General features: G+C 47.5%; 1 protein-coding gene across 2 annotated transcripts; it reads right to left on the reverse strand.

Annotated features, from left to right (window-relative positions):
• Positions 1-12,363: 12,363 nt before the first annotated feature.
• On the reverse strand, positions 12,364-48,951 carry TNK1 (tyrosine kinase non receptor 1). 2 transcript variants are annotated; one of them, XM_069644747.1, is made up of 14 exons: positions 48,712-48,951; positions 26,313-26,483; positions 25,327-25,397; positions 24,759-24,965; positions 23,447-23,599; positions 22,856-23,133; positions 22,021-22,147; positions 21,394-21,540; positions 21,026-21,120; positions 20,403-20,597; positions 19,778-19,845; positions 18,907-19,430; positions 18,185-18,280; positions 12,364-13,900 (listed from the first exon to the last, which is right to left on the reverse strand). In XM_069644747.1, the coding sequence occupies exons 2-14, from the start codon at positions 26,473-26,475 to the stop codon at positions 13,778-13,780; spliced, it is 2,247 nt and encodes a 748-aa protein (XP_069500848.1). In that variant the 5' UTR covers positions 26,476-26,483; positions 48,712-48,951; the 3' UTR covers positions 12,364-13,777. The 2 variants fall into 2 exon arrangements, with proteins under 2 accessions (XP_069500848.1, XP_069500857.1); XM_069644756.1 differs by lacking the exon at positions 48,712-48,951 and adding an exon at positions 27,644-27,722.
• Between the last annotated feature and the right edge of the window lie 23,138 nt (positions 48,952-72,089).

Genomic DNA, 72,089 nt, shown 5'->3' on the forward strand with positions numbered 1-72,089 from the left:
TTCCTATGGGAACCCAACTCGCCTATACTGTAGGCCAGCTATTGCACCCTATAATAATGATATGACGCATTTCTCACCAAAATCGTATTTCTGATGCTTGCATCTGCTTATATTCACATGCTATGCATAGGCTAACATCTAGTGGTAGCCACAGAGTATTAGATTTTTTGTTTTCAAAACTCGAAAAGGGACGTTGACAGAGTGTACCAGTAATACTATCCCTACTGTGATGTCTCCTGTACCCATGGTCCTTCATGCGTCGAGGTCCCTCAATTTTTTGTTTCTGACATGAGGTAGCATGAATTGTAGCGCGAGTAGAGATGTAATAAAGCAGTTAAGAGTAGATAAAGCCAGGAAACATCTATGCACCTTCTACTCCACAGGGGAGAAAGGGTGGGTGCATGTGAATCTAAGCAGATACAAGAATCAGAAATACTATTACAGTGAGTAATGTATCCCTACTGTGGCTTGTGGTGCTGCATAGATTACAAGTCATGCATAAACTAGTGAGCAGTGTCTGAAGAAGGTGGTTGGTTGTGAGAAGGTAGAGCAGCAAATAGATGTTTTAGCACTGCTTGTCCCACCTGTGAATCTGCTTTAGAATGTGTGTCAATGCAGTAATGCTGAGTAAACTAATAGAGGCCAATGTAAGTCCCCTACCCCTGATAAAGTGAGCTCTAGGCGCGAAAGGCAGAGTTTTGTTTGATAGGGAGTAGCAGAGCTCTGCATTTCACTATCGATCTGGCAATGGCGTTTTTTGAAACGTGATCACCTTCCCTGCCAGGTGCTATGGAGACAAACAGTTGGTCTGCTTTTCTTAGAAGTTTTGTCTTGTTTATATAGTAAAGAACCACCCTCCTTACATCTAGTGTGTGGAGGTCCTTCTCATCAGAGTTTGAAGGATTTTGAAAGAAAGCGGGTAGTTCATTGGATTGGTTAACATTGAACTTGGATATGAACTTAAGTGTGGTTCATAGGGTGTGTGCTTAGTGCCAACTTGTCTGTGTGGATAACAAAGAAAGGGTCTTGCACTGACAAGGTTTGTAGCTCAATGACTCTTCTTATGGAGGTGATGACCACCAGAAAAGCAGTTTTGTATGTTAGGTGTTTAAGGGAAATTGGGGGGGGGGATAAAGTCGCTTTACTCCCTCCATGAAAGCCTTATCAGGGAATTTCCACCAGGACACCTTGTCTTGCAAAGTGTTGTACGCTGATAGAGTCGCAAGGTGAACTTTGATGGAGTTGTATACTAGGCCAGAGTCTATTAAGTAGAGCATGTAGTGAAAAATGTGTGATGGAGTACATACAATAAGGTTTACATTTTTTGACTGGCGCCATACTACAAATACTTTTCCATTTGTTAAAGTAACAGTGTCTGGTGTTTGGTTTATGTGCCTCCTTGAGGATCTCCATACACCTTTGAGGTAGTTTTAAATGAACAAACTCTAGGACTTCAGGAGCCAAGCTGCCAAGTTCTTAGATTGAGGATGTGGGTGCTACATTCTTCCCCCGTGTTGGGCGAGCATGTTGAAGGGGCACGGGAGCTTCATTGGGTTTCACATCGCCAGTGCAGATGCAGAAACCAAGGTTGTCTCACCCACATTGGAGCAACCAGGAACAGAGTTGCTTGTTTCTGGTGCATTTTGTGCACTATTCTGCTGAGGAGGGGTGTCGGTGGAACAGCGTAAGCAAATTTCCCTGACCAGCTCATCCATAGGGCGTTCCCCTTGGATCTGGGTTGGGGAAACCTGGATGGGAAGTCTGGGCATTGTGCATTTTGGCTTGTGGCAAGAAAGTATAAAGAAGGGTAACCCCATAGGGAAAAGATATAGTCTAAACTTCCCCCGTTGAGATGCCACTCGTGTTCTTCGGGTAGGGGATATCTGCTTAGAGAGTCTGCTAGAGAATTGAGCTCTCCTTGAACGTGTTCAGATACTAGGTACATGGTCCGCTTGAGTGCCCATTTCCAAATGTTTTGGGCTAGCCCTGACAGACTTGGAGAATGCGTGCCTCCCTGCTCGTTTATGTAAAACATAGCAGTGGTGCGGTCTATGAGAACTTGCACTGTTTGACCGGTTCTATGCCCTGAAAGGCTTGTCGGGCCTTGAGGGTTGCTAGTTGCTCCAAAAGGTGGATGCAATTTTGAGCTGTTATCTGTGTACACGGGCCAATCGCTGTGTGGTGAAGGTAATTGGCTCCCCATCCGGTGAGGCGTCTGTTGTAACTATTGCTTGCACTGGAGGGTTGTGAAAGGGTTTTCTCTTTAACAGATTTTCCTTTGTCCACCAGCGTAGCGCTGGATCTAAGGTTAGTAAACTAGATCATCCTACTGACCGCTTGCCGAGACCACCATTTCACTAACCATTCTTGCATTGGGTGCATGTGCAACCTTGCGTGCGGAACCAGGTAAATGCATGAAGCCATCATCCCGAGCAAGCGCATTGCTTTGCATATGATTATTTGGCGACCGGCCAGATACGGAGGTATTTGCAGCAGTATCTTTTGAACTCTTTCCTTGGAGGGGAAGACTAGACCCTCTTCTGTTTTTATGATAGCTCCTAGGAACTACGATTTTTCCTCATTGATTGAAAATACAAATTGGAACAGAAGATTGATTGTCCTTTCGGAATTTTGCTTGCAGCTTTGAGGGGATTCCCGTGAGCCAGTCCTCCAGATAACGGTACACTGGAATTGATTCTCTGCATAAGTGTGCCACCACAACCGCTAATACCCTGGTGAATACCATTGGAGCAAAGGCTATGCCAAAGGGCAGCACCTTGAATTGATTCGCTACTTTGAAGCGCAAGAATTTTCTGCACGACAGGAACATTGAAATAAGAAAGTATGCTTCTTTCATGTACAAAGTTGCCATGCTGTCCCACTGTTTTAGCAGTGGGATTACTTCCTGTAGCGTAGTCATACAAAATTTCTGAGGCTTGACATAAGTGTTCGCTGGGCGCAGGTCTAGGACAGGGCGCATTATAAGGGCTTTCTTTGGCACAAGGATGTACATTGAATAGATAACCTTGTTTACCGGGTTTGCCGAGATGATTTCCATGGCGTCCTTTAGTAACAGTGCTTTGACCTCTTCCAGCAGAATGCGCTAGTCCTCCTGCGTCGTTTGTCTTTGCGGGTGGTTGGGTGGTGTTTCCATGAGTTCTATAGCTTCCTGCCACACTGGAAAGTACCCACTTGTCTGACGTGATGCATGGGTAAAATGTGATCTCCTACTTGGAGAGGCATGGGGGGGGACAGAGCGGGTGGTCATTGCTTTGGTGGGGTGGAGCCTCTGGACAAGGAGGATCTGCTTCTACTTCTTAACCTTCTGTGGCCCATTTGAAGGGGGTCATTTGATTGGGGTTCCCTGCGAGGAACCCCAATATGAAGTTTGCCCGCCCTGGCTGTAGTTGAGGACTGCTGAGAATTTGGTCCTCAAATGGCACCTCTCTGTACAAAGGCTTTGTTTGTGAGCTGTCCCAGGCATTTGAGGGTGTCATACTCCTCCTTAGCACTTTTCAGAACATCCTCGACCGCTTTTCAAACACGACATTAGGCTCAATTGGTATATTTAAAAGGGTGTGTTGGGTTCCCAGCATGAAACCCGATTGATGTAGCCATGCATGGCGTTTGATAAGGGGACCCTCAGCTACTATCCTGCCTACATTAGCTGCTGCGTCCAGATTATTTTTCAGGGTGAAGCTTGCCACAAGTTTACTTTCAGCTACTGTTTTTAAAGCTGTGTTTTCAGGGGCTATGGGGCAGAGTCTACTTGTTGTGAAACTCATCCTACTTGTGGCAATACTAACTCACCAGCAGCGTAGTGTTGTTGGCTATCCTCAAGTACAAAAGTAATGTTCCCATCAGGAATTGTTCAAACATTTATTTGCATTTTATGATGTTGCATCATTGTGATTAATTTCCACAAATTAATTTATGATTTAGTCATTTGAGCAATGCCTGATGGGAACATTCCTTTTGTACTCGCTTTGCTTCTCCAGTTCCCATTAGTGTTGGAGTTTTCCCTTACGTTAGACATATCCTCACTTGGTAAGCAGCCGAGGAAGGTACTTTCCTGCCCAGTGTGTACATTATTTTGCTCTCCTTGTCAGGATGGGCTTGGGCAGAGACTAAAGGTGCACCCGCTCTCTTTCTAGTGGTAGTCACAATGAGAGAGTCAGGCTCTAGTTTCCCCCTGATGTACAATGGGACTGACGGGGCTGATCTAAACATCTTCCAATGTGAGGGTTGACTGCCCTCGTCAGGTTGGGGGCAAGAAAAGAAGGCTGAATGCGCCTTTGGATATATTGGAGCAGTGGAATGAATTGTGCTGCAGATCTCTTTCCCAGAAGATGCCTGTCGACTTGAGCCTCCTGGGTATCGACCGTAAAATGTTCTACAGCTTTTAAAAGAAGGTCATTATGCTGCCGCTGGTTATCCACAGAGGAACCATGTTGGTCAATATGGTCTGGAGATTGATTGATGTATACATCATAATAATATTGGTCTGTATCCTCCATGTCCCCTGGTCAATTATTTATTTATTTTTTATTTACTTTTTACATTTATAAAGCGCACAAGCAGCCCTCGGGCATTGTGGCGCTGTTACAAGAATGATTGCTTCGTTACATATGTATGTTTGGCATTTAGATAGCGCATTGAATCCTCGGTATCTGGGTGCTTAAACTAAGTAGCTGGATACGCTAAGTTGCTCAATACATATAACGGTAAAGCATGCCATCATGATGCAAAAGCAGCTACATCAGCACATGTGGTTACAATTTGAAAGTCCAAGTACATGTAAAGGGAAAGCCTGTCCTCATGTTGCAAAGGCGGCTACATCATACATCTATTGAGCCAGGGTCGTGCGAACCATGAAGTGTCAAAATAGTGTAGGTCGTCGAATATATTTTGATAGGTAGAGGTACTAGGCTGTGTCACGTCTAGGTGGGGTCTTTTAGTGTCAGGTGCTTAATAGCTGCTTCGCCTTGAGGGGGCCCCTAGAGGTTGGTAAGTTGATCAGGTTTCTCCTCATTACTCTATCAAATTGTTTCGGGATCCATCGAGTGGAGCTTGGTAAAACCGTAGGAAGGGGGGTTGGGACAGGCTCTGGTGTAGAGGGCTGTTTGTGATACATTGCCCCAGATAGGGTGTCACTGGGGGCAGAGTGTTCTTTATCCTTTGTAACCGGTGTTTTAGAGGATAGGGTCGTCAATGATTTGGAGTTTGATGTGTTGGATTTGAGGAGTGTGTCTGGGACATGTTTAAGGAGTTCTCATTTTTTAATCTTTAGCAAGGGCCGTCAACATGTCTTTTGACGCACGGTCGCCGATACCCTAAGGACTGGTCAGATTTGCTTGCGGTGTTGTAAATAGACTTCGGTGTCTGTTTTGGCAGCCTGTCATGTGGTGAACGCAATGGTCCAGAGGACAAGGACTTTTTTTGGAGATTCCCTTCGATACCACGTGTGGCTTAAAGGACGATGGCGCGGTTGACTGTCGTCCATGGGGGAAGGGGGCGTTTAGTGTGGCGTGCAGTGTGGGTGCTTGAGCCGCCAGGTGTCATCTACGTAGCAGAACCGCCGGCCTGCCTGTTGGGAGTCGGGGGCTCACGCGCAGGAAACCGTTGGGCCCTGATCGCCTTGGCATCACTTAGAACGCTGATGCGGTCATCGCTGGAGTCTCCCTCAAAGTCCATGGTGGCCTCAGCCTGCATGGCGTGGTGGGCCCAGCATTTAGTCTTCTGGTTCTTTAGTGTCTTGGGCCGAAACAGTTTGCAGGACTTGCACGGTTTTTCGGAATGGTCTCTAGGAAGGCAGAGATTACACTCCCTGTGCGAGTCTTTCGAGAGAAACTTCCTGTTACAAGAAGGACAACATTTAAATGGTGCGTTTTCCAGAGTATGGAAAGATGTCAGCTCAGCAGCGTTGTATAAGGAAAAATAGGGAAATAGGCATTCTGTAAATGAGATGAATTATGACCGCCCTCCAATCTCCCTACTTTTATTTTGCAGGGCCGAGGACCGTGAAGCTCAGGTAGGCCGCAGACAAAGTTCGTCGAGACAGGTGAGTGGTTGTCGTTGACGAATGGTCTTGTCCTTGAAAGCCGTCACCCGAGATCTTGCGGGTGAACAGCCATCGAAGGATAGAAAATCTACATTTAAACTTTGTATAAGTAAAGGCGTTGGCCAGAAGAAGGAACTCTGCAACTTGCGCCCGACTATGATGGTGGAAAAAAAACTATCTGAGGTACCTTGACGTGTGACAGACCATGGGTACAAGAGACGTCACACTAGGGATAGTATTAGTGGAACCCCCTGTCGACGTCCCGCTGCAGCTACCAATAGATGGAGGCCTATGCATAGCATGTGATCGAAGCAGATCCACAAGCCTGGTGGCTTTAAAAAGGTTTGAAGAGTAGGACAGTTAATTTGAGCCATGTCACACATTCCACAACGCCATCCAGTAGCCATCACTGGAAGTTCACCTCCATTTCTGAGCCACAACAGCAAGGCATAGAGGGTTTGCAAATTGACTCAAATGCAAACCTTTTTCTCCTGGAAATAGTATTTGTCTATGAGGCAGTGATATTTTATACATAGTTTAATCATCCTAAAACAGACATTTGCAAGACTGCCAGAACTACATACCTGATTTTACCCTTCACAGACGACAATTTCCTGGAGAAAAAGGATTGCATTTGAGTCAATTTGCATACCAACAATGCCTTGCTGTAGTGGCTCAAAACTGGAGGTGAACTTCCAGCGATGGCTACTAGGTGTTGAGACTAGGCTCAAATGAACTTTCCTAATATATATCATTTCAGTTCGGTGTTGCATGGTTTCAAAAGGTCTCTTGGAGGTTTAGCTTGGTACAAAACATGGTCAAGACACTCACTACTGTGGGAACATTTAGTGGTGTGGTCAATTAACGCTATTCTGAGCAGAGAATAGGTTACATGGTGTTATCACCACTAGTTACAGCACAAACTGAAAGCTGGAGGAAGCAGCATAGGCATCAACAGACATCTCTTGTACAATGTGTGGCCTATGTAATGTTGGGAGACAAAGTTGTACACTGGGTAAAAAAACAAAAATTCCATGGACAGAGAGAAGTAATATGCTGCCAAACTGTAAATTGCAATCAGGAAATCTGGACTCAAATCCTGCCTTCCCCTGTTGCAATTTGTTTTCCCCCCTTCTGGTCATATCACTTTACCTCACTCTAATTGTGCCAACCTGAAGTAGAGGCAGAATTTTAAAATACCCCCCTGACATTTCCACATGAAATGGATCTCGTGTTTACCCAGATGGAGGGAGACGTCCCCACGTTTGTTTATCGATTCTAATAATTTGTCCGTAAAGTAGTTACACAAAAGACAGTAAACAAAGCCATTTGGGGAGATGTACAGACTCAATTTTGTGCTACCCTAAAACGCCATATTTCTCTAGGCCGTGTAAGGATTTCACAAAAGCTATCTCTCCCTCTGCCCAACGCCGCGCACATTGAGCTCAGCAAAACCCCTCTTCCTCCTTATCCTGGCAGGTCTGCTCAGACCCATTCTCGCCGAAGCGCTTTGCCATGTATTGTTGCAAATACTCAGTATCCTTCTCTCTTCCTCCGAGATCATTGCTCTGTGTGTGACCGGAGCAAGGTCTGGCCTGCACATCCATCCGCCTCCACAAACCGGCCTGTGCCACCTCGACCACCACCTTTAGGAATTACATTTTACAGACCCTTTGCCCGCATACCTCACTCTCCCGCTTTGAAGTAACTGGACAACCTTTGCCCTCTGGACCTCCCTCGATTGCCCACTATATACCTAATCCAGTGTAACCATATATCCTTCTGTAAAACCAACACCCATCCATTCACTCGTTTGAATCGTGTGGCACCAGGGGGAACAAATCACAAATAAAGGTCTTGAAGACAAGACATCTGAGACGAGGGCCAGAGCTACCTATGTCCCCATAAAAGCATGGGTTAGAATGTACATAGATCGGTCCACATTTTATAGCCTCCTCCATTTAAATAATGGCCTTATGTCTAACATTATTCTTTGCATGTCAATGGTTATTGTGTAGTTTAGAAGTATAACATCTTGTGAACAAAGTTTGACCTTCACCCTGCGAAGATGAGTCCAGCTGACCCATGTGCTGCAAGAGTGACCCCCCCCCCCCCCAAGCATCAGCCAATCCTAGGCAGTCAGCTCCTACATTTCTATATAATATTGATGACTCAACCCAATTGTTTCTCTCAAATGTGCATTATGACGTCACCTGTGACAATTTTTCCCTTTATAATGTGCTGCTCATGTAATGTTTGGCAGAGCGCTCCAAGGGCAGCAGAGTTCTTTGCATGCACAACTTTATATAAACTTTGTTCAACTTGCAATCCATCTCCTGGTCTCATTCCCTACTGGGGTGCGTCCTTATTTGGTTTTATTTTGTGTCATGGTGGGACCAGGCGCCTTCAATAGCAAACCTTGTGTGATCCTGGGCAAAGGATCCTGGGTGAGCCCTTGGTGCCTCAACATCCTCATCAGGAAATATTGCGATTGCAGAAAACAGGAACTACTAAGAACCAAATTCAAACCAAAAAAGCAGAGCCTTTCTGTTTACCTGGTTTAGCATGGAGTGCTATAGTCTACAGGTATTGTTCCTGTGGGTCTTACTAATCTAGCTGGCAACTTCAAAAGTTACTAAAAACCGCGGGATGGGGGGGGGTGAAGCACCTGAGACTAGTTACTTCCCCTGGAATCCTTTTCTCAGCGTACAGGCCTGCAGGCCAATATAATTATGTACGCTATGGCCCACAGACCTGCAAGGACGTTGTTAGCAACTGTGCTGCATTCGTATATAGACATTGTCAGGGCTGGAGTAGGGGGCTGGATGCATGGCAAAACTTGGCCACCAGAATTCATGGTGTAGTAGTTCGTCTCGTATGCGTCACGTGATGCTGGTCAGGGGAAAGTCAATAGATTCCGCTGCACGTCCATTGAAGATGGTAAACTGTTTCTTCTGCTCTCGGCCCATGGCGTTTCCATTTTCCAAGTAATATACAATGTTAAAAAGAACTGAATTGTTGTTTTCTAATGTGTTTTTCCTAAGTAGCTTTAAATATATACCAAACATTTCAACCTCATTTGGGGTCATCGCGCCATGGACAACTATGATGAACTTTCCAGTGCCACTGTCTCGGGAGGATAGCTCAGGGGAAACGTGCTCGCCTTGGACGCAAGATGACCTAGAGCAACACAGGTTCGGTCCCCGGGTCCGCGCTTAGAAACCTCTGGGTATTAAGCGCGTTATAAATATATCACCCAGGATAAAAGTTGCCAGTCTTCCCCTGGCAGTGACTGCCCAATATCAGTAACTCTGGATCAGTGTGGCATGCAGTGCCAAAAGAAAAGTGGGACATCACCACACTCCCTCATGGTCCCATTAGCTCAGGCTTCCCCTACCCCAAAGCGGGTGGGGTCGGGGCGCGCTTTGCTCCAGGTCTACGCTCAGGGGTATGGCTTGGTCTGGAAAAGATCAGGGGCTGTGCTAACATCAGGACTGTCAGGGCTAGCTATATCCTTTTGGTTGTAGCCCTTGAGCTTCTCGGGCAACAACCAAAAGACTCGGGGCTATAACCCCCCTCAGCCACGCCCTAGCAACGCCTCTTACTACGCTTATTTTAGATGGACCGAAGCTTCAGGATTGCGTCAGGAAATGACCGCAATTGCAGATCAATGACGGAACTGCTGAGATGCAGGCACTCGGTTGGCTCCCACCCACTCTGCAAATCCCGGAGAGCCCCAGATTCAAGATTGGGACTGGCGGGCTCTTTCTGCCCATGGCACAGGGGAACAGTTTGGAACCCGTAGCTATTCTGCTCCACCCATAGGACACAATAGACTGCATCATGCACTTGTGTCTTGGGGCCCCATCGCGTGTCTTTTAGGGTGTTCATACCATTTGCTTTAGCATAACTAAAGAGCGCTTCAGCGAGATTTGCAGAAAGTATTCCAGTCAATTCAACCAGTGAATTTGTTTCGACAATCGGATCGGGCTCAAAGCAGCAGGTTTCAGGAAATCTGTTTCAGCCTGAAGACAGAACCTATCGCGGTCAGAAAGTCGGTGCTTGGTTCTACATCGGAGACATTGGTTGCTCCATGGGATTATAGGGAGAGCCTTTCCGCGCTCAATCCTAGTTTTAACGATCAATTGATCCAGACATACAGGAGTGAGACTGTGCTAAGATGTATGTGTTTCAATCCCAACGAGCGAGACTTGCAAGGCAGGCAAGTCTCGATGAGCGCCCTGGAGAGGGGATGAAGCTCCAATGGTTGCCAAGGAGGTCATGCTGGGATAGGTCTGCTAAGAAAGGAAGAGATCCAATTGGTGCCTCTTACGGCAAGAAAGGCAGTGCATTTCTCACCCAGGATTCCACGGCCCATCACATTGAATGCCTTAAATAGGTGAAGGAGGCACATCGTAGTGTGGCGGCCAACACCAGTGATGCTCTAGGCGTGGCAAACACGGAGCAAGGCTGACTCAGTGCTTCCATCTGGCAGAAATTTGGCAAAGGCGTCCAATACCTTCTCAGATAAAGTCTTGCATCTGGGTAGTGGCATCCAAGAGTTTACCAATGAGAAGAAGTCCAGCAATAGTTGGCAGCGCATGCTGGGTGGAATGACGGGTTGATTATTGGACAGTTTGGAGCCTACTTACATAGTGATGGGAAGAGGGAACACCGAACAAAAAGGGAGTGCCTAATCAAAGCTATGGAAGAGAACAGCTCAAGGGAAACTTCTTCGGTGCCAAATTAAAGGTCTCTTGCCCAACTGCAGGATAACAAGATTATCGAACTGGTAAAGGTGAAAGTCTGCTCCTGTACCACACACCTCATGTAACAGGCGATCAACCTACTAGCCCATCTAGCAATCGATAAGCCACAGTAAATGCCACTGGTCCAAGCTTCCCAGAGCATGCCCAATGCTGGAGAAGCCATCAATGGTCATCCTTACTAAGCCGAAAGGTACATTACACTAGAACATGGAATGTTGGGTTGGAAAAGAAGGTGGGTGTTGGTCGAGTTAAGAGCCAGAAAAAGGCAGCCATGTTGCCCGGGCTCGAGCTCACAATACTGGGAGGGAGAACTGCACGTTTCGTAGGCTTCGTATGATGGGATGTCAAATCTCGGGGGGACTAATACTTCTAATTATATGTTCTGACCAGCAATAATTACAGCTTTGATTGCCCCATCCAGTTAGTGCTCCGTTATTACAAGAATCGGTGCTACTTTTCATTTGAGAAAAACATGGCGTAGCAAAATGTCGCCACTGAAGAGTTGCGACGTGTTTCTACTCGTGTGAGATCCAACAGAACTCTAGGGGGGGATCAAAACAGGATCGGATCAAAAGTTGGCCCAGTTGGATGAACATGCCTGTAGCTACAGGGAAGAGGGGACGATTGGGGGCAATTTGAACTTCCATACCGTAACCACAAGCGCTTCTTGCGGTTGTAATACACATACGTTTGGCTCTGATAGATGCAGGATGCTAGAGTATAATTGGTTTATGTGAGGTATGATGGTACTCTAGCATCCTGAATCTAGCAGAGCCATACTGTTTATGTAAGGTATGATTGGCTCTGCTAGATGCAGGATGCCAGGGGTACAAGCAGTTTATGTAAGGTACGATTGCTCTGCTAAATGCAGGATGCCAGGGGTACAAGCAGTTTATGTAAGATACGATTGGCTCTGCTAGATGCAGGATGCCAGGGGTACAAGCAGTTTATGTAAGGTACGATTGCTCTGCTAAATGCAGGATGCCAGGGGTACAAGCAGTTTATGTAAGATACGATTGGCTCCGCTAGATGCAGGATGCCAGGGCACGAGCATTATATGTACTGTATGATTGGGTCTGCTAGATGCAGGATGCCAGGGGTACAAGCAGTTTATGTAAGATACGATTGGCTCCGCTAGATGCAGGATGCCAGGGCACGAGCATTATATGTACTGTATGATTGGGTCTGCTAGATGCAGGATGCCAGGGGTACCAGGGGTACAAGCAGTTTATGTAAGATACGATTGGCTCCGCTAGATGCAGGATGCCAGGGCACGAGCATTATATGTACTGTATGATTGGGTCTGCTAGATGCAGGATGCCAGGCGTACAAGCAGTTTATGTGAGGTACGATTGCTCTGCTAGATGCAGGATCCAGGCGTACAAGCAGTTTATGTAAGGTACGATTGGCTCTGCTAGATGCAGGATGCCAGGCGTACAAGCAGTTTATGTAAGGTACGATTGGCTCTGCTAGATGCAGGATGCCAGGGTGCAAGCAGTCGATGTAAAAGTAAAAACACCCATAGACAAGTGGTTTTTCATTTTTTTTTTTTTTTTATAAAACATGTCGAATCCAGGATGATCTGGTCACATTCACAGAATAACCAAAGACAAAACAGAATTCCATTCCCAGCACCATTCACTCGTATAAAAATATACTTCACATCTGTACACAATTAAAAATGTAATCCAACCAGAGAAAGTTGACAAACCCAGTCCCTGTTCAGAACACAGGTGGGATTGGTTTGTTTAACACATCTTTGATTCTATAATCCCTGAGATACACACAAGCAGTGACAAGTCTAGCCTTTGCTTCCGACCGCAATGTCTTTGCAGATACGGTCTATCTCGTCTGCCGGGAACTGTACCACGAGTTCAGAAATTGTTCCCAAGGCTGCTCCAGGGCACTGCCAGCAAGGGGGAATTGAGCCCAGGGCCCTCATTTATTGCCTGGTCTAAAAGCCGGTAACCGTTCATAGAGTCTCCACTAGACAGATTTACCATTTGATGACCAACACCCACAACATTGATTGGGCTTCGGCAGGTTGAACCAGCTGAGGATTGACGCAATAAAACATGTCAATGTTCCTACTGTACCATGTGACCATCCCTTCCTTTCCTCTCCCGGCGACAGTCTGCTGGGGTCCACTAGATGGGTTTTAGTCCTCTGCCTTCTAGTTACGGACTTTAAGCCACCTTCAACTGGGGATAGATTTCAAGACCAGGGATATCGTATTGGGCCTAATCCTTCTCTGCATTTCCCCCCCCTCGATCCATCATATGGATTTAGACGCAGTGGTTGGAACATCTCACATAAGCGCAGGTTCCAATCTGCAGAATATCGTCAAGTGTCTCCAAGCTCTACACTTGAGATATTAAACATACCAATGTTCTCTCGATAAGAGTGTGCATGTTCACCCTACGCCCACCAACCTCCCCAGAGAGTACTGAACTGACCGGTCCGGCTACTCTGATGCAGAGCTCCGATCGAACATTTAATGTCAAAGCACTCTTGGAATTTGCTCATCATGGTTGTTGCGCAGCAACATAGGAGGATAGCACTGGAATCAACACGCACCCGTATGGCGGAGTCTGAGCCATGTTCACTTCCATGGCTGGTTGCACAACACCAGACGCAGATTAATGCATGCACCACATACATGTGGCCTAGTCCATATTTGCATGCCACCATGTAAACCCATGACCATTACAAAGTCAATTTCTGCGACTCAATGGCTGGGCCAGCTGACAGGCACCGCTTCTCCCTGTTGCCGCTTCCAAACCGCTTTCCTCCCTTTTTAACACATGTGCCGGTTGGTGTGTCCTCCAGGGGAAGAATCCCTACCGATTGTCCGACGAAGTCAGTCTTCAAATCGAAATGTGCTTACGGAAACCATATCTTCCCACCATAATCAATTGTGGCCATTGGCGGCCGAACACACTGAGATTTATAGTGCAACCTGCCGCTGGAGAACATAGCGGCATGCAATATCCAGTTTCCACTGACACTTCTCCAGAATACGGCGGCACTCCTCCCGCGAGTGACGGCTCAGGTTGTAGAGTTGCTCCACCTGCCAGGGAGAAAAACATGGATTTAGAGACACGGATAAAAGACAGCCACAGTCGATCTATACACACTGCTCATCTTTCGATGCATGGTTTAATAGAAAGTATTAGCCCGTCTGTAAACCCTCCCCACTGTTGGCAGATGGACAACAGACAACACAGAAGAAACAGCAATTCACCACTACCTGCCCATAACTGCATCTGAATGTGTGGACAACAACCTCCCCGTGACTACATCTGAATGTGTGGATAACCACCTCCCCATGACTGCACCTGAATGTGTGGATAACCACCTCCCCATGACTGCACCTGAATGTGTGGATATCCACCTACCCATGACTACATCTGAATGTGTGGATAACCACCTACCCGTGACTGCATCTGAATGTGTGGATAACCACCTCCCCGTGACTGCATCTGAATGTGTGGATAACCACCTCCCCGTGACTACATCTGAATGTGTGGATAACCACCTCCCCGTGACTACATCTGAATGTGTGGATAACCACCTCCCCGTGACTACATCTGAATGTGTGGATAACCACCTCCCTGTGACTGCATCTGAATTGTAATGTCCACACTGAACATCGCCTTTCCTTAAATGTTGCGTGGCATGCATAAAGAAGGAGCCCCGCCCCCCAAAGAAATAATATATATATTTTTAAATAAACACCTCCAAAAAACGAACACATCAGACCAAAAATAATAAATCTAAGTGTTGTAGATTTGCGATTAGATCATGGCTATTGCGAACGGGAGCTCCCATTACAGGGTACAGCGAAATTGAAGGCTTGGACACAGAGTGGCAACAGCCCTAAAATATTCTTGATGGAACTCCTTACACCGACTGCGGTCTAAAAGGGAGGTGTGCAAATCTCATTCTGAAATGTAAAGGTTCTAAATTGAAATCGTTGCATCGAAGAAAAACTTAAGAGATAGAAAAAAAAAAAAAACACCCACTGGGTATTTTTGTAAACAAGCATGCAGCCTTATAAGTACTTGGTTGTCATATTATTTGGCTTAGCCTTTGCCAACTACATTCTGCCCCGATAACCCCTCATGCAACATCCTACACACACACACACACACACACACATCACAAAAGGAGACTATGGTGTGTACTTTGGGTTGACCGCTCAAAATGTCAGAGCTTAAGAAAAGGCTCATTCATTTGTTACCAAGGTTCAGCAGTCTGTTAGACCTTTGCAATGTCAGACAGCCATTAGAAAGCTTTTTTCACAAGCATGGGGGGCCATGCTATTAGTTTCCAGCCGATTGGTTGGGAAGGCTTTACTGCTGCCACAAACGTCTACTGATGCCAGCCACAGGCACTGTTGTAGCGTGGAACGGGACAGTCCTCCTTAAAGCCAGGGGCTTCCTTAAAGGAGGAGAGGAAGAACATGGGGTGAGGGAAGACAAGTGCCCGCGGCATAAGCTTGAGAGGGAGAATAAAGAAGGTTCACGGTTCAACAGGCTCTGTTGATACGCAATATCAACCGTGATATCACGTTTTGGTATCCCAAAAATCAAACTGAACTTGATCACGTACATTTCTTAAACTGGAGTGTTTTATCAAATAGATTTTTAAAAAAACAGATGCAGAGGATACTCAAAAAGCTAACAAAATATAGTAAGAAATCAAGGCATTTGGAAGAAAGACAATTAGTCAATGTAGGAGATCAAGAAAACACAAAACCTGCACTTTCAGAACATAAAAAACTATTTGAAAAGTGTAATCGGTGAAAAAGAGGAAGGGAAACAAAAAACTGATCCAGATTTCCAAAGAGAGAGAAAACGAATCTTAATTTCAAAAAGAACACAAACCTAAATGTCAATGAAAAGAGTAAAAATCTTAATTTCAGTTATCAATTCTCTGATTGGTAGAGGTGCGACTGGAAAACATCCAAAATTCTTTATAGTCCCTCTATCCGACATGGCATGTAGATAACCATGTAGGGATCTGTCTATGTGTATGTAAACATCCTGGCTTCAATAAGGCAAATTTACATGTTTCGGTGTAGTGCCAACTGCTTGGCAAATAGTATAGCCTTCCTCAGGGCAGTATGGACGAGACCCCTCGAATTCTGAAGGGAGGTGTGTGGGGAGTTCCGATGGTAGAGTCTTCAGACCAGTGGGTGCAACATACTGAGGGTAATTGACCAATTGTCTTACTTCCATATGCCTTGATGTATTACTATATATTTGAGTATTCTAACCATCTGTTTATTTAATCTGTTTGAAAAATGTACATGATTGTTTTCAGTTGGATACCAAAACGTGACATCACGGTTGATACACTGATCTAATAAAATGACTATAAACTGAATGAGGAATTACTTTTTAATAACAAACATCACTTCTGCCGTTCAACACCAATATCTCCGTGAGCGGAGAGGCTGCCACCATGAGCTAAACGGACTGTAGCACAGTAGCACAGCAATGACATGCGGACAAATCCTTCCACCCCCGGACCCAACCCGGACTAGAAGATTGTGCTTCTGAAATGCTGTTAAGAATGCAGATATATCAGCTTCTAGAAACTATTGCCTTTTTCCAGTCAGATTTTATTCATAGTTTACACACACGTAAAAAATGTTGGTCGAATATTACACTGTGAAAAAGAACCATAACATTATCGGCGGCATTTGACGTAGCGCTGAACAAACTCCCAAGAGCACAGTGCGTTACGGGGGATATTACCATTGCAGAAGGACCCTGAACATGGGGTGCCGTACACAGAACAGAGTAGTGCATGGGGTCCAAACGTGAACCCGAGTCTCCAGGATCCAAGACTTGCAACATCGCCACATGCGCTCCCAACACATCACGCGGGAAGGTAGAGGGACTACCAAGTTCAACATGAACACACTGCGAGCCGACAGATCATTTTACGTTCATGCAGGAAATCAGTACGTTACTCCTGATCGATGACCCAGATCGTCCCTTCAGTCCGCAGTCCTGCTGTCGTCAATGAATTCCTTGCAACTATGCCAGCTACTGGAAGAACGTATTGGGACGGAGGTAAGAGCCATGCCAAAGCGGTCGCTCTACTGGCTGCCAATTCATAACCCGAAACTGGAAGCATGGGATTTTGTTACACAATTAAATGTTCCAACACTATACTAGACCAATTTACATTCTCTTTATAGAATAAATAATTATATAAATACATAGTAGATAAATATAATGTACACGAACAGGCGATGCCCGAGAGCTCCAGAGTACAGTGAAAGTTCCTGTGGACAAAGTTCCAAAGTAAATGAAAGATGTTTTAGGCGGCGGAATGCGCTCCTTCCTTCAGAAATGTTCTAGCCACTCCCCCCCCCCCCCCCCCCCCTCCCCCCCCCCCCGACTCCAGTCCTCCTAGGGGTTTGCTCATACAGAAAATACACTTTCCTTGGTTCAGAGTTCCTGGGTTTGCGTTAAGCCTGATTGTGGCTGAGTGGGATCAAGGTACAACGACTGGGTCAGGTGTTTCAGCAGAACGGTCTTGTGTGGTCTCCACGTATCCTTGCCTTTAATGTTCCCAGAATGAGCAGGTCTCCACAAAGTCTGGAGTGGTTGCTGCAGACAATCTTGCCCAGTCTTCTTGAATGGTTACTTGGCATCTTTATAAAGTACATATAGTAGTTTGCAGGGAGTGGTCTGTGAAATCCTCTTGCCTCCACAATGTCCAACACGGGTCTCCGTTTCTTTCTGCCGAGCGTTGCTTGGTGGAATTGCCGCTGGTTGCAAATATGCACAAGAGGTCGCCTCCAGAGCTGGCCCATTCCAAACACTCTGGAAAGCCAAGACTCTGCGACGGTCACAACATGAGTGCCAACATGCCACTCCACTTTGAACAACCTTTTCCAATGTAAAATTCAAGGTGTACTCTATGCCCTTTAGACGGATTCCCTCATCTTGAAATCCATACACTAACTGTAGATCATCATCATCCACACTGCGCGGTGGCTTTGATCCGTCGCACTGCACTGTGGCATTGCTTGAGGTGTAAAGAGATTCAGCCAAACTTCCCTGTATGAGAAGTTGTAACTTTCCCTGGAATGGTTGACAAAATGCATTTAATGTCAGGTCTACATCCATGGCCAACACCAGGATGCTCACCCCCCAAGTTCTCCTTCTGATTAGCTGGGAGGACGTTTTATAAGTGGTCTTCACCCTGTATTAGTCCAGTAGGTTGGCATTCAGTCTCTGCTGCGTGACGTCTGCCCTCGGACATTGGTAACATACAGGTTTCGGAGCTTGTGCGTCCAATTAGCGCTCGGCCGGGATGACCGGGGCCTTACCTTGAGGTAGTGGATGGCCTTCATGAGGTCCCAGCCATGCATGCGAAGGGCATCCCGGCACTCATCGGTGGTGACACCGTGGACACGGTCTTCAACCTAAACTCAGAAAACAAGATATAGTGTTGGTGCAATTGGTTACAAAAGCAAAGAAGAATAAAGTTAATGCTTTGCCTGTGGCATCAAGCAACTCCTCACACCACCACACACACACACACATTCTGAGCATGACAATGCCTTTTAGGCCACAGATTACAAAGTATTCTGGGAGAGTGCTCTTCAAAGGAAGGCCATCGCATGACCTTGAAATGGAAGGTTTTAAAACTAACTAGATATTGGTCCACCATGTAAAGAGCTTCGGCTGAAGGCAAGCTAAGCACTGCACACAAGCACAGAGGTGAAATGGACTATACGGATCGATGGAAAGGTCATCAAAAGCAGCCGGCTCTGCCCAAAGGCCAGTAGCCTTAAAAAGCAACAGCCTGTTGTGAAAGACCCAGAATTCCTATAGGTTGTGCTACATGCGCTTGTAAAGCAAAGTTTAGACCTCCTTCAAGTGTTTACTTTTAAATCACAGAAAGCACAGAATCTTGACTGTCCTCCATGCACAAGCGGGTTCATGAGCCTCCAAGGAAGAGGCTCCTAAATAGCCAGACTAATTCAACTTTAAACTCAGCAGAGAGCAAGATATCAAGTTAAATAGAGAAATAAAATGGCCACTCTACCTCCTTGACCTTTCGCTGCATCATCACTGCGTCGATCTTCTGCGGTGAACCAGAGATTAGCTTCATTCCATCCACAATTGCTGAAAGAGGCCTGGATGGGCCAGATTCCTTCCTGCCATCGGTGGGTCCCAACTGAGGATTGGACGCAGATATCCACTTGACCCTTCCTGCATCTGCACCCTGTCCACGCTCCTCAAGGTTCAGACGCTGAAGCTGCGGGTAGTCCACCTTGGGAAAAGACTGCGGCACAAGCCATGGTCCGGGTGCTGTGCTGGGAACCGAGTGGCGCTCCCGCGTACCAGGATTCGGCTTGGGCTTGACGGATGGTGGTGCATCAAAGGGGTTTGGTACATTCAGCTTTGTCCGTTCTCGCAAGTTATCAAGTATGTTCTTGGAGGGGAGCTCGCTCATGCGCCGCTGGGAAGCACTGGGAATGCTCTCAAGGTCCTGGACACGCATCTGCGGGTGGCGAGGTGATTCCAACACGCTCAACTCGCTGATAGACTCCAGACTCTTTGAAAGTCCTAAAGAGGCAACACTGAAGGGTCAGAACACAGACTCTACACACAATAACACTTCTTTCAATAATGCACACCAAGTAAAGGGTATTGCCACGCACATCAGGGTGTCATTGTTACAGGGTGCACAACAGAATCATTAAAGGAACCGACTGAAGATCCCTCCAAAGGCTATAGAGGAAGACTACTTCCACCCAAACAGATCATTCACCTTCTAATCACACAGGCCACTCGTTAAAACGGTTTCAAAAGTTACTTACAAGGAAATGATTCAAAACTATTCCAGAGAACATACTGAGACATTCTACAAAAGATAGAATTCTATAGAAATTGAGTAAGGATCGAATACTCACTCTGCATGCGCAGCAGCTGGTTTCCAGCAGCTCTATTACGTTGCGCTTCGCGAGCGCGCGCTTTCCTGCTGCGGGAGAGAACAGGGGGGGTAAAAGACAAAGAAAGAGGGAAGGAGGAGGAGGGGTGGACAAAAAGAGAAAGAATTTAACAGTTTGTAAAGAGAACGAAGAGTTACCAGCATCCAATCATGGGCAACAGTCTGTCACAACTTGCTCTGCCAACTCCAATTTATACATCGTTCCTTTCCCTAAAATCCCTGCATCTGGACCAACCTCCAAATACCTTTCCTTCCTCATAGTACTACTTTTAGGCCCAACCCCATCCATCTGCTATGGCACCAAGAGACCCCCGCCAACCTGTCTCCATCCCTTAAAATCTCCCTTTTTCCTGGGCTTTTCCAAAACTCCATGTCAACTGTCCTGGCATTTCAGAAGCCTCTTCTACCCGCCTGTTGGAGCCCTTTTTATCAACTTAGGGGACATAGCAGAGAATATCAGAGGGCTACACCACAGGAAACAAACAAGACCTCCAATTTCCTTAAGGTGGTCTGTGTGCTTTAGGATGCCCAAGTCCCTATTATTCCCTAGTAGTCACAGAGAGAGGACTGCTACAGGTGGAACTTACTCCTTCAGTGCATCAGGCATCCCCCAGCTGTGTTCAGGATCCGCATCCCAATGGCTCACGTGCATCAGGGAGCTACGGACGGGCGGGCTGATCTTGGCACCCGGTGGAAGGTCATCCAAGCAGACCGCAGACACTGGAAAAAGGCCCACCTTCAGCGTCTTCTTGTTCTGGCCTCGCCAGGTGTGGGACTCCAGGCTAAGCACCCCAAAAGAAAGTAGCAGGAAGGTCAATACGACAGTCTGGAGTATTAAACGGAGAAACCAAAAAGTGGACATGGAAGAGAAGGGGCTTTGAAGCAAGAAATTAATCATCTAACACAAGATCAGCATCAGTGCATTGGTAGGAGATTGTGAAAAAACTGAATAGCCTCTTTAGTGCAGGCCCACAGCTACAAGTGAAAGATTAGAGTGGCTACTCAGATGTTCTGTAGGACCTGTGCGGGGCCCAAGAACCTCTCACCTGGTGTCAAGCGACAAGCTTTGTTCCACTGCACAGAAGAGCCTAAATGCATAAGGGGGGGTAGGAGGGTGCGTCAATAGTCATGCACTTGGAACCACCTAGGTCTGCCTCTCTGCATTTGCGGCGGTAGCTAGGATCTCGAGTTGCTCTAATCACTGACCTACCTGCTGTCGATGACCGTGATAGGATCGCCGGCGTCCAACCGCAGCCACCTCAGCTCGTTCAGCTCCTGAGCAGCTCTCACCTCCTGGGGCCGGGCCTGCAAAAACATAATCACTTATGAAAGAGGTTCACAACATTTTATTGAATCTGAATTGTAGCGTGGGGCTTCACCAATGGGTGTATAGGGGGTGCGAGGGGTCCTGGGAGCGGGCAGACAGGTTGATGCTGCCATCAGATGCCTTCAGGGCAAGGTGCGCACACCTATAGAACTCCTCCCGCCACCCTCACTTTGAAGACCACTGGTGAGTAAAGGATGGTATCAGGAACCTGAAAGCATGCAGGAGCAGAGATAATAAGGGAATGAACTTACCTCCGACAGGAGCGAAATGAGGGCCCCGAAGGTCGGCCGGTTCTCAGGACGGTGGGCCCAGCACTTGAGCATAATGTTGTACATGGCTCGTGGACAGTCCTCGGTGCGCTCCAGCCGCTCACCATCCCGGTCGGTCTTCATCAAGATCTGAAGAAAGAAACAGCGACCGCGTCAAATATTGTACATACTGGATTGAGCGCCAGCCCTTCAACATGACCTGAAAATATATTGACTACCCCACAGCCAATTACCACAGTGGCAGGACACCCCATAAACCTCACTGAAATCTTGTGCAGGGATAGACTAGACCCCCAACCCAGATGCCATACCCGGGATAGCCAATAGGTGTTTGTTGTCACCAGTGTCTGCTCCTCCCACCAGTCGTCACACAATGCTATGCAGACACTCGCTGATAGATGGCACTGCTGCACAAGTGTTAATCAACCAGGGCCATACTGCTACTCACCACTAGGAGTCTCTCCGATCCCGTGTCAAGACCCTCATCACGTCAGACTGTCTATACACTAGTTGATGCCATTTCCCCAACGATCTGTGTCCATAGCCTTTGATTTGTGCCGTGTCCCACAACCCCAAATGTGTGTACTGGCCCTCCCATAGAGCTCCTACCTGTCTGCCGCTCAGGCCCAGCCACGGCTCCTGGCCGTAGGAGAACATCTCCCAAATGGTGACGCCGAACATCCAGACGTCCGAGGGATGCGAGAAGGTTCCGATTTTCAAACTCTCCGGAGCGCACCTGAGAAGGTTAAGTGTACATACATGAGTAACGCAGCCACTCCCGAACATCGGTCCAGTATCAAGTTATCCCATCACAGGAGCAGCACTCTGCCCTTATCACCATATATCAAGAGCACACTTTCTGGTCCCCCAAGCCACCCAGCAGGGACTGCTTGCAACCCCAATTTCTGGAATGGCTCCCAGCCTTGGAATGAGCGCAGCCCTCTTAAGCTCAATATTGACCATATGTTGTGTTCACTTCCAACATGCAGCCACCCTTCAAACCAACTGTGCCATTCACAAATCCCGAACGGATCCCTGCAATCCCCTTTGCGCCTTTGCACTCCCTGCGCATATATTCCCTGACCCATCAGGATGTTCTCACCATCGCCAGTCCACTCTTGCACGTTTCCAGAAAATGAAATCAGTCTACCTCTGCGACCTTCTAACATGTGCATACTAACGGGAATAACCATTGCTGGGTTTTTCTCTGCAGCAATTCCATCGAAAAAACTAATAGTCCCCCCCAAAGCCCCCATCCCCTTTAATGTTTTGATATACCTGAATACCCACACCCCATATATATTTATTTGTAGCCCCCCAAAAAAACTCAGTTTTTATTTTTTTCGATAGAATTTTCGCAGAGAAAAGCCCAGGGAGGGTTAATCCTGCGATGAAAGGACGTTGTACCACTAACACACCCTCCCAAGGTACCTAGCTTGCTCACCAAGCATAGGGCATCTTGCGATGGGCCGACATGACATAGTGGTCGGTGTTGCTGGAGAGCGCCCGCATGAGGCCGAAGTCACCGATCTTCACATGGTCCTCGGAGGACAGCAGGATGTTGCGTGTGGCCAGGTCCCTGTGAATGAAGTTCTTGGACTCCAGGTACGCCATCCCTGCTGCCACCTGCGTAGAATAGTGCCAGAGGAGGTCCAGTTGGAAAATGCCATAGCGGGCACGCAGGCAGTCGTGGAGGGCACCCATAGGGGCCAGCTCAGTCACCTGTAAACCACAACAAAAAAAAATGGGAGAGATTCAGATTAACAGGCCAAAGAGCTATGAAGTGGCCTACGCAAGCCCAGGAGGGACCTCCAGAGCTTCAAGGTTTGATCTAGAGAGGGGCTGGCCTACAAGAAACGTGGGAGATTTCCTAGTAGGCATCTGCACCCTGGGCCTCTTCTGTCTGGCAACCTATTTTACTTCCACATTTTAGGGTTGGGCTTGTTGAGAAGGTGTAACGTGGGGCAACTTTGACAATCATTTCCAGGCCCCCTTTTGGTTCCTAGTCCATCCTTGGATCTGGTCAGTTGCTTACCATCTTGAGGGGCTGCGTAAGCACCACACCGTAGAGTCGAATCAGGTTGGGGTGGTCCAGGGCATACATGGAGTTCACCTCCTGCAAGAAATCGTTCAGGGCTTCGGTGTCGGTGGACAGGTCGGTGCGTAGGGACTTCACAGCCACGCTGATCTGTTGAGAGACAGAGGTCACATTGAAAAGGGGTCAGAAGGACCAAGGAAGCTTCAGCCACTATTTCACTGGCACATCTCTGAACGCATAACCAGCGAGGCCGATGCGCCAAAGAGAAAACCTGGTGTGCAAGGTAGAAGTTGGACCAAAATTGATGTCAACATTCTAAGTATCTCAAAAATACCAACACCCCTCCCCCACGCTGGGGAATATATTTGTAGCAGGCAGAGGCGTTGCTAAGGGGAGATCTGGGAGGTGAGGGGGCAGACAGCCCCAGGGCTTTGGTTGTAGCCCCGGATAGAAGCTCAAGGGCTACAACCAAAAGGCTAGATAGCCCCAACATGAGCGTAGCCCTGGATCTTTTCCATACCTAGCAACACCCCTGGCGGTCGGAAGGCAATTGCTGGCTTGGTCTTTCTAGCGTTTTTATATTTTGGGAATATATTTCGCTGTCAAATTGAAATATGTATTTCAGGTGAACAGGGTGACAAAAATGTGGCTCTGAGCATTTAGAAATGTTGGAAACAAACCGAAATGGGTGTTCTCATTTCTCTACAGTTACCCCCGACATTTTCAAACAGCAGTCTTTAAAAACTGGCTCCTAGAGGCCGGTAAAGGAGGTACTCAAAAATAGCAGGGGTGCAAGGTCACCCAGGCGTGAGAAGGTGGCCGCATTTTCACAAGAGAGAAAAAAGGAAATCACCTCATGTTCCAAGTGATTGGGGGGTTGGCACCATGTAGGAGGTCCTATACGTAAGGGGTCTGCCGACATTGGGAAGGGGAGCTAAAGTGTGGGGTCAGCAGAGGGTTCAGGTAGACTTGTTCCACAGATGGAGAATTGCCAGCAGTCTTGCTCATCCATGTAGGTCCGAGGCATGGGGTGGGAGGGGGCGCGGAGGCGGTGGCGCTGTTCTTCCATTATTGGAGATCAGTCTGTCTCGATGAGTATGTAGTTATGGTTGGGGATAGCCTCCTGATGGGTGCAGGGTAGCAATACCTTTTCAGTGGGTGTTTGTGATGAATAGGGGGCCGGGCGAGTAGCAAACTAATCTTTCATGAGAGGACATTTAGGAGTTTTATAAGGCAGTAGAATGGCTTTGGTGGAGTTACTCCACACCCCCTGCCCTCTCCCCTTCAGTCACCTACATAGGACACTCACCATTTTGCCACAGGGTACCCTCCATTCCCCGCGCCGCACCACTCCAAAGCAGCCATCGCCCAGTTTCTCTTGCAGGGCCAGGTCCCTCTCGTTGATCAGGCACTTGAGGGGGCACTGATCAGACTCGGTGCGGGCTGCGGACGTGGACAGCGTGTCATCTGGGTACAGGGTGCAGTCTGTCTGCTCTGGGCCACGGCCTGTAAACATCTGGCCAAGAAAGAAAAAAGAAAGGGGGGGGGGGGGGCGTTATTTCTCCCTCAATGCCGGGGCCACATGGATAGCTCTCATTGCTCCAAAGTTCGCCACTTTCAGCTGCGCTGCGCATCACTATCGTTTTAGTTCACTCCTTTTCCACCACGCAGAGGGCGGCCATGTTATTTGCACATGCGCGGTATTCCGTTCCCTCAGCTGAAGCTGTCGCTTCTCAAATTAGGACACTTCACTGCCTTTGTTCCCCCTGCATTTCTGTGAATGTGTTCCCCTCTCCCGCCCGGGACACGGAATCATGGGATTCCCATTTCTGAGGGTCTCTGGGTCGGCATGGAAGGGGAGCAGCTGCGTCACGCACCTTGTACATCCAGGATTTGGGCTTCACTGCAGGTTTCCTCCGCTTTATAGCTTCAAACAGTCTCCTTTGAGCTGGAACAAAAATAAATAAATGCATGAGCTTTTGGTAGACTAGTTCTCTGCACGGCGGTTGCAGGTAGGTAGGTCCTAAATGGAGGACTATGGCCCTCTCTTGGTGGTTATATGGCCGGTTAGGCTTAAAGCCCACTGCACAGCTCTGTGTGGGTCGATGTGCTTGGAAAGCTGGTGGCAGCACTGGATTTTGAGATATAGGTACAATAGTAGAGGAACCTGTGAAGGCGGTGTGGGATATCAGAACAGGGGTGCATCAGAAGCTGTGTGGGTGTAGGCCCTAGGTTTCAGGTGGCATTGGCAAAACGGTAACAGGGAGTCATGGGCCTGCTTTGCTCAGCCCTGGCACAATGCCATCCCAGAGCGACTTTGGTTTGCTGACTTGACTCTAGGAGGACATTCTAAGCAGGTGACAAGGTGAGTGGCACGAGGAGACCGATTGCAAACTACTGCGTCATGAGTTGCAAGAAGGGAAAAAGAAGGAGTGGTTTTGCTATATTTTACTTTTAGATTTAACGAGGCTTCTGTGTGGAGAATTTACCTAAATGTCTAGAAAAGAAAAAAGGTTTGCCTTGGACACCAACCCAGTTTCAGAAATACTAGTCTACGAGGGATGTGGTCCTTTAAATTAATTCTGTAAGGCGACTTAGTGAAAGGACTCGTGAGCAAATTAATTGGCAGGTTGGTGGCTGGGAGGCATTTGTTTACATGGGAGGAAATGAGTGGCCGGGAAGGAATGTTCTAGAAAGAGAAGCTAGGTCAATGTATTGGCCCAACGTCCTGTATGGCCCGCCTGGATGAAAAGGCGACCCAGTATCGATGGATGAGTGACCGCAAGGACTGTGTGGGTATCGGCAGGTTGCAGCTTTGCAAATGAGGCTGGCACTGCAGTCTGCCAAGCGGGCCTCAACATACCTGGTTTGCCCATGCCGATATGGTCCAGGTCCAGAGGCCGTACGAAGTCGAAGTGCGAGAGTCGAGTGACGTTGAGGTCGTCGCGGATCTTGGAGTAGAACTTTTCAAGTTGGATCTCGCGCAGGAGCTGGTGCAGCCATTCAGTGTTGTCTTCCGGCATCATGATGGTGCCTGCAGGGTGGGCGGACAGAAAGAATGAGGGATTAAGACGAGAGTATCACCAACAGAGCCCCAAGGGGAAATACGTTCATGACGAACACTCCGCCAACAGACTGTCAGACCCAGGTTTGCAACAAACGGAAACCAACAAAACAAAAGATTGGAGGGGCAGATGTCAATTTTTTATTTTTTTTAGGTACAGCTGAAGAGGATGCTATATTCTCGTCAGAACAGTTCTCACCACAGCAAGATGATCCGATCCCCAGCGAGACAATTCATGCCACCACTAAAGCAGCAGTCAGCAAGTCTGAGCGGTTTCATGCTAATGTAGGCAGTTCGTGGCAGCCATCTTGCCCATCCTACTATGGCAGGAAAGAGCTTCCACCCACTTAAGCATCTCACAGACTGTCACGAGCTGTGACAGAAGGGACGGTAATCTACTCCCCCAACAGTAACCACAAGTATGTTGTAGTGGGTTCTTCCAGTAAGGGAGTACCAGGACAGTCTGGAGCAAGGCATTCATTGCAGATCACTGGACAACCAGCACCCCAGCCAGATGCTTCCCAACTGTCAACGAGTGGAACCCTCAGGATCCCAGCCGTGCAATACATTGCACAGATGCACCACACATTCTGGCCAGCAGAATACCACATCAGGGCTCGTGTTAGTCCGCACGCTGTTCGGTTATGCGGGTGGTGCACTGCAGGCTGCTAGGGTGTGTGTGTGTGTGTTCTTCATTAGGGGAGTGCTGGGTCTCCTGGTTTCGTTTAGTGGCCACAGAGGGTTCTGGAAGATGTGTGTAATGCAGTTGGCATTTTCGGGTATGCACGACGGGAGAGATGTGGTACTCTGCTGGACCACAACAAGGGTACTGCAATATTTAGTGTTCCGCTGTGGGGCCTGTGCTGCCCTAGGCTAGGAACAAGGACGACACAATCTTTGGGGCACAACCGTACCTCACACACCTCTGCCCAGTCTTCCAGAACGTTCTGCATGGCTGGCTACAGGGCGACTGCGCAGCATGGTTAGTAATGGCGGTGGGTGTACTGACGGCCCAGATTGGGGGTACAGGGAATTGCACTGCACCTTCACCAAAGCGCCCCCCTCTAAATGTGCACTCCCCGTATCGTACATAAGAACCCCGAGTCTTGCCACCCCACACGCCCCTTCACCTGTCGCTGAAGGCCACGTCCCTACCCGCCCCGCGCTCCGGCAGACACCACACGTGACGCAGTCTCGGTGCAGTGGAAGCAGGAAAGCCGGTTTCCCCGCGTGCCTGGGATTCGTGGACGAGCGGCGTCATTTTAAAAAGGGACAGCCGTGTGGTTAATGTGCCAAACCAACCACAGCCGATTTGCAAGCACATCATTCTCTCTCCCCATGTCCACAGCTACGGGAGTCAATAATTGCTCCACGTGAGCGGTCATTATAGCAGAATTATCAGTTCGTAAGCGGGGGGGGGGGGGGAGGGGGTATGTAACCATCCTGCAATAATGACCCCTCGAGCGGCCAATTAGGTTATTAGCACCTTGTGAACAACAATAAGTGGTTACTTCTTGCTTCATGGACGTGAACGTTTTAGAAAATAGCAGTGCGTTGACATTTTAAAATGGCACGTTTTTACACTACATACTTTCCTCAAAGATTAGGAAAGGCCCGCAAGTCTTTCTTTGCTTTCTAAGATAACACTGCCCCTGTTAGAACGTTTGGAGTGCAGTCCATTCAGGGAGCCACTGACATACGCCATCAACCCACTAGAACAGCCGATCCGACCCAGCACTTCTAATTATCCCCCCATTACAACTCCACCAGATTGAGAGGCTCCTCTTTCTCCATCCAAGCTCCACCCACTAGAACTCCCTCCCCCACTAGAAATCCCTCCCTCTCCTCATCCATCGCATTGACAACCACCTCGCATTCAAAAAGGCCCTCAAAACCTGGCTATTCCCTACCACATCCTGAACCCTCCTTCCTCCGCATTCCCACCACTTTGCTCGCACACAAGCACCGGCTTCAGCCTCCTCGAAACATCAGGCGGGTCACGTTGCAGCTGTTAGCGGCTGCTGTCCGCCCTGCTAAACTCAACCACAATCCACACCGCACATCAGCCACCCAGACTTCCTTCGATCTAAATGGTGCGCCCTGGTCATCGGTAGACAACACCTAACAATCTGATGGCAGCATGTACATTGTCTTTTCTGGGCAGTCGGTCAGGGCTTGAAATATGCGCTGGGGGTCATATCCTAACTCCCGCCTCGGGTGAATACCCAGAGGACATGTACCGGTGGCTCCTGTCCTACTGAATATCAAAGGGGCTTGCGCAATTAGATGTGCCTGTTGGATTTTTTGGGCACAGGACAGGTTACGCACTTTGATGGATTTTTGGATAGAAATAGTGACGCACCAAGATGGTTCTTGGGTGTTTGAAACTTGATGCACTTACACTGATGTTTTAGGGTGGGAAATAAGTCTTCAGAGAGATCCTTACATTTTTCTGCAAGGACAAGCCATAGGGCTAGGCCAAGACATGTACGCGGCCCGGCACTGGGACTAAACGACACATGTGGTTCGTTTCGAGCATTACACCCACAAGGCTCAGCCCACCCATGACGTACCAAGATACTGGTTAGCAACCTCTTGCACTTGTTAACTGCTTAGGGTGGCCATTGGAATGCACAATGGTTACATGCAAGTATTCCTTGATATCGCGCTTCATAGATTACTTGGTTAGTGTCGGTCGAACGTGGAAGACGTGGTAGCTGTGTCCATTTCATGTATTTGCCTATTGCACGCCGAGAATCCCATTAGCCATGGTAGCATGTCTGGCACTCCTAGAAGATGCTCTAGGACAACCAGCCTATCGCCCTGGCAGCCTTAGGGGTAGCTGGCCCATAGTGCCAGAATAATAAGAAGACATAGCAGCATTGCAGAAGACCTCCTTCCGAGTTTAAAGCTATGTAGAAAAGCACCACTTATGCCGACATTTGTCGCGGGTACGGCTTTTCATCCACTCGCTCTAGAATGCAGCTTTGGCTATGACAAATTCTGTCTAGCCGGTCACATAACCTTCGCAATGAAACACCAGACTTAACACGTCTGCCATTAGAATACAGCGACAACCTACAGCAAATTCGATCTAGCTCGGTACACATGGAGTCTCCTGCACTAGCAGTTTGGGTTGATCAACCTCAACACCAACCCACGTACTTGACCTCTCGGGCTGCTTACTGGAGCCTAGCCAGCCAAGTCCTAATCTCAGCCAAATGCACCCACGCTTCTTAAAGCCTACCCCAGAACGTTTCCCATGCCTGGACTTGGTCCCACAAGGCCGATCCCACCATGAAGTGCTTTGAGGTCATACAAATGTGAAAAGGCGCTATATAGATGACTACTACAATACAATTAAACTGCTTTGGGAGGATTGGTTTTGAATTGGTCAGTTATAATCACAAGGGGCTAATGGGCTTTAGCATTATCCCCCCGCCCCCCCCCCCCCCAACTCAACAATGCTCTTCATTAGCCTAAGAGAGTAAAAGGCCCAACCCACACAGTCAGGACATATAGATGGATCCCCTTAACTTCCATTGGATGGATCACTCCCCCCAATCAAATTTCCCCATTAGAGTGGAAAGAACATGAGCAATATCCATACAAAAGGAAATGCAAGACTACAAGGCCCAGAATGCATACAGAGGGAGGGGAAGAAAAAAAATAAACAGTACAGCAGAAGACTCACAAATGGAATTATGCATACAGGATTTACAAACCATAAGCATTTGCATTTTTTTTTTAGTTTTGGCGCTAAAGTGCCACATTTCAAACGAGCTATTGTATTGGAGTACAGATAGCCAGGAGATGAGATGGCAGACAGGACACAGCTTATCTGTGGTGATGTACCTACCCCATGGCAGTCCATGGCCATGCCAATCCCTACGGCCACTACCTTCCCCTCCCAAAACACATTCTCCTGGGATTTATTTGACTTGGCTTTCTCAGACAGCAACATCAAGCACTGAGGGTTAGAAGGCCCACCAGTTATTTCTAAGCAGAGTGTGGAGGCTTAATTGCAGATAGAATGTGCCACTGGTGTAATTATATAGGTCTTTAACAAGTGGGCCTTCAGCCACTTTATGTATAAGCAGTATGTGTGTCCCGTCATCTGTTCCTTTTACTAATGTCCTGTTAAAAACAAATATTGGCCAAGCCAACAGCTTTGGCTTCTGTACTAGGCATGTGTGGGCACGGCTATTGTACGCCCACCATTTCCAGCTGTTTACATCGGATGACAAGATTATGGCAGGGCCTGGTAAATACCTATACACAACAGCCAAGTTGGCATGGTAATACTTTAAGCTGTCAACGGACGTTAAAACCACTCTCAAAAGGTCATGCAAACAAACGCACACACCCCAAGCCCTTAGTGAAGGCGATCAGGGGAAGGTTAAAGTGAAAGGTTCGGCAAACAGGGCGAACCAGTCCTGAATCAGTGGCAGCAGCAAAGAAAAAAGTGTGTGCAAAAGGGGGCGGGGGTGCCTTGCGAGTGAAGGGAGAGGGCGCATAGAAAAAGAACCAACACAGAAGCAATAAAAGGGAGATAAGGAACGGAAGCAAAAAGCACACGAGAATTACAGCTCTGCGGGCGAAGAGAAAATGGGGAGGGGGGTTGGGGCGGGACATGATATCTGAAGGAAAGGGGCCCCTGTCAAATGAGGGGGACCAAATGGTGTGCCACAAAAGTGTGTTGGGGGGCACTCTAGCCCTCCTAAATGCACACAGACAGGGGCGATAGAGCGCGCGGGAAGACGGGCGCACAGTCGGATAGATGGGCCAACAGAAACGGGTACTTTATAGATGTATGGGCAACAGTAAGAAACGGGCCCAGAATTGCAGACGGCATGGTGCCCTTCTCCCCAGACAGTGCAAGGGCCACCCCATAGGGCTCTGTTGGTAGTGGCAGAGAGTGCTTTTTAAATTACTCGCATGTTGGGCCGCGCTACCAGCATTGCCCTACAGGCCAGTGTGAACCAGGCAGGCAGGCCACTGAAAGTGAGGGGGTGTGAAAGTCGATACGCATAATGCGTTAAGCCAAGTTCTTTATTAATATTGAAGGACTGGAGTATGCCTCACACACAAACATCGTCCTGCCCATCGACTTACAGCCGCGACTCCCTTCTGAGGTTGAGAACAACTATGCTAAGCAGTTTTGGCGTCTACCGTTAAAGCACTTAGAAGCACGAGGAATACGGCAGAAAGCACTATAAAAAAAGTGACATTGTTGTTAAAAGAACACTGGCCAACCTTTGCCCAGCATCCCTCCCTCCGAAGCTCCTTTAGGTTTGAAAAAAAGCTAAACTCAAGGTGGCCATCATGTATTTGGTGGGTAGGCCCAGCTGAAGATGTGCTGGGACCTAGTTCAACATGGTGGTGGGGGGGCCTCCCTTCCCCAATGCGGAAAGCAGTCTGAGACATCCGTGGAGTGGCATACATTATAATGGAGACAGATGACAATTTCACGAGACGGCGAGCCAGCAGGGAGCAGAAACACTCAATGCCTGCTGCATAGCTACGAATCCTTCTTTGTAAGCAAGTGGCTGACGTGGAGGAACAGTGTTGAAAGGCAATGAGCCGAACACCTGTGTATAGGCGCGTTATAAATGCCATATCATATATCATATTATATATAGCCTGTCTGGCAATATGGGGGCCACCTTGAGGTCCCCTTCATTTGAAAAGGTCGAAAGGCCCCAGCGCCGTCCCGTTATGTGGGAGTGGACCTGCAGGATCTACCGTACTATCGCGGTTGGTGTCAAGTGAGAAAAACGTCAAGCACAGAAAGACAGCTAGATGTAGGGGCCTGTGCAGAGGTACTCGAATTCAGACAAACTTTCCCGGCATTCGTTTTCATTTCAGCAATGATATAGATGTGCCTGGGTGGCCCCGATACATGGGCCTCGACAGTGAGTGAGGCCGAGAGGAGTATACGCTGCAGGGGCATGTTCATACCGACCAGTGGCCATGTATGCATCTAAATAACTCTCCACTGCTCCCCATTGGTCTGTTACAATTCATAGAAGCTTATCACAGCATCCACTTGGCACGGAAGTAAGGGACCATATCTTATTAAAGTTTCTCCTCGAATGCTTCACCTACGTTCTGGTGATTTGTCCATTGAAAAAAGGAGCACCAATGGATGTTACTTGCATAGCATAGTTTGTTTGTTTGTTTGTTTATTTGGTATAGCGCAGAAGCCAAACCCGCGAGGGTAACTGGGCGCAGGCAGTACAAGAATACTTGAGAACTAAGTTGCAATACAAGAAAAGGTTATACAGATGAGAGGAAAGCATATACAGGCAGTACAAAATACAGAACTGTAGATAGAGCAGGTAGTCTAGCGACCTGTAATCTAGTTATGCACATCCGGGAAAAGTGGCGGTGAGGTGGACGGACGGGCTAAGTGTCGAGGGAGCGAATCCAGGAGAGGGCTTTACGCCTGAAGCTGGTGTATGGTTGGTCTATTCTGAGGTCAAGGGGGAGTTTGTTCCAGGTTTGAGCAGCTATGACCGGGAAGCTAGAGCCGCCCGCTGTGCTCTTTTTGTATCTGGGCACCACTAGTGTGTAGGCATTCGTCGTTCTGGTGGGTCGGTTTGAGATTCTCTTGTTGATTCTGTTTACCAGGTAGGGGGGCGCTATGTGGTTGAGGCATTTGGAGGTAAGGGATAAGGTCTTGAGCGCAATCCTGTCTTTGATTTTTAGCCAGTGAATGTTCTTCCTAGCGGTGGAGATATGAACTCTGTTAGGAATGTTTAAAGCTGCTCTGATAGCGTTGTTTTGGAGCGTTTGGAGCTTGTCATGGATGTATTTGTTGGAGCCAGCGTATAAGGCATTGCAGTAATCCAGCTTGGATATGATGAGTGCGTTCGCTAGGGTAATGCAACTAGCTTCCGTTAGGAAAGGTCTGCATGCTCGGATCAGTTTACAGGTGTATGCAGTGGAGGATGCTAGTGAGTTAGTTTGTTTCTTGAAGTTGAGCGCTGAATCAAGATGGACCCCGAGAGTCTTAACTGCAGGCATCACTTTAATGATATTATTGTCTATGTTAAATGAGGCATAATTAGGGTCCAGTTTTTTGATGGCCAGCTCTGAGCCGAGGATCAGTAGCTCAGTTTTGTCGTCGTTCAGGCAGAGGCCGTGAGATGCCATCCATGCCTGAATAAGGAGATATATCTTGTTCACTAAGGCTGTGTCCGCCAAGAAGTTGCCTGAGAGGGGAATAAGGATCTGCGTGTCATCAGCGTAATTAGTGTAGATGGCACCCAGTCTATCCAGCTTGTCGAACAGGGGCTTAGTGAAGATGTTATACAACGTTGGAGATACACATGATCCTTGGGGGACACCGCATGAAACTTGTATGGGATCAGCAGCTGCTAGGGGGGAAAATACTCTCATTGTCCGGTTTGCCAGGAAGGAATGTATCCAGGCTATGGCATCACTTGAAAAATGAACGGCAGAACTAAGGTGATTGCATAGAACTGCATGATCTACCAAGTCGAAAGCCGCGGAAAGGTCAAGGAGGAGTAGCATGGCCGATTTGCCATTGTCCTTCAGCTCGTCAATTTGGGTCTTGAGGTCAATCAGGGCTGTCTCAGTTCCATGAAGGGGACGGAAGCCTGATTGCCGAGAGCCTAGTAGATTGTTAGTTTCTAAGTAATCCTGTATTTGCAGATACGCTGCTCTGTCAATGATTTTAAGCAAGAATGGGACGGTGGTGATGGGTCTGTAGTTTGTCGGTATAGCAGGGTCAAGTGTTTGTTTTTTTAGGAGGGGGAGCACCCAGGAGTGTTTTAGGTTATTGGGCACTAGGTTTGACTTCAAGGATGCATTGATGAGTTTAGAGATGAAGGGGGCTAGGTCTCTAGCTGCATCTTTTATGATTTGGGGAGGGCAGTTGTCTCCTTTGCAATTGGATGGTTTTAGAGATAGTATGATTTTTTCTGTCTCTAGTATGGTTACTTGTCTGAAGCTGAATGGGTGAGGAGTGTTAGGCTGGTTTAAGGGAGGTTCTGAGTGAGGTATGGGTTCGGTTTGCAGGAGCAGGGCGGCTTTTTTATTTGCGATTTTTGTTTGGAGCAGGCTAATTTTGCCCGCGAGGGCATTTTGTATGTTAGTGCACCAGAGTTTGTTTTTTGGGAAGTTATCAGTCGGGGGTATGGGTGATTCCATTTCCCGGAGGATAGAGAATAGTTCCTTGGTGTCTGATTTAGCTTTAAATATTCTGTTGTTAAAGGTGTTCCTTTTGGTGGTTATAATTTCCTTTTTGTACTGTTTGGCAAGTGTGGCTAGTTTGATTTTGTTCTCCACCGAGGGTGAGTGTTGCCAAATTGATTGTAGCTTTCTTTTTTGGATTCTGAGGTCTTTCAGCTGTGGTGTGAACCAGTTGTTCAGGTGACAGAGTTGTTTGCTTTTGCGAGTTTTGGTGGGAGCAATCAAATCTAGTGCCTTAGTCATCGTGTTGTTGTATACTTCCGCAAGCAGAGTAGGGTCTGTAGTAGTGTCTAGATTGTGGAGTGTGGGGAGAAGGTGAGGTAGGAGTCTTTCTGCTGTGATATCTTTTTTACTTCTGGTAGGGAGAGGCGGGGCCATGAGTATAGGTTTGGGTCGGATGAGGTCAAGAGAGGCGTTGAATGCAATTAAGTAGTGGTCGGTCCAAGATTGTGGCAGGATGTTGGTGATGCTGATGTTGCAGTTCCGATCAGCAATCCAGTCTAATGTCCTACCTTTGACGTGAGTGGGGGAGCAGACTTTTTGAGTTAGGGCATAGTCATTCAAAAGTGTAGCAACGGATAGGGCGTGTTTGTCATTACAGTCATTGAAGCCCAAGTTAAAGTCTCCCAGTAGAAGGATTTGAGCATGGTCTTTAGTGTTATTGGTTAGGATACTGGTTAGGTCATCTTCAAAGGATCCTAGTGGTCCTGGAGGTCTGTAGATGACGTGCATGGTGAGGGTACGGTTGCACGAGAGGTGAAGTTTAGCGTAAGGAGTTCGCATGATTGAATTAGTACGTTAGTGGCTAATTTGATGGGTAGAGAGGATTTGTGGATAATGGCTAGGCCACCTCCTTTGGTGTGAGGTCTGTCAACTCTTAGGAGTTGGTAGCCGTCCGGTATTGCTAGCATGATGGCTGGGCCAGCCGCCTCATGGAGCCAAGTTTCGGTAATGACTAGTAGGTCTAGGTTCTCATTCGTTAAGGTGTCAGAGATCTCTGTTGCGTGGGCTACCATGGATCTAGCATTGACTAGTGAACGAGTAAGTGATAAGGTATTAGCTAGTGTAGTGGTAGGGGGTTGTTTATTTTTGGTTAGGGTGTCTCTTTGTGACGGTGTCTGGTTGGGTGTTATGAGAGGGGCAGATTTGGTATGTTGCGAGCGTTTGTTTGCTAGATTAATGTAACCTCTGTGGTTGTGGTAGGATGATGGTTCGTGTAGGCTGGGGAGTCTTGCCCTCAGCCTCATGTTTCTGTCTTTAGGAGGGTGTGAGGCGGCAAGTGTAAGTGCCATGGTGGTAAGGAGGCTCAGTATGAGGTGAAGTGAATGGTGTGGGGAGGTTTTCATAGTGGTCATGGGCAGGGAGGAGTTGATGAGGCAACTTCAAGTTAGGGCTAAGGGTGTAGGCAGGTGGCGGGTGCAGTCTAGTAAGGTAGTCTAGGCAGGGGTAGGAATGCTAAGACCTGTGTGGGCAGGTGAGCTGGGCAGGCATAAGTTGTGGCAGGCAGGCAGTGCGGGTTAGTTGACAGGGCAGTATTTCGCCTAGATGCGAGCGTCACAACACAGCCAGAAATCACATTAGGAGCATAGTAGAAACCAGGGCAGTATTTCGCCTAGATGCGAGAGTCACAGCACAGCCAGAAATCACATTAGGAGCATAGTAGAAACCAGGGCAGTATTTCGCCTAGATGCGAGAGTCACAACACAGCCAGAAATCACATTAGGAGCATAGTAGAAACCAGGGCAGTATTTCGCCTAGATGCGAGAGTCACAACACAGCCAGAAATCACATTAGGGATCATGCATCAACTGAGTATCTGAGGTTGTTAGCGGTAAGTGTTAAGGAGGTGATTTGCTAGAGAGTATGTGTCATAATACTTGGGCTAGTGATTAAAACTCACTACATTCACACGGCATGTGTGTCAACATCGTATGTCCTCAGTGTCTGGTAGGTACATAGCTATATAGGTACAAAACAGGTGCTGGTCTTGCCTCTAGTGGGTGAGATAGAGGCCCAATAGACAGTTGAGCGTGTGCGGGATGCAAATTTTCTGAGGGCTTTCGCCGGAGCGGAAAGGAGGTGCTCATGCGCTTACCAAAGGAAGTGCGCTCATGCCTGGAAATGGCTAATGGGGTCGTTGGTCCTCTGCTCCTGCAGGGACATGGTCCGGAGCTCCTGCACCTCGGGTGGAAGTGGGGAGAAGGTTTGTGGAATGTCTACGTGCTCTGGATCTTAGGGGGGTGGCCACGCCACGCTCTCCGGAGCGAACAGGAGTGGCCGGCTTCCGCCTGCCGGTGTGGCCCTCTGGGGGATAAAGGCTGCCGTTGCCTAGCAGCCAAGGGACAGCCTCGCTGTGGTGCCGAACTTTCCGTCGGCCATCTTCTGGTCAGGCAGCTGATCCGAACAGCTGATGGAAGTGCGAGCGGCACGCAGCTGCCGCGGGGGGGCTCTCCTCACCTCTGTAGGGAGGGGAGGGGGATGCCGAGTGTAGGCAGACTGGGCCTCGATGGGGTGGATGAAGGCAGATGGGGCTCCTCCTCAGCTGATGCAGGGATTCCGACGCCGATCAGAGCGCCGAAGAGGATCCTCGGCTGGGGGAGGGGCTCCTGCCTGCTCCCGGGCTCCGACTCGAATGGGGGGAGACAGGAGCTGAGAAATGTCTTTTGGACAGTTTGTTGTACTTATTTTTGGACTCCGTTGAAAAAAAACACACCTAGAACGATGCAATATTTAGGTATTAATTATTGGAAGACTACAAACGATGTCATTCAGAGTTGGGCGAATTTTTAAAATACAGCCAAGGAAAATTCTGCCAGTGGAATTTCTGAAAATCTGTCCTACTCAAAGTTTACTGAAGAGGAGATATTTCTGAAATATCTCCAGTGCCATTTCAGAAATACCACCTCCCATGGTGGTAATGTTAAAAGGTGCATCATTTCATTCAGTCTTGACTTAAATGTATGCACCAAAGGGTCAATTCTGGCCCTTTTATGCATTATAGGGGCATGGTGATGAGAAGGCAATCAGAGATAACCACCTTCTCACCCCCTCAACATGGCCCTTTGTAAACATTGATTGCCTTCTATGAAGGCAAGCTTCTGTTCTGTAAAAGATTTAAAAAATGTGGTGCTAGTTTGGATTTTGTACCTCCACCTTCAATGTGTGATCGTTTTTCATTGTCTTGTCCTGAACACTTCTCTTATGTGACCAACAAAAGACACACATGTAAATCAAACATCAGATTCAGATAGCCAGATTAGCACAGATGCATTCTTTCACCTACACTTTACACTGTCACTGAAACACACACACATAATCGGCCGCTCTTGCTCCCTCTCCATCACCAGCTCCAAGGATCATTCTTGAGTTGAAATATGCAGCACTTTCCAAGAAAGTGCAATTTAGGAGCACACAAAAAAAAATCCACGCCCCTCCGCCGGCTTTCACTCTGCAGTGTCCAAGGGCAGACCTCATTGCCAGAATTACCAGTGTGATGCTGGAAACGCATCGGAGGGACAGGGCCTCCGTATCCTTGTCCTTTACTGCTTTTTATTGTGTGTTCTGTCGTGTTTTCCGCACAGGAGTTCATGTGGGACTCCTGGCGGTGCAGCTCTCTTTTGGTTTGGTGAACGGACCTGTGGGATACCCTTATGGCACCCATGGGCGGGGGTACAACCTAGTGCGTTTGGGCACCTGTGGGTGGCCCGCAGAGCAGGGTATGGGCTGGTGGCAGCTCCATGCTGAAATTGGAAAGGTGCGCGGAGTATCCTCCATTTTGGGATTACCCGGCCCTGCCATTGGGATCCGTTGATTCCTGATGGAAAACAAGATGGCCCCTGTGGCCTCTTGCTTTCTATTCCCCATTACCTTGTTTTCCCAAAGTCCTGGGGAGCCCGGACTCTGTCCCTTCCCCCTGACTGTTGGGTGGAAGTGCCACATATGGTGTTGTTGTGAAGGCCCGGCCAGACTGGCTGGAGCCTTCCAGGTGATGTATGTTGTGGGTACCTCCTGTGGGTGGGACCTGGGTGAATAAAGTGTGTGATGAATATGCATTCTGTGTTGTGGGTGTCTAGTATCTGGTGCTTGACACAATGACTGGGACAACCCTGCCCGAAACCGGTATGAATGCAGCTTGGAGTGTTGAATGGCTCGGTACTTGATCCAATACACATAACTTGTGAGTGTCTGGAGAGAAGTGAATGGCCTGAATACCTTGTGTGCCTAATTGGCTGCCTGCCTGCACGAATGCCCGTAGTCGTGATTGGATGCTTGAGTGTGACCCAGCGGAATGAATGGGAGATCAACAGTATATCTGGGGACCTCTCACTGCTAGGAATCGTGTTCAGAAGCTGAAGTCCACTACGACGAGTAACTGACGCTTGACCTTCAAGCCCTGCTGGACGAGAAGAATTGCTGTTGCTCTCCTTCACAATCTGAAAGCTGCTGTGCCTCCAAGGACTGACCCAGAGAGGACCTGGTAAGGCGCCCTCTTCCCGAGCTCCGAGGGACCATCGTGCACAGCTGATCTTTGCCAACACTCCCTGGTAGACAGACCTTCGACAGGCTGCCGACCCGATACGGGGACTGCTGCGTAACTCCAAGGAGAAGCACTCGGACTGTTGTCCGCCACTGTCGACAACCGCCGTGCTCCGGTTTGCCTAAGAACTTCAATTGATCATCGGACGCTCCCGTCTGCATCATCACACGCTTGTCTCCCGCTGGAGAAGGCCGGACCTTGTCTCCCGCTGGAGAAGGCCTGACCGTCGACGCGCCGAGGAGCATCAACCGGTGGGTTTCCCGCCACCTAAGGACCACAGAGACGCCGACGACTCGACGCCCTTGCTGGGCCACAGTTCTTCATCATCTCTTTGTGGTCCAGAACTATCATCACAGAGGTGCCCCGCACGCCTCTTTCTTGCAGGACGCCAACGCTCTGTCGTCGACGAGCACCGCTAGGAACAAGCTGCCACTTCCCTGCCGTAGTTCACCCTGTTCACCGTCGGACGTTCGACGACCCGTGACCCCTGCCTTAAAGGGAGGGCACTCAAGAAGGGCCATCGATTCCCCCGACACCGAACGCCAAGTTCCCCGACACCACTCGACGATCCGTGGCTCCCACCTGAAAGGGAGGCACTCAAGAAGGATCGGTCAACGCATCGTTGGAGAATTCTACTCCACCAGGTACATTCGGGGGGTAAAACCTTAATAGGAAGAAGTGAGACTATTGAGCATATGGACTGGGCTTGTGCAATCAATCCTTATTTTACAGGTTGCTCAGGTGGGGAGGGGGGGGGGGATCTCCACACAGAACTGTGTCTAGGTAATGGGCCAGCATTCTGCCTATTGTTTCAACCATCTTACGTTCCTGCCGATCTCTATTGCTGGTTTCCTCGTTATTAATCTGTGTGACATTTTAACCGTACAGTTGATGCACTTTAATGAGATTCGATAACATTAGTGGTACCACTTTAGAATTGTATATATTTATCATTATTGACTTCCGAGTACAAAGTGCGTTATTGTGATCGTGTACATACCTTTGAATATTAATTATATAAAGACTGCGTTTTCAGTAATACAGTGTGTGGACATTCCTTTGTGGGGGTTCGGGGACTACACTGTACTTAAGAACCAGCCCGCATCACCTCCTGAGAAGCTAGGCCTGGATTGCTCGTCCATTGCTACCTTATAGAGAATCTTGGCTGGGGTCATCTGTGCCTCTCCTCTACCATATTGAGAGCGGAAGTACAGACACCCCCTACCAGTCTTTACAACCAGCAAGACGCAGACGATGACCTCTTGTGGGGTCTGGCAGAGACTGACTGGCAAATCAAGATGGTCTACTCTCTGACTAAGCCAGGGCAACAGAGGCCGGTGGGGGACAACAAATGGGATTGGTGTAATGGGCAATTAAAGGGCGCGAGTGGCTAGGAATTGGTGACTGAGTGACGTGGGCAAGGGAAGCAGGTGCATGCAAGGGAAGGGGATGGAGTTATAGTTAAAAGGACAAGGCAAAATGGGAACCGAGGTCTGCAAGTTGATTGTAAAATAACAGGGGGTGGGCACTGAGAATGTGATACAAAGTAAGGACACTTGAGGATGATGGGTAAAGAAAATACAGTAAATGAGAGAGGTACACACAGCAGGTTGACTGTTATGGAGATTGATGTCTGACCAGAATGCCACTGCACCAGATACTGGGACTGGCTTGAACCACTATCTTTTTTCTTACAAAGTGATGCATGCTTGTTTTATGCACATATGTTTCAATTACAACGCCTATTACATGTTTTCAAGTTGCTTTATCATGTGACTTGGTGCTTTGAAAGTACACACAATTGTACAGACTAAGATTATAATTATAGTACATTTTCATATTATACTTATATATTAGCCTATTTCTCAGATGCATTTCCCTCAGGATACAGATAATAGGAGTCTCCCTTGTTGATACATTGGTGCTTTGAAAACCAGAGTTATTGTACAGTATACTAGTTTAGCATGTGTCTTTTGTAGAAAGAATTATGAAAAAAATAATAATATTGAAGATGGGATAGGAGATGACAACCTTTCCCCTGCTTTCTGAGCCAAGAAGACAGGGCTCATCCCCACTTCATACAATATGTTAAATCACTTTTCATAACTGCAACTTATTTTCCTTAAATCTCTGCAGCAAAAGCCTCACTCTTAAGGGTGTATATGCTCTAAAACATTATTATTATTATTGAGGAGGCAGAATGACAAGTGAGGGTCTTATGTTGTGGGATGGGCACACAGGGTGCAGGTATGGCTTTGTGTACTGGGCTGGCAGAAAGTCAAGTATACGGTTTTTTGCCATGCCAGCTCATGTTTGGCTCAGGGAGCAATCTCAGACCCACTTGTTCAGCAATGGCTCTGCTCTATGAAAGAAATCTCTAGTTTAGTTTATTTATAGAGTACCTCAAGCCCGTAGGCATCTGGGCGCTATGCTTGCAAGTTACAAGACAAAATATTACATTATATTACATAAGGTCAGTATGTAAGAATACCTTGAATGTTGGCTAGCTTTGCCACCTCTTTATATGGTTCTAAAACTAACCATGGGATGGGAGAAGCATGGGTCAAGCCCTAAAAGAAAAAGCAGAGGGACTCATTATCATACCAATTGAATGTGTCCACCAGAATTAAGCATATCAAGGTGCCGCGTGTACCCTCGACTTAAGCCCTGGAGAGGTTATGTAGCCTGCTGTCAAATTACAAACTAAGATATTGAAAACTGGGCTCAAATGCCAGCGTTCCCCATTAAAGCAAGATCATGATTACACTTATAGCAGCATGCCCATAGGTCTCAGTGCACTCACAGAAACAATACAACCAGAGAAGTGTCAGATTAAAAAAATAAAAGGTACACTAATCCTTGATTATCCCAGTGAAATAATGTTATGTTTGTGAGTGAGTCTCAAATATGTTGCATACATGGAAAGTAATGCCATGGTCTACTAAATATACACACACACACACATATTTGAGACCGTGTGGGAAGATGGAGGGTTAGTATAGAGTTTACTTTTTCCGGAATTTGGGGCAGTTGCACTGTGGACCATTAAACTAGGTTGCTAGACAGTGGTGCTACACTGTGGAGGCCAAACTAAGCCTACCTACACTCTGAGCAACGTTTTTACTCTCCACATTCTCTGTCTTATATTAAGTACTCACGGACAGAAAGTGTGGACTTGTGCCTGGTCGTCTTTTTTGGCATTCCCAATAGGTGGTGTCACTCTTTTTGACACACCGCTGTTTGATTGGGTTTTCCATTTCTTCCCCCCCCCCCCCCAAGGTACCCTAGGATTATTCAGTAAGTCTACGGGATATTAAACTGTTAACGTACCCAGACTAGACTGCCGATGACACGCCATGGGTGTTCCTTTTCTAACACTTCTACTTTCATGTATTAACTGACATGGAATTTAGTGGCCCAGGACCGACAGGGTTGTAACATTCACCTAGATTGTGAAGATTATTCTATTATTGGACAAATGGTAAACTCATAGTGCCTTTACCTTCTTTCCCTGTCCCCATTAGATAAGCGGCCCATCAGCGCATTCGAGTATTAGATTTGGATGAGACAGCTGTAGTAAGAAAATCGCTCCATCCTTCCGTCTTTCCTGACAACCCTGTCCTCCAAAGCCACTAACAGTCTGTGAAAAAAACTCTCTGTGCTGCAGAGAAACTTTATACAGTTGCGTTTTTGCCCTTTTTTTGTGTTACACTTCAGTTCAGGGCATTACCTTGTTCACTCTGAACTCAGTGGCCCTAAGTATGTGACTACCATTAAACTAGGGACCAGAAAAGTAAACATGCTGCGAGTCCTCGTCTACCGCCCAAGGATGAAGTGCTGAGCCACTCACACCCCCTGCATTTGAACTCTTCAGCTCCTGCATTTTAGGGTGACCACAGACGTCCCGCTTTTCCCCTGGGACAGTCCGGGGAAATCAGCCTCCGTCCCGGGAGTTTTTTCATATTAGAAACCCATCCGGGTTTTGCATGGTTGGGTGGCTACGGTAATTAAAACTTTAACTATTCTTCACAACACTTTCAGAATTTTGACGGAACCCCCAACTTTTCAGGTACAAATCACAACACTTACTGACTGTGCCACTGAGACGGCTTGAAAATAATTGTACAAAAAGCCATGTAATAGCAATTGGAGCAAACCTTGTTTTGAATTAACATGTCAAGTTTCACAGACAAAACTGCAAGAATTAGATCATATACAGAAGCGCTGAAATATGATTGGGTTGTGGCTGTGGGGGCGTTTTGGGGGAGGGGCAGTAATTGGTGGGCTGTGATGGGGTAGTCCCTCTTTTATGTTGTTGGTCGTCCCGGTTTTTCGTTTTGGAAATCTGGTCACCCTACTGCATTTTAACTTGTCACCTGCGGGGATCCTATGTCAGAGGTGAGCGCTCAACGCGGGACCTCTCGGCCGGCAGTCCCAGTGTAGGAGCAAAATCCAGTGCACGAGACAAAGCCTCGCGCCAACCACGCAGCCCTGCTTTCTTTCTAGGCCTTTCTTACTAGGTGGAGCGACGTGACGTCCGGCGCACCCTCACGTGTACGTAGGAATGAGGAACCCGGAAGTAAACACACCGAGCGGTGCCACGTGCCGCGTGAGGCAGGCCAGACAGCACAGGTCACGGAGGAACAATTGTGTAGACCCAGCCCAGGCGTACCATGGTAAGCCAGCAGCACCCAGGGCGAGTTAAGAGGTGAACAGCACAATCCCAAAACACATTCGCTGTCCAGAAAAACGCTCAACCGCCCCGAAAAATGCAGAGCACGAGCAGCTTTCCAACACATGCACCCCGATATAACTGTAGATGGCAAAACTCCTCTAGTAAGCCTCTTTATAAAATTGTCGCTGAAAACACCACACTGGCCACGTACACAAACTATATAGGAAACGCTTCACAAGCCTGTTACCAATTATGGTATACCATTAAACCATTTAGGCGGTCCTACACCAGTGCCTTTATAACTAGGGACTTTTATACAGGGCAACCCCTGAAACGGCCGCATTTGGAATATGCTGTGTCTGAAGTTGGGGCACCTGCCCCTCCTGTTAGGGCCCATGTGCCCACAATAACACGTTTTGCAGCATGAAAGTCATATGCGGATTACCCATACTTGACATAGCCAGGACCTGCAGTGACAGGGCTGGACGTTTTTAGAATTACAGTGTCAAAGGTTTGCTGTCTGAGGTTCCTGGGTCTGCAGTGCCCGATCCGCTTTATTGGGTAAGCACCCCACCTGCTGTTAAAGAACACCTGTATTTGGTACAGTTCTTCCTGCGGGTATGGAGGTTGCCCAGATTTGGCATCCTTGATCCCCAGTGACAGCGTCTGCTGTGCCTGGTAGACCCTAGACCTGCAGTGGCAAAACTAGCTGCATGCGAGACTCATGCCTGCAGTGACAGGATGTGGTGGGCCTGCAGTGGCGGTCGGTGCAGGCATTTTGGATTCATGCCTGCAGTGAAAGGATGTAGTGGGCCTGCAGTGGCAGTCAGTGCAGGCATTTTGGATTCATGCCTGCAGTGAAAGGATGTAGTGGGCCTGCAGTGATAGGATGTGGTGGGACCTGTAGTGGTGGTCAGTGCCGGCATGTTGGACTCATTCCTGCAGATATAGGATGTGGTAGGCCTGCAGTGGCAGTCTGTGTCAGCATTTTGGGCCCATGCCTGCAGCAATAGATGTGGTGGTAAGTGCCTTCAGCGATAGGATGTGCTCTGCCTGTGAGTCCTGGCCCATTTGTAGCTGTAGCCCAGGTCACGGGTCCAGTCACTCCCCATGACTCATATCCGTCACCTACTCCCTTTGGCGACTGATGCACAGGCAACACTCTCCACCCAGTGCCAGGAGCCACCAGCAGATCTAGAGGGTGTTCATACCACAGCACCCAGGGCTGATGGTAGGATTTGAGAGGCCCCGCAGCATAACAAATAAAAGGGAATTGACCGATTCCCCCAAAAAGAAAGAACATTGTACCCTTTAGTTCCTGCCCACTACAACCTCTGGATTATAAGCATATAACAAGAAGCAAATAACTGATGCGTATAGGATTAGTCACTAATATTATACAAAAGAGAAAGACCCACAGTTTGCTAAACCACTTGAAGTGTTACACGTGTATGCAGTATAAGGTAAATCAATCCTATAGACACAGTTTTGGCAGAAAGGGTATAGTAAGTGATTTGCCCAGGGTCACACGCTTCCCTTAAGCGGCAAAGCTGTGATTTGAGCCCCAGGTGCAATGCAGGGCCTTGGCGGAGCACATATCTTCCCAGTCTCAGCTCTAGTTGGTTAAAATGCATATTAAAACCAGCATGAGTAATCCATCAAGTCTTACTGAAAATATATTACTACATAGGAGTAAAAGTTAAGCTTTGTGTCCCATCTGAATAGAAGTGTACAAGTAAGAGACTGCAGATTAATGCAAGCGGACCTGTGCTCCTCTTGGTTCTGCAAGACGTATGCACATTGTAAATAAAAGGAAATGTGTGCATGTGAAAACATGTCAAGCAGACTTAATGGAAATCATGACAGTACAAGGGGGCAATGGGTTATTTTGGGATTCCGAGTCTGGAGTGAAGAAGCAGGTTTCCATAGCTACGAGGATGGCGGGGGGGGGGGGTCTTTCGTTCACAGCCCCCCCCATGTTAATTTAGTGATGCTTGTAGCCAATCACCACTGACAAAAGAGCCAGCCTTTTAAATGCTCACATTTGCATGGACCCCCAAAACCAGGATTTGCGGGTGGGGTGTAAGGGACACAGAAGCCACCGTATCATGGTTCCTGAGGTTTTTTATGGGGCCTCTCAGGACCACCACACGTGGCCCACACCTTCCGCCGGCACTGGTAGCACCAACAATGCCAACGGAGGCCATGGGTTGGAAGAAACAATGGGCCAGTATTAATAGAGCAAAACAAAAGAGGTGATGGCTGGAAGGTTTAGAATTAATCATAACTTCAGACATTGCTCTGGGCAACCCCCCAGGGGAACGACCATGTGCAAATCAAGCTGGGTCCCACCACAAAAGGTGCACAGTCCGGCCTTCAAATCTCTTCTGCACAGACCACAGGCATCCCCAGACATGTTTCGGCTTCCTTGTGCCTCATCAGTGAGGAAAGTGAGGAATAGCTTGTGTCTCTAATATAGTCGCCACCCTCCCTGTGCCATGAGGCGCAATAGCATGGGTGTGGAATGGTCACAATATGTTGACACGGGACAGATAATTGTAAGAAAGGGTAATGGTAGTGGGTGAGAGGCAAGAGTTCCCCCCCCTCCCCCCGCTTGGTGCTATAGGCTGAAATGGTGTAAATGGAGGCTTGCTATTAGCAAAGAGGCACCCCTGTATCCAGTCCAGAATAGTCTCATTAGAATGTGCAAAAAAATGTAATGCCCCGGCCCCCACACAACTAAGTGTGCCTCTCCCCAAAGGCTCTGAAGTTAGAACCCCTCAAAACGTGAAGAGTTCACTCCCTGCCCCCTCCCGAAGTGTTAGCTTAGTGCAGTGCACCCATAACCCTCAATATGTGTTGCAGAGCCCAATAGTCATGTTCCAAGCAGCCACACGATGTCCTGAGGTTAAGCAGAAGGGGCGCTTCATATAAAAAAAAGAGACCACCGTGAGAAACTTTGGGCGCCGAAGGGGGGCCAGAGCCAACTGGAGGGGGCGGGGTCGCTCGCTGGCTGCATTGTCCCCAGTGGGGGGGGGGGGGAGAATTAGATGCGCCCCCCGGAGGCTGATAATTAACCGGCCCAAGAGACGTTAAGCGGAGCAGGGGCCAATAAAACTCTTTATGGACGAGGCATGCGTGAAAGGCTAGCTACCTGCTGCAGTGCACCCTCCATGAAAACTCAGTGTCCTGGACAATGCACCTCCCCCTACTCCCCCTCCCCAATATCAAGAGACGCGTTTACCCGCCCCTGGCTACTGTGTGCAACCTACCCCAAAACACAAGGTTCAGATTGTGCTCTAAAGCACTTTACAGGACTGATTTTATGAGACCGATCAAAACCTCAAAATACACTTTAGACGTCTCTAGCAGCTGTACGGTAACTGAACACTTGACAATTTTAGAAGCAATGCACCATGGAGCACTCCACGCGTCTCGTGTATACTGCACAACTCGTTTTTTTGTTAAAGTTGTTTAAAACAATGATTAATCTTTCACACACACAAGTCACATAAAGCTGCGAATTTTTTTTTTTAAAAAAAAAAACACAAATGTAGCTCATAGCATTACGATTAAAACTGTACTGCTCCAAACAGTTAAAATCTCACGCGCGGCGAGAGGTAGTTCCCACAACAAAAGTCTCTTGTAAACCTTACAATAGATTACAAGAACGGTTTATGCACACTGTACATTATGCCACCCCCCCCCGCCCCCGCCCCCAGACACTTTACATTTCTCCAGACAGTGCAACCAAATGCACTGTGAAACAAGGCACTTTACACAACTGCCCATCACGGGTACCCGCAGCACTTTACAATACTCTCGCGCACGCTGTGCCCGCAGCGCTTATCCTCTCGCGCACCCTGTGCCCGCAGCACTTTGCACATAGGAAACACACCCCGAGCCAATCCAGCGGCCCTTCCCGAACATCTCAGACCCGCTCCACATCAGAGCATTTAGAAAACATGCACACACGAAAGCACCTTACAATGTACACAGTACCCACAGCTGGCTAAGAGCCTTTCATGTGGGCACATGATAGCCAGGCCTCGAACACTGCACCCCAAATATCTGATAACAAAATTGCTTAGTGTGGTAGCAGCACACTTGGCGCGCCCGGGCATGCACTTTACACAAAGGGCCTTATGCTCCTGCTATGGGGGTGGCACCGCTTTGAAGAGCTCGCCCGGGCATGCACTACACACAGGGCCTTGTTATGCTCTTGCTATGGGGTTGGCACAGCGTTGAAGAGCTCAGTGTCCCGGCTACCCTATCTCGCCAGCCCCCCCCCCCGCAGCTTTATTGGCACAGCTCCGTCCCGGCTTTAACCATCCTTTTCGCTCGCCAGCGGGTTCACCGACCTGCGGGGTACGCCGGGGGTCCAAGGTTCCAAAATAACCCCGTCGTTCATTCAACTCTTGCGGGTTCCCGGAGCCAGCCAGATAGCTCAGTGGGCCAATGCATTCACTGCAGCGATCCGCTTCAATAGCAGCGAGTTAGCGATGGGAGTTATCGAAGACGCCGAAGAGATCCGTTCGTAACCCGCTTCGCGCAGATTCCAATGCAGACCGCACGAATTCAGCATTTCATCTTTCCCAGCTCAATGAAAGGCGCAACCTTGAACCAGGTAACATAACATTCGGGCGCGGGGGGCACAGATATTAGACCAACACCATGCCAAGGTGGGTAAAAACAATGAACAAAAAGAAGGCCGGGGGTATACAAAATCCACACCCTCTCCCCCCTCCCTCACAGCCCCCACTCACCTGGGAACGGCCACCAGGGAGCCAGCTTCGCAGTTCACTTAGTTCGTAAAGTCCAGAGAACGGAGCCGGGTACAGGTCCAGAGAGGGTTATGAGCGGCCCCAGCTCCTGTGGGGTGCCTTTATACCCTCTGCCCGGGGTGCCTGGGCTCCCCGGCGCACTTCCTGGGTTCCCTGGACTGGTGTTGGCGGAGAGGGTGCAGTGTGTGGGCGCCTCCCTCTGACTCAGCAGGAGGCTGGCCCGTGAGGTGAGGGGTGGGGGAGGGGGAAGGCCTGGGACTGGGCCAGACCCCGCCCCTTCGGCCTGCTTCACCTGGGAATCCTTTTGTGGGCCTGTCCCGGGCTCAGCTTCAAGAGTTCCCACCCCTCCCCTCTGCTCAGCAAAGAGAACATTCCAAAGTCCAAGTGATCAGTCGGGTTTAGGAGGGAATTAGCCCCTCACGCCGCATGGACATGTTGATTTCAGTTTGGCAGATCACCTCTCTGCCCCTTGTGTTATATATTTTTATTCTGACCTAAAGCGGTTTTATATTTACGGGGATTGCACGTTCCTTCGTCTCAACAATTGGAGTTTGCATGTATAGTTTACGCTGTGTCGCCATGTGGATCCGTGGCACTAGGACGTCGTGGCTCCTTATTAATTGAGTCGGTTAGTGTGAAAACATGACTACAACTCCCAGAATGCAGTATTCGCTTAAATGAAACCAACATTAGTGCGTTGGATTCCCCAGGTGATGAGGAGCACTTTTAGAGGGAAAATCACTCATGGCACAGGACCCACCAGAACCCCGTTGACTTCGCATATGAGGCTAAGAAGCCATGGTTAAAGTTGGAGACCGATATAATAAATAAAATAATGTAGCATTTATATAGCGCTACGAACCCTCAGGTATCTGAGCGCTGCTTATTACCCACGGTGCGTGGTGCTTATTTATCGACCACGCAAGGATGAAAGGCTGAGTTTGGCCCTGCCGGGATTCGAACCTGCATCGGCAGGCTCTGCACAGATGTCAAAGCGAGCGCTCTACTCGCTGTGCTATCGGATCCTGGGTCCGCCAAAAAAAGGCGTTGACTAATGTAATGGATTTAACACCCATTAAGGTAAAACAAAAAAAAAACAACAAAAAAAACAACAACGTGCAACTGACGAAAAACAAAGAGTTGACCCCTGCCAACCCATAGCCATTCAGGGAGGAGAAGTAGTCAGATGGCCCACCATAAATAAAAGCAGGCACTCCTCTCCAGCTGTGCCCTCCCAGGCGTGTGGCTGGCTGCCACTGGAATCCAATCCCTGTTAGTTAATCAATAACCGAGGCCAGGCAGGAAGGGCACGCCTGCGGCCACCCTGCGTGAATGCACCTGCTGCAGAGGAACCTGGCAGGGCACTGTTGAAGACTTATGGGCTAGTAAGACATTTCGGCACCCTTTCTTTCTGTGTTTTTTTTTTCAATTCTGCGCAATATGCTTCCAGGCGCTTTACTAATAGCTGTTATTACTACTAAATGTGATGGTGCTCCCCTTTTCAGCAGGAAGGATGAAGAGCTGAGTCAGCTTTTCTGGGATTTGAGTTTGCAAAGGGCAGGGGGTTCACTGTTAAATATGCGTGCTTAGCGCAGGACCTGTCCTCCAAGGGGATGGAATCATTTTTAGGAAGGAATTACGTGGAATACATTACACAAATATAAGAGGACAGGGTCCCACTGTGGCAGTCTCTTGCTCCCTACTTTCCTGACTTATCCTCTTCTCACTCTGAGCGCTTTGAAAGAGTCTGGGCAGTGGTGTTAAGCGCTATACAAGAAACCGGCATCTCATTACATTTATGTTGCCTTCTTCCCTCTGTCTTCCACTAACTCGCCTCTCCTCTTCACCTCAACTCATTGATGCTCATGTTTTTTCTGGCTTCATGTAAAAAGAATGCATTCAACTTTTTCGCCAGATTTTCATTGATGTCTGTGGCGGAGGCATGGCGTGGAAGTAACGCTTCCGCCACCTCCATTCACCATTCAATCTTGTACAAAGGTGTTGCCTGTTTTGCTTGATTCTACTACCCTGCTCCCCCCTCATCCCTCTCAAGCCGCCTCAAGCCTACTTCTGCAGGAGTCTGTCCTGATAAATTCTGGTTTCACCATCACCGTCTTGTGGCCAATGCTGGATTTGACTTTTATGGACTTCATTCATTCACGGTGCGTCACCCTTTCTCAACTCTCATGCTGGACTTCCTTTGCATCTTGTACTCATGGTGGCCCTGCATCATGCTGTTCCCATCTTCATCTTGTATCCTGGCTTGCAACATTATGTGTTACTACTGACTTCTGCAATTGTATTCGCTCTCCACTCTTGCTTCTCCACTCTTCTGACTGCTAACTCTCTGTTCCCTCCTCCTTTCCCTTCTCCATTTTCCTATCTCCTCCCCTTACTTTCTTCTATGCTCTTACTCTATCAGAATTGTCCCTGGACCTAGTATAATAGCAACCTCATCTGTCCCCCCCCCCTCCTTAGTGGTTTTTTCCTCCCAATACCCCCTCCAGCACTATCTGAAATGTCATCGAGCCTAGTATGATAGTCGCTTGTTTTGTTCCTCCCCTACCTTTCTGCACCCCTCTCCCTCGCCTCCTTGTTTTTTTGCGGCTCTACCAGAAATGTCGTCAGGCCTAGTACGGTAGTCGCTTGTCTGTTTCCATTTCCTTCCCACTCTCCCCTTCCCTTCCTTATCTATGTCTTAGCTCTTGCATTATCTGAAATGTCGTCTGGCTGAGTATGATAGTTAATTTCACATCCTCACTGTTCATGACCTGTAAGAATGTCATTGTATTTTCCCTTGTTCCCTCCCTTGCCTTGAAGCGCTTTGAAACACATTGTGTATAGGCGCTATATAAATAAACTATCATATCATATCATGTCACCCGCTTATACATATCGCATATGCGTGCGTTACCACCCTTTGTGAATGTCTCCCAGAGACGCACCATTTGTCATTAGCTGAAAGGAACTCACATATTGTAATTTCTAACATCAGTCTTGTTTCTTTGATATACAGTGTGTTTTACTGATCAGGGTTCACTTTGCTTTTGTGCTGAAAGTACTGAGCTGTTTCTTTCAGTCATTAAGAAAATACACTTATAATTATCTGCTGTTGGTTTTTCTGCTGAAAAGTGGGTCTGTATTGTCCCAGTGCACCACCTTTTCATGGGTGGCAGTTTCAGTGAAAATGCTGCATTTATTTCTCAGTCAGCAATGTGATGTGCTCTTCCAATCTGCACTTGGATTACATTTATGTTTTATCTTTCTCTGAATTTCCACTGCAAAAAGGCACCCACCAAGTCTCCTGGATCTTTTCATGGAATCAAAGTGGGCTTTTCTTTTCAAATGTTTGCCGGTATTTTGCATGAGAAGCATAATATACATTAATTTGAATCAACACACACCATGTTTTTTCCCCTAAAATCTTTATGCTAGCAGGGGTACATTTTTCTCATGTCTTGCTTTAACTTGCAAAAACACATGCAAGCCGTTTTGGTGTCAGTGGTTAAAAGTCCTGTTTCTCATGTGAAAGGGACTTTTGAATTTCTTCTACCTGTTTGAATTAAATGCTGCTTTTTTCTTTTATAATAACAGGTAGGCCTTTTTCACCTGGCCCTTCCTTGTTTTACCTGCAGTAACCCCACAGTCGGCCTTAATAGGCCTGTTCTCAGCGTGCAGGTTTCTGAATGCTGGCAGGTCATTATTTCCTTCAGTGGGTCCTTCAGTTCCGATGGTTTGGGGCTTTTGATTACACCCCACAGGTCTAGCAAGGCCTTTGCTTGCAATGGCTTAGCACTGCATTATCCTTGGGCTAAAAATCAATGTATTTAAAATAAGGTGATGCTCCTTGAAAGAAGTCACCCTCCAAAAAGTTCCACACCACGGTCAAATCCATGGTGTGCAGGGAATCAGGCAAATCTGTGCACAATTGCCCTGGATCCCATTCTCCTATGGAACAGGATCTTTTGCACAACAGTATTCTCCTTGTATTCGACAGCTGTAAGGGCACAACCTCTGGTGGAGGGTGCCGTATCCTTTCCATAGTTTTGTTTTCAGGAGCATAGCTTAAGGGCAACATGCTCGCCTTGGAAGCAAGACGACACGGAGCAACACAGGCTTGATCCCTGCAGAATGTTGGCCGGTCATTGCAAGACAGAATGCCATTTATGACACACATCATGGAGGGAATTTAAAATCTACCCTCACCAATGATGTCCATTGAAAGAAAGGAGTTATATGTAAGCTTCTGGTTGGGTCATCTCCACCTCAGCAACCACCCGCCAACTTGGAAGACCCCAACCGATAAAGGGGGAAGACATACTTGTGCTAAAGGCAATGTGGAAATCTTGATCCATTTTAAGCATGTTGTCCCTTTTCACCTGGCCTTGCCCCAAAGGTTGGATATTGTGACTCTGGATGAAGGACACAGAGCTTGTGGGTGTTGGTTGCTTTTACCCACCCATAGCCACGCTAAAAGCTTTGGCTATTCCCACCCACCACATGTAGTCCCTTCTCCATTTCCATGATGTCGGGAAAGAAAAAAAACACTGAAGACCGGCGCGAGGGACGCGCAGGGATGTGTGCGGGCTTAATGTGTGCTAAGGCTCGCAAATGCACCAATCGGTGCTTTTGTTTTATTAACCATAACCCGCGCCGGGTACTAATAGGCCTTGTGTCATTCAGATTGTGGAAGTGCGAGAACGTAAAATGCAGAGGGTTGGGCGGAGAAAGGGGAAAGTGCTATGGGGAGGGAAGGCGGAAGTGCAATCAGGGCAGCATTGGTCTGAGTGAGTGCAGTCAGGGCAGCACAGCTCTGGGAAAGTGCAAGGAGGAAGGGGGTTGTAAGGTTACAGTTACAGCACCTATATGGGCCATTTAGAAGAGGGGTGACACACTCGCCTTGGGTTCAAGACAATGGGCCTCATTACGACCCAGCCGTTCCGGAAAGAACAGTGGTGGTAGATCTGCCACCACCCTTCTTTCCGGACCAGCTGATTAAGAGTCCTACAGGCGGGAGGTGTCACTCCCGCCAGGTCTGACCTGGCGGGTTTAACACCACCCGCCTGCAGGCGGACATGGAAACACCGGCTCTGTCATAGACGTAGCCGTTGTTATGATGGTCCCCATCCCCATGGAGTCCTATGGGACTCCATGGGAATGGGGATTTACAGAATTCCGCCTCCGGAATTCCCGGGTTACCGGGGTCGTAATGCCCCGGTAATTCCGGGAATCACGGAGGCAGAATGGTAATATGAGTCCGGCGGTAACCTGCCACCGCCGGACTCGTAATGAGGCCCAATGCTTTGTAACGCTTAGCTTTATTTCGGTAATTTACCATGAAAGCCAAAAGCATCAGAACACAACATTAAGCTCATTATAACATCAGAGAAAATCACAGAAATGTACAAAAATGTTTAATCAGAGTTCTTATAAACATCGTGCAAATCGGTTGTGTCACCCTGCTTGTAACAGACAGTAAACATCAATAGAATCTACCAAGTGCCAATGTGCAAAAAGAGCTTTCCGTGCTACAGGCTCCAGTAAAAACAAGACCTATGTGATGACCAAAAGTGAGTCCCCTTTACAGTCCTTGATTTTGTTGAACATGCCCCTCGGTTTCACCCAGAATGACGACATTATTCGCATGGACACTATATGAATCCAAGGGCCCACCCTAATCCCTAGGGACTATTTCGCATGTTTGGCTCTTCTTCGCCAGGCCCTCAGCAGACACCGCCGCATTGCAAAGCTTGCAAGTTGATCTTTAACTGGTAGGCACAATGTTATACTGTGTAACATGGATTCAATGCCCGGTCCTGTGTATAGAAGATGGATGAATACGGCATTATGTGCGAGGATGACTGGATGCAATAGGAGGGCCTACAGTACCTCGTAGTGCCGGCGTGAGCTGCATGGCCAGAAAAGAGTGAATAGGCTGTAACAGCGCCACGATGCCTACGGGCCGCTGGGCGCTTTATACATTCAAATAAATAAAAATAAAGAGGAGTCTCAGGGGAGGTGGATCGAATGATTGACACACTGCTCACCCTGTCACAGGTTTGAGAAAGGCCCTTGACCTGGTGAACTTTACATTTGAAGGTGTCAGCTGGAGGATGAACTTCCCACTTGAAGACACTGTGCTGGTGGAATGTTTTGAGGGTCAAACAAGAATATTGGCAATATTGTGGTTGCCAAACATGAGTGTAAGCTGTTGGACGGATCATCTAAACACAATTGAGGGTTGCGCAAAGGGTCGGATACGTTATGATAGGTTATTTATTACGCACTTAATAACCGGAGGTTTCTAAGCACAGACCAGGGATCGAACCTGTGTTGCTCCGTGTCGTCTTGCTTCTAAGGCGAGCACGTTGCCCCAAAGCTATCTTCCTGGGACAAATAAGAGGAAGTGATGAGGCCTCCATTTTGCGGGTGGAAGTTGAAAGGGGTGGCAAGGAGCCCATCGAGTGAGGGTTGGATGGGAAGTAACTTGGCTTTTGAGGAGTAGTGTGGGCAATGGAAGGAAACAAAGGACATTGCTCAGTGGGTGGGGGGAAGCCTCAAAGGAAAGCATACTTGTCACCTCACCCACTTTAGGCCGGTCACTCCTACCATAGAGTCCGTGCCCTCACCCGCCAGCCCCCTTGCCCATCCATAGGGGCCAATGGAGATTTCACCTGCTAAAGCAACATGCACATTTTTCATCTGCTTTATTTGAAAGGGCTTAAAGAGAGGTAGCCTGGCAGGGACCGAGGCCCTGTGGATACCAAATCATTGTGTGTGCATTGCACCCAATGACCTTTATCTCTCGCCTGGTGACTTGGCTGAGGAAGCACCCAGGGGTGCCTGCATCTTCCCAGAAGAGGAGAGGCACCTTCTTTCAGACAGCCTCAGAATCCGGCTGTCCAGGAACCATACATCATCTCTCTTTAGAGACACCCAGAAGCACCCGGAAGTGATACCAGATGTCACTCTATTGTTGTGTGTGTGCGTGTGATGTAAGCAGCGCAGAGGCGGGCGCGCACCATTTCCCAACCGGGGCCTATAAACAAGAGGAGGCACTAGGCAGCACGTTTAGCAGAAGCCCAGAGGCCACGCAGGTCTTTCCTTGCAGGGCAACAGGTTTCAGTCCTCCAAGCAGATGCCTCACGTCACGTGCAACAACTCAGGAGGTGGCAGCTCTTAATCCCACCTCCCCCACCCGCTGCTTTTGAGAAATGAGAGTTCAGGGGAATAATGCAGTGCGGGGTGGGAACTTCCCAGGCAGCGCACAACCTCAAAAAGACCCCCGGGCCAGACGCAGGAAGGCACGAGCAAGCAGTAGCAACGCTGGAGACTATTTGCGTTTTTCGTATTTATTAAAAATAATAAATACATCTTCAAGAAGCACTGTGAAGTGGGGCACTTTAATGGCTGCCGCTGCCCCATTTCAGGGTGCTTCATAGTCACATTGCAGCAGTTAATCAGACCATCCAGCTGACTATTTATTTAAGCATGCATAGCCGGTTTGCGCTTTGAACAAAACACAGAAAATGTCTAATATTCAAATGTGCCAGCACATTTCTGAAATGCCACTGAAAAGGAGCACAATGTAGTACTTTCCTCATCTGCAGCAGTAGGGTGGGATACCTTCATCAAGCGTTTCAGTTAACAGGTGGGCCCTCCCCTTTTCCACACCCCTGTACCCCAATACATTTGATTCAACCCATATACATTTAATGACCCCCACATTTTTTGATATACATCTTAAATAAATGCGATACAAAACCTGCTGTAGTGTACTGCTGTAGTGTATAGAGCATCTGATAGAGATGTATCTGAATTCCAGTAAATTTAATTGAACCCAATACATTTAATGAACTTTTGTATATACATTGTATGTGCATTTTTTAAAATAAATTTGATAAGAACCCCAAAGGATATAAAAATACAACCTTTATAGCACTCCTACCGTTTGACTGGGCCTGTGTGTTAAATAGGTATATGTCTATGGGCGGTTCTAAAGTTGTGATGATATAAGGGGCGACGTCTCACTATATGGATATATAGCTGTTGTTGTAGGCTTGGAAAACACGTGCACTCTTCAGACTTCTCGGGGCTATTCAGAGTGGTGTCAAGGAAACTGCAATTATCACCAGCTACAGTTACGACAAGGAGAAAACAGCAGTCGGCAGCCCCTGCAAGCCCGATGATAGTTATTTACCTTATTGCGTCAGGAGAATATGCAACAGTCTTAATGCAATGGAGGACTCTGAGGATTTGATGGCACACCATGAAGATCGGGAGTTCAGTGAGAACATGGCTACGCTTTCTGTGAGCAGTCAGCCATCTCTCATCACCACTGTCATGGGGTCGGTCTGTGGAGATGTCATTCTAAACGCTCAGGCGAGTGCAGATGGAAATATGGCTAATTTGGAAATGGCTACCAGTGTTGACGCTGTGGTTCTTGAGCAGCCCCTGACTGTAAATATGCAACATGACAGACTGAAGTCTGAAGTCAATGCATACAAATTCGTGGTTATGCAGAATGATGGAGTTGAGATGGGGGATAGGGACCCTGACCGCCTGATCATTTGGGGAATGCAGAAGGACATGGAGCATCGATATCGAACGTCGCGCCAGCCGGTGGGTGTGTTTTTAAAGCAAATGTTACCTGCTAGGGGTGTGACACCTAACCTGGAGTTGAAACTAAGCATTTCTGTTTTTGTCTCCAGCCTCTTACTGATAAAAAGGACGGCAATAAGGAGAGCCAAGCTGTAGCAGACACTGGGCCTCATTACGAAGTATGCAGTAGAGGGTTAAGGGGGCCGGTAGGGATGCCGGCCCGTTATCCCTCTACCGCCCCATTACGAGTTCTCCTCGCAGGACCCGCTAAATCGCCTGGTTTTTACCAGGCATCCTTAGCGGGTCCCACGAGGAGACCAGGATGCTAACAACAGCCTGTCATTACGGGCCCATTGTTAGCATCATCTCCATTGCCATTGAGGCCTATGGGGGCTCGAATGGGAATGGGGATGTACCGGGCCCAGGTTCCCTGAATGGGGAAATACCGGGCCCTCCAAGGTCGGAATGGCCCGGTATTTTCCCATTCAGGGAACCCGTACCCGGTACCCGGTAAGGAGGAAGCCATGCCGCAAAAAGCAGCATGGTTACCTCCATTCTCGTAATGAGGCCCACTGTCCATATTTATTTTGTTTGCTTTTCAAATCATATTGAAACCTGGGTTGATATCCTAGCCATTCAAGTCTTCACAGCTGTAGTGGTGAAAACCCATTTTTAAAACAAACACTTTCACAAATGGTGCGGGGGGCATAAAATTGACGATCCGCAGCAGTAGGCTCATGAAGGTTTGACTATTTAAGGCCAACTGTGGAAACTCCATTGAAGCTGGCAGTGTACGACATGCAACATAATTTCCTCATCATTAAAGGCTGTTTGATTGGGAGCTTTAGGAATTTCTATCAGCCACCATTATACTGTGCATGTTTTCTTACAGACGCAGCGAACCGCAAAGTGTGACTGATATAATTGAGCATATTGCTGCATTCATAGCCCGATTGATAACTGTACAGCAACTGACAATCTTAGATAATAAATGTGAATAGAAATCTGATGGTGTAAATCTGATTAAAAAATCTGATGTAAATGTTAATACAAATCTGTTTGTAAAATGTAGTTGTGTCTTTAGGTCCAATGGCTATGGGGTGAACATGTCCTGCGTAAAGTTGTCCAAAATATATTACGACGAAGGGGTGTTGGTAGTTATTAAGGTGATGAAGGATTGTATCGTAAACTGAGAATGGATGATGAGAATGTGTCAAGGAGCGCTGTCAAGACGAGGCTTTCGGGTCAGGAGTTCTAGGCGCTACACAAACCAGTCCAAAAACATTTTAAACAGCGAATTACTGTGGCATTTCATATCGATCAACAATGGCAGTCTGGTCTTCTGGATATGAGCCAGTTCCAGGGAGACATCATCGATGTCATATCAAAATAAATCTAATTTGAGGCTTTAAAAGACAAGAAAGTTTTAGATGCATATTTAACAGCGGGTGAGGGCACGCTAAAGTACAGACAGATTCTGGAAAGGATTTTCTAAATACACCACTACAGATCCCTCTAAAACTGTATGTGGAGCACCATATCATAACACACTCCGAAGTCAAAGCCTCTATTTTAGAGCATTGTATACAACATTTTCAAACACAGATCTGGTGTTTCTTCACAGCTCAAAACACCAGTAGATATGTGGATGAATTACCCACATTTATAAATGTGTATAACAACACACACATAGAACTTTTAAAACCACTGATAGCTGTAACACCCCAGAATTCCTTGGAGGTCTGGAAAAACCTGAATGCCAAAAGACTTTTTGAAAATGAGATACAAACTCCCCTTAAAAAGGGTTATCATGTGTGGATCTCGAAACTCAAGGCCGTCTTTACAAAGGGTTATGAGCTGAACTATAGCAATGAGCTCTTTATCATAAAGGAGTGGCTCTCTGGGAAGGTCTATCTATACAGACTAATCGATTACTTAGGGGACGTTTTCAAGGTGTATTATATAGGGAGGAGATCCAGAATGTCCGCAAAAACCAACACAGATTTTATCGAATAGAAAAAGTCATAACTAGTAAATGGATGAGGGTCTAGGAAACAATATGAAGCAAAATGGCTGGGGTGGCATGTGAAATTCAAAAGTTGGGTGGACGCTAGAGGGAAAGTCATGGAGTCAACACCTTTTAACATTATGCTCCCCAGCAACACCTCTGCTGATACATTCCCAGAGAACAAAATATCCATTTCACTGTGAAAATAGCCCAAAATATGTACATTTGGAAGGACAGTGGACTGTGGCGCTCATTGAAGTTCAATACGTACTTTTGTGGGATACTTTAGGCCGCAGGGACGCCACATTTATCATAAAATGAACAAAGCCCCTGAGGTTTTCATCGGGACGGTTCATTGAGGGGTGTTGCCCAAATATACTTGATCTTGTCAGTGTCATCAACAAAAGGATATCAAACATACCAGAGTATGGTCACATGGTGTTACATCTACACTACCACCAGAGGAAACATTTTCTCCAGGGGCTGGTTGTGTCTGTCGGGTCTTCAACAACGGGGAGAAACCAACTAGGAACCATGCAACAGGTTGAAAGTTGAGAACTGCGGGACAATACTCAAGTTGATATTAACAGGGGCTTTTAGAGTTTACTGATTAATAGCAATATAGTGGACTATCAAAGGGTAGGGTATAGCTATGCACCATTACTTAGAACTGTGGAGATCAGAGGTAACAACAATGATATTGTAAACATCCAATACAGCAAACCTGATTAAGTCCCTTTGTGTAAAAACTATTTTGACACAATTAATTTTCAGATAAGAGATGTTCAAGGACAGTTTGTATTATTTAAATGTGCAAAAATCTTGCTGTGTTTGCACTTCGGACCACTGCGGCCGAATGACTAATTAAACAGTACTACAATGGCCGTGGTGAAGAACTATGGGGACCCAAAGGCCTATATGGAATATTATAAGGCCCAGGCCGGCTATGATGATCAGCAATACTTTAGTGGGAGCCCTGTAATGCATGGAGCGGGGCTCAGCTGTATCTTTAGAAGTCTTCAGATGTGCAATGCCCTTCATAAACCGCTGCTTTGAATTAGCTAAAACACACGTGAAAAAAGCTGCCACCAGTATTGCAAAAGACATCATGGGGAGTGTGACAACAGCAGTTGCCAAATGTCTCGGTCAACAGAAAAAGGAGGGACTGAAGACTTCAAACACTGTAACATGAACTATGCAGCGTTACATAAGGACAGTGTCTTTATCCCAGCCAAAGCATACACCCTTAATTTTGAAATTCCAAGCATAATCAGGGAGTACATGGAGTTGGTGTCGATTACAGGGAAGCACATGCATGATGTAGCAGTTGCATACCCATGGCTACACACTACTGGCCTTCGATCGAAGAGCCAACAATGCATCATCTGGTCATTTTAACATATTACAGAGTGGGAACGTACGAGCTGATATGAAGTTTGAAGGAAACCTAGCAGCAATGCGCTTTCTTCTAGTGAGGAGCGTTTTCGATAGCATTCTGGAGATCAACACACAGCGCAACATACTCTTTGATATCTAATGGATAGTCTACGGATAAAAGGATTCCTGAGTAACAATAGGCACACCAGGAAAACAGTTTAAGATGTGTATGCCGCCGATACATGCCCCATACGACTACATACAGTCGCTCTGTTATCCTTGTGGTGAACACTGATCTGGTGGTCCGGGATGGAATGCATTTGATAACTCTGTAGCTGGAGGGGGATATGTTAACAGTGTTTGACAGCTTGGCACACTTTCCGCAAACCCCATGTATGCCGGTGTATTCGTGGATTACATGAAAAGCATTGCAAAGTATTTACGTTAAACCACCAAGTCGGTCCAAAAATCTAAAGCTATTACATGCGGAAATCACAGTATATTCTTTATCAGTCAAATGTCATAATGGCGATCACTGTTGGCTATTTTGAAAGTGTACTTGAGCAATTGCAAGCAAAACAATCAATTGGTGATTGTTTCTGGGGCCTGGGTCCAAAATACCTTCAGCTATCCCTTCGCAAATACCTCCCCTCTCGAGCTCTTCGCTCCTCTACCTCTAACTCCCTCAGGGTAATTCGTTTTCCAAAGAAACAAGCTGGGGGTAGATCTCTGTCTTCAGCTGGGGCCTCCCTCTGGAACAGCCTCCCTGCCACTGTAAAACTTGAGGAGAACCATCACCTCAAAACCTTCCTCTTTGCTTCTGTCTTCGCCCCCCACTCTCTGCTGCTGATCTGTTCTCTCATGGCACCGTGCACGTGGCCACCCTCTGTCCTTCGGGCCCAGGTTCCTGCTCACCCTGGCACCTTCCTGCACTGCCCCTGGGCCACCCATGGCACTGGGGTCTGTATCTGTACCCATACAGCCCCCCTTTTTTTCTCTTCCTACACTTATCTGACCTACCCCGTCTACTGTCTTATTTTATCTATTATTAATTATTCTGTTCTCCCTTTGCTCTGCACTTGCCATCTCTCCCCCTCCTGGCACTTTCCCCTCCCCCACGCACTTGCACATTCTCAATGTCACTGGGACTAGTAAGATCGTTGTTTTGTTCTCCTCTGTTCACCTCCCTTGCCTTGTCGCGCTCTGAAACACTTGTGTATGAGCGCGATATAAATAAAATATCTATTCAAATCAATATTAAGACAATGTACAGCGACTATATATCTCACAGACTTTTTACCCTATGCCAGAAATGCAGATGTGTGTATTCTATTAAGTGTTATCTTCTATGAATAAAATAACATTAAAAAAAATCTATAAGTGTCGTGTGGATATGGCAATGGAATAAACAACCAGTTGTTTATTAATTGTAAAAGTATGTATTTATAAAAGACATATTTAAAACAGAAAGGATAACTTTTACTTGAAGAATTATTTTAATAGGTAAAGGCGAAAAAGCATTGGTTGTACTTGAATAATCATTTTTAAATACACTCAGATAAAGGGTCATTCGCATTAATCAGACATGCAACTGGGACGTATACATATTCTGCGAGGGCTAGTTGCTTCAGAGGTATAGTTGGCAGGGTAATCATAGTATCATGATGTGGTGGGTAAAGAGTCTTTAAAGCACTGAGTACGCCACCTCCTTTCAGTACTGGGTGATCGGAATCTGTTAAGTGTATTCACCACATCCACCACAACCCGGTCTTCTGTTTGTGTAACCCTTACACTGCTAGAGTCACTAGGTGGCATGCATAATATTAGTTTGTCATTTTCTGCATCGCTGTGCTTAGCGTGATTTAAGTATTTATGCAGAATATTTGCGTATAAGGCCACTTTTATCATGTGCCGTTAATCTGGCCTGTTTAAAACATCCTTAATTTCCAAGTTGAGCCGCATGGTAGCAACCTTTCGTATACCCAATCCTCCGGGGATGTGGTGCGCAGGCTTTCTAACTGACGTTTGTCCCGGTCTTATGATTCCTTTTATGGAGGCTTTGCGGGTCTTGGTTGGAAAGGGCAAGGGCACTTACATCCTTGTGGTCCTTTCAGGTCTCGCACTTTTCTCCTCTGTTTGAATTGCCGTCCTGGAATAGCTGCGTCCTTGTGCGGTTGGCCTTGCTCAAAGTGTGCTCTCATGCTCTGCCCATTAACCCTGTGGGGAAGGGAATGGGCTGTCAGCTGTGTATAGTTATTATCAATTGCCTGACTCTGCCTGACCCTTGTGTTGGGAATTGTCAGGTAACTAGCTCTGGTGTTAGTCCATTGTCTTTCACAGTGTAAGAAAGTGTTTATGTCGGAAAATGGGGGGGTAGAGGTTTTGAATTTCCTACGTGGTAGGTTGGGGAAAAGGTTTTATTAGGAAGGGAGTACCACGTCTCACCCTTCGGTGTCCCACTTCCACTCCCTGAAGTCCCGAAGTCCCAGAGGTCCATCCCCAGGAACTGGATCCAATAGCGATGGCTGTGTCCTGACCATCTGGATGACCCCTGCTAGGCAGCCTTTTGTAGAAAGCAGTGTAATGTCCTCTGTTTATGTCTACTAAAACATGCCCCATTTCACTGTTATATGTGCGAAGGAGCGGGCAGGAAAGGAAGGGGCAAAGAGTAAAAAGTAGTTAGTTAATTAAAGACGATATATCGCATCGCACTGTCTCTACATTTCATTGTATGTGTATGAAGCTCATGTCCTCATGTTAGAATTGAACAATGGTGACGAGAATGGGATTCTGACACCAGTTCGTGCCGAGCCCTGCTCTCATTGCTTGCTCACCCCGGTCTCGCTCATTAAGACCCGCTGGGTGCCCCGTTGCAAGCCTGCCCATGGAGCCACCCACACATGCACGTAGCACATACTTTCAGAGACGCGCTGCAGTCCCGCTGTGCAATTGTGTTTCTGGTACTTCACACTCGGATTAAACTACTAGCTCACCATATAGACCCAGCATCATCATTGTCTGCACATGTGTTTCACTCTGGGAGCCCTGTATCGCAGATATACTGGAGGTGACAGCCCAGGTCCACCCACACCTATCCACAGCACCTCTGCGCTAGACATGCTCGCACTATGTGTGAAAATGAAGCTGATAGCAGCACCTTGAGCCAGGGCTTGGTGCCTAGTAGCTCAGCCACAGAGGAGGGCTGCTATGAATCCTTGCAATTACAGGCAGTCCCGCCTTTCGACATATCTAACACCAACAGCCTGGCGCCACGCTTGTATAGATGGCTTAAAGAATTAAACATCTACATTGATGCAACAGCGGTAAGTGAGGAACGCCGCCTCAGAAGCATATTGATGCATTCATTAGGGCCAATTGTACGGGGCATCGTGTCTGAGATGCCAGAAAGCACAACCAACATGTTCCAGGGCATTATTGACGCCCTAAATAACTACTTTTCCCCTTTAAGGAACATAGATCATTAACACCACATATTTCACACTTCCAGTCAGGAAACTGGAGAAACCCTTGACAATTATGTCATGACACTGTGCAAACGGGTAAAGTACTGCGATTGAACATTATTCCATGGAAGAAGCATTGAAATCACAAACAATAGCTGGCTGTGAATCAGTTGAATTTTGCAAGAAACTGCTGCAAAAGACCAGATGACTGGAAGAAATTCTACAGCTCGCAAGAGCAGACATGGCACTCTCAATGCATACAGAATCTCTGGGCAACATCAAAATCACGACAGCATCCACTGCACCCTGTGCCAAATGCGGTCGTCTGAGAAGGCGCAGATGCAAGAACAAAAAAAAGGCTATCGCTGCGGATATAACTTCCCTCATGTCGGCCCATGCCCGGCCGTATGACACACCTGTGACAAATGTGGAGGTGAAAATCATTTTTAATCGGTATGCCAGAATGTCAAATATTTCCAGAAGCCTATCACTCACAGTGCACAAAGTAGGAGACAGGAAAACTCCCACTCCAGACAATGGAGGTCTCCCACCAGCAGAAGACAGCAATCCACCAGCAGATGGCGCTAATCTCCCCACAGATATAAACGACGACGAAACAAGAAAGATGACACCTATCGAAGGCGCTTACCAGATGATACAAAAAGAAGATCAACTCGCCATAATAAGATACATAGAAGCCTGACGAAGGCGTCAAAATGACTCAGATTCATCATCATCCAGTGGTGACAGTAAAAGGGGCTATGTCCAAGCAATAGGCAACAAGACTGCAACAGAATACAGCCCAACACTACTGCTCCAAGTAAATGGAAGCCCTCGTGAATTCCTAATTGACACAGGAGCCACAGTCAACGTGGTAAATCAAGAAACCTATCAAGGATTCAAAAACAAGAGGGCGCTACAGCCACCTGACATTGGGCCTCATTACGAGGTTGGAGGTAGCCATGGCGCTAATGCTGCCTCCAAACTTGTTCCGACTCCGCCCAGGTGAATGGAGCAATTACCGGTCCATTCCAAGGTTGGCGGGACCGGTAATTCCCCATTCACCAGGGCCCTTCCCCATTCCCATTAAGCCCCCATAGGGCACAATGGGAATGGGGAAGGCACTAATAACCGTACCGCAAATTGTGGTAAAGTTATTAGCTCCAGAGTCCCTTTGCGGGTCCCGTCCTTAACGCCTGGAAAAACCAGGCGTTAAGGGAAGACCCACAAAGGGAACTCGTAGTAGGGCGGTAAGCGATTACCGGCACTGGTGCCCTTACCGGTGCCGGTAATCCCTTACCGCCCACCTCGTAATGAGGCCCATTGACATTTATCCCTATGACACAAATATGCCATTAAAATGCAAGGGCATGTTCAAAGCCACGTGCACATACAAAGGTAAATCAGCGAAGGTGACAATATATGTAGTGAAAGGCGAGGTACCTGGAGGAAACATTCTCAGTTTCAAATCTACCATACAGATGGGACTGGTGCACATCATGTATCAAATCATGACATCCCCTCACACAGTAAATCCAAAGGACACGATGGTGAAGATGTTCCCGACACTATTCAAAAGCTTAGACAAACTAAAAGGAAAGCAGATCAAATTACATATCAACCCAGAGATCAAACCGGAAGCTCAACATTACTGAGAAATTCCACTGAACAGCCAAATGCTTATATTTGAGATATAATCGCTCCTCAACCAGGACATCATAGAACATGCAACAGGACCCACGCCCTTGGTATCGCCTATCGTCCCCGTCCCTAAGAAGTAAAATGGCAAGACCATTTGCATCTGTGTAGACATGAGGGCACGGAAGATAGCTATCGAGAGGGAAAGACACGTGTCTCTTAGAATGACGGACATGATGCACCTGCTTCATGGAGCAAAAAGTTTCTCGAAATTAGACTTCATCAAGGGGTATCATCAACTTCAACTACATTCAGACTCTCGCTATATAACTACATTTTCCACTCACCTAGGACTCTTTCGCTACATGCGGCTTAGCTTTGGAGTGTCCTCTGCGGCAGAAATATTTCAAAATAAAATACATCAAGTCATTAAACATATCCCTCAATATTTCAATTACAGCAATGACGTTTTGGTGTTCGGTGTGATGCAAGAAGTTCATGATGATGTGTTACGTCGCATATGCATGGCCCTAGAGGAGCTCAATTTGACTCTGAACGCTTCCAAATGTGAACTAAGTAAGACAACCCTCAAATTCTTTGGGCACATTTTCTCTCAAGACGGGGTTGAACCTGACCCAGACAAGGTTCAAGCACTGGTTGAAAAAACCCAGGTCTACATCGGCAGTTAGATCGTTTCTTGGAATGGCCAGCTATTGTACCAGATATAATCAAGTTTTCACCTCCATAAGCATGCCACTACATCTCCTCACGGGGAAAGGGCACAATTTTGTGTGGTCCACCATGCACTGTGAAGATGCGTTCCAAGAAATCAAAAACTAATTGTGTTGGCCTCATGCATGCCATACTATGATCCTGAACTAGAAACGGAAATGACCGTAGGCGCAAATCCTGTCGGCCTGGGGGCCATTTTGGCCCAAATCTAATCAAATTCCTCCTCATCAGCAGGTCACATTGTGGCCTATGCAAGACGCAGTTTGTCCCCTAGGGTGAGCACATACTCGCAACCTGAAAAAGAAAGCCTAGCGGCGCTATGGCCATGTGAACATTATCATCTATTCCTATATAGGCATACATTCACAATTATCACCGATCATCAGGCACTCACAACTATTTATGGCAAATCAACTGCCAGATGCTGCCTCAAATTGCACAGTGGGGATTACGGCTACAAGAGTATTCATTCAAGATCCTTCATCGCCCCGGGAAGGACAACAACCCTGCTGACTTCATATCGAGATATCCGCTGCCTGCAGAGGAAAAGGCACAATCCGTCAAAGCTGACCAACATGTCAAGTAGATAGTCAGCAATGCACTGGCCAAATCACTTACCATTCCTGAGTTACTTGAAGGCATGCGACAAGACCCTGTGCTCATGTCGGTGAAGGATAGTGTGTCCTCAGGGAGATGGCATGAATGGAAGAAGAGGGGAATGCCTTTCCCTGAGACAGAACGAAAATTGCTCCGAACATTTCACCTATTGAAGGAATCTCTACCCATATCCCCAGAGGGATTACTCCTAAAAAAAAGACTAAATTGTCATCCCAGAAGCACTGCACGACAGAGTCATTGCCATGGCACAAACGGGACAGTGGGGAATTGTGCACCCTCTCCCCCTTGTGGGAGTGGGTGCTGATCTCTGCATTTATTTTCTTAAGGCTTGCCTAGCAGGGGACAGCACCTCGTCTTTTCAGCCTTAATGGTGGTGCTGCCCCTCACCAGGGAGTGAGCATCACCATTGATGCTGAAAAGGTGAAGCCACTGGAAGCAGAGGCATTTTTTAAAATAATCCTGAAGCTCCTGCTCAGTCGCGGGTGCTTCCGGATTTTGAAAAAAAAGGCCTCTGCTTACAGCGGCCTCTCGTTTCTCGCCATAATGGTTGTGCCGGCCCACGGGCATCTCTTTGCTTGAAGGGATGCCTCGCAGGTGAGGCGTCACCATTATGGATTAAAGACATTTTTTTCTGAAGCCTGAAGCTCTCGCACATAGCGAGTCGGGCTGCCATGGAAGATTAGTGAGCCCCGGTAGGGCCCCGCCTCAGAACGAGATTCCTGAGCCTTCCGGTGCTCAACCCCGGTTAGCCCCGGCCCACTTAAAGCCCTGAGCAGATCCGAATGCAAACTGCAATTTCATTAAAAAAAATCTTAACAAAGAAATGAAGAACGCATTCTGGATGCTGGTTCATACATTTCTTCCTGATTGCGTGTTGACCAAGCACAATGCACCTGCACCCTTCAGTGCGTGAGCGCCGATTACAAGGTTCCCTTTGCGGGACCTGGACCAGACGTCTGGTAAAACCAGACGTCTTTTCTGGGTCTCGCGAGGGGAAGAGGGAGCTAATAACGGGCCATTCGTAATGTGCCATTATTACCTCCCTCCCCATTCCCATTGAGCCTATGGGGGCTCAAATGGGAATGGGGAATGTTTCCTTCAAGGAGGAATTACCGGGTCCTCCAATGTTGGAATGACCTGGTAATTTCCCATTGAAGGAACCCGGTATTGGAGCCCGGTTTGGAGGCAGCCATGGTGCTAATAGCTCCATGGCTACCCCCAACCTCGTAATGAGGCCCATTGTATCTTTAATGTGTGCGTGCATGACTGTATTTGCGTGAATTACTTTTTCTGGTAATGCCATGTGTATGATTGAGAGAGGCTGTATGGGTGAGTGACTGCTTGTGTGTATGCTGTGTATGAGGGCTTGATTGTGAGCTCTGTGTAAAATAATAAAAGTATCATTCTGTGATGGAAAGACACTTTTGTACACAAGGCTTGTAATCAGGCCCTGAATGTGCGTGTCTGTTGAAGTGTTGTATATGATTGTGAGAGGGGCTGTATGGGTGCGTGACTGCTGTTGGAATGGGGCCACAATCTTCCCCCACCCCGAGGCACTTTAGAATAAGGCAAAGGCCGTTATCAGTGTGGTAAGAGAACAGGATGGTGGAGGATGCCTTTACAGGCTTCCATACAATTAAATTATTGCATTGCATATTTGTAAGTGTAGTGCACCTGCGGGAATAGCAGTCATCTTAGATACCAGCAGCCATATTGTGGCACAAAGCTTAAACGTAACACAGCAGTCAGCACCCCAGGCCTAGGCCGCAAACATGAGCAAAGGAATAGGTGATATCCCGGACACTGAGGACACTGATGAGAAAGGACAGAGCTACACAGGCCCATAAACCCTTCATTGTCCTAAAATGTTGCCCACCTTTGCGCCCTGGGAAGAATGTGCCCAGCAAGGCCATGGGAGGAGGGCTGAGTGGCTGTGTACAATATGATCCCATTAGAAGGAGGGCATGGGCCTCCAACCCCCACCAGTCTCATTTCAAAGTTATAGAACCCAAATGCCCTGGCCTTAGGACCACTGATTCCAATGTGCCAGCCAGCCCCAGACCACTGATCATAAACCGGCTGGACTCTCGATCGACCAAAAAGATCAGAAAGCAGGACCCTGCTGCTTTTACTCATAGGTCACGTGATTTGTGCTGCAAGGTGCAGGGAGAGATGAAATTATAGCCCAAAATGAGGGTGGGAGACTTTGAAGTGCTGGCCTGTCTGGGAGGGAGTGAAGTGTGTGAGTTAGTATGACCTCAGCTTTCCCACTGTGCCCGTCTGTTCCTGCCAGGTGCACTGTTACATAGATATAGATGTTTTTCTTAGTAATATAATTGCTATTTGGCTGTGTGCTGACTGATGACGACTGCAACATCACCCACGTGGAAGAAAATAGACGGATGGGGCTGGGACCAATGGCCTGGCATCCCCTATGGCACAGGTGACCTATGTGCAGGGTCTCACCAACCAGCAGCGCAGGTTCTTACTGTATATAATGTCACTGATGACGCTGTGTACCATTTATATTGCGTTGCTCATGCTGATTTTGGCAGTACGTTCTGTGGCAGCAGAGTTCTTTGTTGGCGCTTTTTCCTTTATGTATGAAAATAAAACATGTTATCCTTGCAAGAGGTGTATTGTGCCTTTTTCACTAGTGGGTTGTATCTTTTGTGGTGTGAACGTCTAGGGGCTTTCCTACACTGCTTGTGTGAATGCTGTGTATGTGTACATGAGTGCCTGATTGTGACCTTTGTGTACAATAATAAAAGTGTCATTCCATGATGAAAGACAATTTTATTATTGTACACAAGGCTTGTAATCAGTCCCTGAATTTGTGTGTCTGTGTACGTGTTGTATCTGATTGAGAGAGGGGCTGTATGGGTGCGTGACTGCTTGTTTGGATACTGTGTATATGTATAGAGGGACTGATTGGGAACTCCTTGTAAATTAAGAAAAGTGTCATTCCATTATGGAAAGATACTTTTATTATTTTACACAGGGTTTGCATGTGAGTCTGTATAAGGGTTCTGGTGGGTGTCGTGTATGATTGAGAGAGAGAAAGGCTGTATGGGTGCGTGACTGCTTGTGTGGATGCTGTGTACGATGGCCTGATTGTGAGCTCTGTGGTGGGTGCAGAGTGCATGATTGAAACAAGCTGTATGAGAGCATGTCATTTTTACTGCCTATCTATGATAAAGCAAGCATGATAAGTGTGATTACGTGGCTAGATTGGCATTTTGGTGCAGCTAGCCTAACTATTTGTTACTGTGGCATAATATTTTGTTTTGGGAATCGTTGATAAAGCAAGGGGATCAGCAGGCTTGTCCTATGATGGTTCCATTCCTGCCTTGCCAACTGGCAGCAGTTTGTTCAGATGAACTCCTCTAGATCGCCAATGCTACCCGTCACTTAAGGAGTCCTGCGGGGTTCCATCCTTTCCCCAGTGATCTTCTATACATGGAGCCGCTGCGAGCCCTCCGAGCCACACACAACATCCACATTTACCAATACGCCGACTACACACAGCTATACCTCAAGATCGACTTCATCAAGGACATTCACAGGCTCAAAAACTGACACTCGCTGATCCAGCCATGGCTGTTCAGTGCATACTTGAATCTCAACCCCTGCAAGACTGAAGTCCTACTGCTCAACCACAACAATGAACACACAGGCATACAGAGCCGGCTATCAACCATGAACCCTGAGGGCTTCACACCTTAGCTCACCTCCTGAGCCAAGTCCCCTGGGTTCCCATTGACAAACACCTCTCCTTCAAGACACACATAGCTAAGAAAACTCAGACAGCTTGGCATCAGCTCTCCCTCCTGCGGAAAGTCAATCCCTTCCTCCCTCCACACAGCTTTAGATCCACCGTTCAAGCACAAGTCATATCCCACCTGGATGGGGGCAATACCCTCCTCAAAGGCCTCCCACAGTCCTCCCTTGTGCCCCAGCCCTCATTGACCTTCACTGCATGCAGGAATCACCTTTAAGTCTTGTTGCATCATCTATAAGGCAGTCGCCATCAAGTCACCCAGTTACCTCGCAGAGAAACTCAACATCTCTGGCAGTCATCACAACACGTGAAGCCAGGCCACGTGCAGACTTGAAATCCGCTGATGCAAAAAGGAAAGGACTAGAAAACAAGCAATCTCTGTCTACACCCAAAGACTATGGAATCTACTCCCCGTTAACATAAGACTTGCCCCGACGCTCCTACAATTCAGAAAAGATTTCACCTCCTCAAGGAGTCTCTCCTCCTCTACACCTAGGTCATCATGTGCTCCAGTGCCACCTGACTCACTAGATGCTGTCTGGCCCTCGCCTCCCCATGACCCTGTACAACTGTACCCTTCCTCTGTGCCCGTCTGCATCCTATGTATATCTGTTCTGTTGTTACCTCTGAAAAGCGCTCCGTTATGCATCTGTGCTGTTGTATATGTCTGTAAGGATACCGTTGTGTATCTGTTTTGGTGTATACCTCTGTAAAGCACCCCACTGGTTTTTGATGCAAGGTCTGTGCTCAATGAATACAAACATAATAATAATAATAAACATATAAGTGTAATTGAGTGACTAGAATGGCATTTTGGTGCAACCAGTCTAGCCATTTCTTATTGTTGTATGACATTATGTATTTATAAAGCAAGCATGATAAATGTTATTATGTTGTTAGACTGGCCTTTTGGTGCATCCAGTTTGAACATGTGCATACAACCATATATTGGCAGAACAAGACTTGACTTAGTTTCCTATATTATAATTACCGGCATCATGCTCTGTCATGCAGAGCGTCTTGCTGTTGCTGCGTACCTGCTCTTCGTAGCTGTTGCGAAGATGACAAAGTCATACTGCGGGGTAATATGAATGTTAAATATCTTTTATAGGGTGCAACTCGCCTGTGGGCCTCTGTGCAC

The sequence above is a fragment of the Ambystoma mexicanum genome, chromosome 1p (genome assembly GCF_040938575.1).
Source record: "Ambystoma mexicanum isolate Mex_15411 chromosome 1p, UKY_AmexF1_1, whole genome shotgun sequence".
Classification (NCBI taxonomy): domain Eukaryota; kingdom Metazoa; phylum Chordata; class Amphibia; order Caudata; family Ambystomatidae; genus Ambystoma; species Ambystoma mexicanum.

Coding starts and splice junctions, on each gene's coding strand:
- TNK1 (XM_069644747.1), bottom strand. CDS start 26,475: ATGATGCCGGAAGACAACACTGAATGGCTGCACCAGCTCCTGCGCGAG. Junction 24,966..25,326: donor CCAAATCCTGGATGTACAAG/GTGCGTGACGCA, acceptor TTTCTTGGCCAG/ATGTTTACAGGCCGTGGCCC. Junction 23,134..23,446: donor TTACGCAGCCCCTCAAGATG/GTAAGCAACTGA, acceptor TGTGGTTTACAG/GTGACTGAGCTGGCCCCTAT.